This window comes from Passer domesticus, chromosome Z (genome assembly GCF_036417665.1).
Source record: "Passer domesticus isolate bPasDom1 chromosome Z, bPasDom1.hap1, whole genome shotgun sequence".
Taxonomy (NCBI): domain Eukaryota; kingdom Metazoa; phylum Chordata; class Aves; order Passeriformes; family Passeridae; genus Passer; species Passer domesticus.
This window is the reverse complement of record NC_087512.1, coordinates 65,679,821-65,751,909: the sequence shown is the minus strand read 5'-3', so window position 1 is coordinate 65,751,909 and position 72,089 is coordinate 65,679,821. Positions and strand designations below refer to the sequence as shown.

The 72,089-nt window shown below is 36.4% G+C and overlaps 1 protein-coding gene and 2 long non-coding RNA genes across 4 annotated transcripts; 1 reads left to right on the top strand and 2 right to left on the bottom strand.

Annotated features, from left to right (window-relative positions):
- Positions 1 to 25,371: 25,371 nt before the first annotated feature.
- LOC135290292 (uncharacterized) lies at positions 25,372 to 32,692 on the bottom strand. The gene is made up of 2 exons (XM_064404217.1): positions 32,586 to 32,692; positions 25,372 to 31,956 (listed from the first exon to the last, which is right to left on the bottom strand). Exon 2 carries the CDS (start codon positions 31,706 to 31,708, stop codon positions 29,564 to 29,566), a length of 2,145 nt encoding a protein of 714 aa, XP_064260287.1. The 5' UTR covers positions 31,709 to 31,956; positions 32,586 to 32,692; the 3' UTR covers positions 25,372 to 29,563.
- LOC135290293 (uncharacterized) lies at positions 30,959 to 40,641 on the top strand. The gene is made up of 3 exons (XR_010353039.1): positions 30,959 to 31,136; positions 35,749 to 35,828; positions 36,018 to 40,641. It is a non-coding gene; the product is annotated as an uncharacterized LOC135290293 (long non-coding RNA).
- An 18,014-nt stretch (positions 40,642 to 58,655) lies between these two features.
- Positions 58,656 to 70,267, bottom strand: LOC135291002 (uncharacterized). 2 transcript variants are annotated; one of them, XR_010353861.1, is made up of 3 exons: positions 70,087 to 70,267; positions 59,908 to 59,976; positions 58,656 to 58,902 (listed from the first exon to the last, which is right to left on the bottom strand). It is a non-coding gene; the product is annotated as an uncharacterized LOC135291002 (long non-coding RNA). The 2 variants fall into 2 exon arrangements; XR_010353860.1 differs by lacking the exon at positions 70,087 to 70,267 and having other exon boundaries at positions 59,908 to 61,090.
- Positions 70,268 to 72,089: the final 1,822 nt, after the last annotated feature.

Below are 72,089 nucleotides of genomic sequence, written 5' to 3'. Positions count from 1 at the left end.
ATAATTATCTCAACACTTAAAAAATCTTTTATGGAACAGAATTTATAACTCTTTATTATTTGTATTTTCAAATTAAGGTGATTAACAATATAAGCTAACAACACCATAATTTTTTGTTATAAATAACATAACTAATCAGGGGAAATTTTTAGTGAAAACTTATAACAAGAAATGCTGTCTGTGACATATTCAGTCCACCCGCCTCATAATTTTTCTAGTAGAAAAATATCACTTTATTACTACAATTAGTAATTAATAATTACTGCTATTACATTAATTAAAATTAATGTAAACATATTTTTCCTGCAGTTTCCACCCTTTATGTGTTTTTGGATTATTGGTTTACTGTGTTACTTGCTATGTAGAAAATTCCAGAACATTTTCAGGGCTCACAAGCAATTTCAGAGCACCAGGAAACATATTCTCAGCAAGTCATCAGCATGTCAGAATTTACATGCTTCAACATTTGGAGGCTAAGGACTGTGAAGAATCACTCCAGGCAAACCTATAATGAAAGAATCATCTGCTTCAAACCTGAGCAAAGCAGAATGGTTTGTTACCTTATATTACCTTGTATGCGCTGAATAATAAGCTAATACGTTCTCATTTTGCTTGCTTCTCTTGTAAATTTTGAATTCACAAAAAACAATAAGGATGCCATATGGTACCCATACCAAGTTCATAAAAAATAATTTGGCAATTTGTTCTGAAGAAAAAGAATTATGCATGGACCTTGGTTTAGTTCTAAAACAAAGACAGAAAATTGAAAGTGAAAATATAAAGTTACCAGCCTTTTTTCCTGATTTTGTAATTTTTTTTATTGATCAGTCTTTATAACTCTCCAAAAACAATTTTACTTATTCTCTGTAGTGATTCTTGTAAGGTTTAATGGAGAACCCATTCTGTAATTTCTCTCCCTGCGAGAAGTGCTCACTGTATTATTACCAAACCTCAGCATATGTCTCTTCACAGACTGTGGAACAGTGATATTTCCATTTCAACAGTTTTCGTTTTACAAGAAATTTTGAAAAGTTCAACAGAAAAACATAAAGCAGATTTACAAATGACCCTTTAGTTTGGCTGCTCATTAGCATTTCAGTGAATATTACAGAATTTCAGTGCCATTTCAGGTCTCACCAGTCCCACATTTTAATTATTTAGTAATTTTTAATATTTTTTGAGGAAATACTGTAAATGCCAAATCTTTGTCCATCCCAATTACAAAGCACAGCATGGTGTTCTCCTGAAAGTAGAGGATTAATTTTCCTATGATGTGCAAAAAATTTTTTGGTCTGCTAAATAAAACCTTTATTCTAGATCAGTAGCACATATAAAAAAAGGTGCAACCTGAGTTATAAACTCAAATATTGTCTTTGAAGGGATTATTTATTTATTTTCAGTAGTAGAAATATGGGTTTTGCCAACAATTTAGGGCATGGAGTTTACAGACTTAGTACTGACATCAGCACATAACTAAGTGAGAATCAATACAACAGATTTAAAGTAAGTTTACCTTATACACAAAAGTGTTAAGAGTCAAAAGAATAAAGTTGTTGTATGACCAACTCCCTAATCTCCTTTTCATTATTGAGAAAATACTGGCAGTCTCTTCAACTTACTGTCCATTAGGAGGAGATACATATGTCCATAAACAGATGGCAAGAACCTGCTGAGATCTTACTAATTGTGTTCTGTTCTTTGTTGTAATGTCAATGGCTTATGACAGTGCTGTAAAACCACTATTAGTTGGAGGCAAAATTCTAACTGCAACTGCTCAGCAGCAATAATTTGTGAGGGAGGGATGATCTGGCACAGAAGGCCAGAAGGCCCAAATACATGAGATGGTTGAAGAGGAGGATGTTCCTTAATTTTTCTCTGCTACGTAACTTTGCTGAGAAGACATTGTGCATTATTTGTTTTGAATAAAGAGGAATCTCCTGACAGAAATCCATGCACTGAAATATATTTAACAGGGTAGGCTAAAAAGTTAATAATACGTCAATCCTGTTAGATATGTGCAACTGTTAATCATCAGTCAATACTTGTACAATAATCAGATTGTTTTGGTGACTCCTATATGTAATGATTCCAGTAATTAATTTTAGAATTCCATAAAGAATTTTTATTAACTTCCTGAAATTATCCTAAGTTGGAATTGATTATGATGATTTCAGTGATCATACAGTGAAACACCAACATTATGGAGTTTTGCCATTTCTGTTGAGGAATACTGTTTGAATAAAAGTCTACAGACTTTGAATTAACAGGATAATGACAGAAAGGCAACGTATCAGCATTTGTGTCTTTTAAGAATATGAAAAAGTAAGAAGTATCTTATGACTACAGGGAAGACAGAGTAGCACAGGAATTGGTTTTCTAAAAAGACCACACATCTTCTCTCCTTAGAGGTTTTACTAGATTCAGCTACAAAAAAAAAAGGTATAAATTACCTACTCAAATATTGGCAATCTTATTTGAAGTTGGAGATGGGACATGGTGACCTCTAGAAGACCCTTCCAAGCAGTACTATTACAGTTCTATGGAAAAAAGCTGCAGGGCTTTTCAGAGAAGCATTTATTGGTTGCAAGCCTTAATAGAAGATAATGCACCATGAAATCATACAGGTGACATAACAGTATGTTAATATTGAAATACACTGCAAAGAGAACATATTAGGTTGATTTATTTTAAAACTCAGTAATATCAGGTCATTTATCATGTAAGCCAGCAAGTGGAGAATAAGCCTAATGCATTTCAAATACAACAGAATATCTAAAGCTCGTCACAGTATATTCACAGATTGTTTCCTTAAATATAGTAGAAGCTCAAGGATTGTTACAATATAGCCTCATATATGAATGATTAGTTGCATTCACTCATGCCCTCCAACACACTCAAATACTTCTCTGTAAAAAATATTGCATGCCTTTCACATACACATATATTCTGCAAATATATATTCATATTAAAATGAAACAAGATACTGCTCAAAATCCTTTAAATTTAAACAATTTCAATGATCAGTAAAATTTAAAAAATACTAATCAGACATCATGATAGGCAAAGCAAAACTTTTCCACCAATAGTTTACAGGGCCAGGTTGACTTTTATTAATAACCCCCTAATACAGGGATCAAGTACTATACTTGGCTCCTATAGACTTCCAGTAAGTATGTTTCCAGCACAAGAATCTTAACGAACATTCTCCAGTGATTTTTCTTTACAGTGAAAAAAATGCAGTGGTTTTGTTGGAAAGAGAGTTAAATTTATTCATAGTAGCTCATATAGCTCCATGTTTGGGTATCTGCTGAAAAGATGGGTCAGGGATGGTTTCATTATTGATGGGCAGTGCTTGCACAGCATCTAGACCTTTTCTGCTTCTCACATATTTAGCACAGGCACAGGCTGCCCCACCAGTGAGCACAGGGTGTACACAAGAGGCTGGGAGGGACACAGCTGGACAAAGTGACCCCAAGTGACCAAAGGAATATTCTGACTCGTGAAAAACTCTGCTGAAAATCAAGAGCTGTGAGCAGAAGGAGGGAGGAGGTAAGTTTGGAATCATGATGCTTGTCTTCCCAAGTCCTTCTTCAAAGTGATGGAGCCTACCTTTCCTGGAACTGGCTGAATACCTGCCTATCTATGGAAAGTAATCAATTAATTTATTATTTTGTTTAGCTTGTGCATACACCTTTTGCTTTACCTATACAACTCTTCTCACTTTTCCTCTCAATGTGTTGAGGGGACTGAGTCTGTGACTTTGTGGAGCTGAGTTGATAGCTTGGGTTAAATCACAGAAAGTTTGATCAGTAAAGACCTTTGGTAAAACATCACGTGCTAAAATGTCCTGTAAAGATCAGAAAAAGTCAGATAGGGAAAAGCAGCCCATTTTTGTTCTCTGAACTTGTCATCTCTACCCAAATTTATAGCAATTTAGAAATGGGTGACATTCAAAAGATATAATTTCTGTTCTGATGCAACATTTTAAACAAGTTTACTCATACTGTAATGGCAGTTTTCATTATTTTTGGCTCTACTGAACATACCAAATGGTAGTAAGCTTAAAATTAGGACAACAGTAAATTTTCAACATCTGTATATTCAACCTTGGGGTTGTATTATTTTATCCTTTTTACTCATCTTTGAAACTCTGATGAGTTAGAATCAGAGTTATGAGTTATGAATTATTCAAACCTGGATGAATAATTTACAAACATTTGTAGCTGAAGAGACTCTGAGCAATGAGGACTGCCATGGCTCCTTGGAAGAGAGAGGATGCAGGGTGAAGACACCAAGTGCCTTAATACCACTTTATCTCCTGTAAGTAAACTGCGCATTTTTTATTTTCACTCCTGCTTTATCATGCTATCAGATGCTAACACTTGAAGCAAAATGTCCCATTAACACACTATAATTGAAAGGTTATTACAAAAGGAAAACTGTTTAAAGTCTTACTATGACTTTGAAGCTGATATTAAATGTTTCCATTTAAAAGTAGTCATCCTAGACTAGTAGTCATCCTAGACATCCATTTAAAATAAATTTGGGGCAAGCATTCTTTTTAGACTATGACTGCAAACAGATGGACATTAGTTCTGGAAAATACTTATGCCTGTAGTAACATTAGGTCTGCATTAGTTTCTGGAACTGCCATCTCTCCAGCACAGCAGGAGATGTAGCTGCTTATAAATAATATTTACTCCCTTACCTTCATACTAAAATTCCTCTCACACTTGTCTATTCCTAAGTCAGTAGTGCTTGGAAATATAGGGTAACAATGCTTTCTTTATATCTATCAGACTATTCCTAAACAGCAGTCCTAGGAATTCTCTACTAAGCAGAATTTACTTGACATCCACACTATTCTGAAAGTACTTTTTCTTTTTTTTTTCTCCCGTGAATTTTAGTATGTAGCATATACTTCAGTAAAGAAAAAAATATACTCTCTTCAGTTTCTGGGTCAAAATGCCTCTGAAGGTAATTGCACAGAGCTTCCAATATCTTTACAATACTGTCAGTAAAACAAAAATATTTTTTTCTTTTCAGTGTTTGATGAACTGCAGTAGTCAAAACCCAGTTAGAGCATATTGGAGTGATATGTTTTTTGTCATTTTAGTGAATATCACTTTTACTATAATACTTCATTTTTAATTTATTTATATTTCATTTAAATGAAAAGGACACAGATATTCTTCATATAATCTGAGTAAAAGAAGATATCACTTAGGTTTTTACTATGACCTTTCATACTTAGAGCAGTACAGTGCCAAAGTGATGAAATATTTTAAATTTTTCTGAAATTCATTAGCTAGCAAGATTTACTTTAGAAATGATTGAAAACTGAAAAACATTCTGACATTTCCATGGGGTATATTTAGATATATATTAGGTTATCTCTATATTCTCAAATTAACAAAAGACTAGAGCAGAGCTTTTATGAAGCAGGTATCTTCTTTCGTATATTAATATTTCTGTCTGAATATGATAGGAGACATAAATTTCACAAGAGAATAGGAAATTTATTGAAACTGAACAATGTGGCACATTTTGCTTTGTTCAGGTATAGTACCGGACATCATAATAGTTGTGTTTTTCTCTCTTCCTATACATGGGCAGAGCAGAGGCCAAAATTATTAATATTTTTTAAAATTGAAGTTTAAGGATAAAAAATGCATGCTTTATATTCAATAATAATCATAACATTCTAGGGGGATATTCTGTACTGTGTTGTGTTAAAGAGGGTGACACAGGATTGAGGTAAGATTGGAGAAAATTCCATGATTTTGGAAAACTTTTCTTTTTGTGATCTTTTTACCACATCTAGAAATTGTGAAAAAATATTGTGCTGGAATAGATTGTCTGCAGCTAGTATATTTATGCACCCTCAAATAACATTTGCACTCATAAAAATGGAAGGATTATTTTTGTAGCAAAATATTTCTAAAGAGAAAATCTCAAATTTTTTGTTAATTAGAAGAGTAGTTTGTCGTAAGAGAGATCTTTGTATACCCGGAGTTGGGATAATATTGATAAAGTGTTACAACGTATGAATGAATCTTTTAAGCAAATTAGACTTAATATAGTTTTAACTCATCTTTTGAGCTTTTTCTCACAAATAAATTTAGTGGGCAAGTACCTGTCATGCAGAAAGGCATTCATAAATTTATTCAGATTAAAAAATTCTATCTTTTAATCCTACATAATTTTGTGGTTGCCACATCAGAAGATATAAAGATGCGGGTATCAAAACATTGAGTATATTTAAATTGAATTATAATTCCTAAAAAAAGCTCCTGAAAAGGAAAAAAAAAAATCTATATATGGAGATGAAATGTTTTTAGAGACAGTTGCTACTGATAATTTATGACAGGAGAGGAATCTTTGCAGCTGAAATAACTGAAGCAAAGTTGCCAAGCCATCAAGTTTTATTAAATGCAACCCCAAAAACCAAAGTACATCAGTGTTTTCTCATATGACAACATAACATCTTGCTCTGAAAGCATCACAAAGCACCCAACAATGAATATGTATTTGAGAAACCATGGGAAAAACTCTGAGAAGTTGCCATAAAATTAGAATTCAATCACTAGAAAATCTGCAGACTGACAACCTTCATTAGAAATGGAGAATCAAAGCCAAGGTTTAAACTTTATGTGTTTCTCACAAACTTTCTATCTTTACATGCTTAAAACACTTCAAAAGTGTAGAAGAAAGCACAAGCCATTGAGGAAAACAGTAGATCAGCAGGACTCATGCAAATACAACCATGCAAAAATATAATTGGTATACTGCTATTTCCTGGGTGGTGGGCTTAGAATTACTACTGCAGAAGAATATAAATCTGAAACCAAGGAGGAAATGTCTGAAATGTCTAGACACATTATGACTAGGGAAGTTTTGTTCTGCACTGAGCTGAATCACTCGGCTGGTTTTGCTTGTGCTTGAAAAAGGTTATGTCAAGAAATTACAAGTGAGGTGGCTCTGGTAGATGTCTTGAAATAACAGAAACAGCCGGGGTGACAAGGAGTTGTTCCTTTATTAAGCTGTGAAATTGCTTGAAATATAGCCCATGATACATCAGGGAGAAGTGAGGCTTATTGATCTTTTACCTTGGCTGAAATTTGCAAGTTAAAAAGACACATGAGGAACATTAGATTGTTTCATTGTTTTCAGGGTTACCAGCTACTGCATGTCAGAACATGAGATAAGTGTACAAGTATGTCATTCCTGCCTCTTTTGTCCTTCAGTCCTGTCCAGCCTGTTTCTGAGGTAAAAGGTGTCTCTCTGTAGTTTTACTGAGGTTATCCTTTACCCTTGCAACTGCAGTGACATCTGCAACCTGAACTCTTATCTTGGCATCTGACTGTGAATGAAGATGTTATGCCAGTGGGGGCTTGGAAGAGAGATGAAAAAGACACTCAAGATTTTGCATCTGAAATCCCATCACCACGTTCACATATCCTTTACTCTTTCTTAAGTGTATGGATAAGAGAAACAAAATGAGATTACTCAAATTAATATTCTTGTAATTACTGTACAACAGTGGTAGAAACCACACCAAGCAGAAGTTTCTGTGTTCTACTTTTTAAACCAAACCAATGAAATTCTATCCTGCATAATTTTGAAAGTCAGTGAAACATAAGATTCAAAGTAATGCTGACGTTTGAGCTTTTCAGTGTTTATTTTCAAGTACACAGCAATTAATTATAACTATATACTCAGACCTTTCTGCACAAAACCAACATTTTAGTTAGCTGGGCCATGGTTTGCAGCAATAGATTTCTTAAATTTTGTTTTAAATCTCGAGAGAAAAGATATTTTTCTTTGTCTGTTGAATTGCATACAGTAAAAAATTTCAATGTTTTGTTCATCCAACACAAAGAATATTCACTTCAAGATTTTTTCTCGTGTAATGCCACAATATGAGTTAAAAAATCATTTCGTTTTCTCATCTGTTACTTTCCTACTAGATGAAAAATTCTTGTAATGATTTTTTATATAATAGACCTAAATTCAGAAAAATAATATTTACTTGAAAACTCATTATATAATTTATGTTACCTACACTATTCTTGTCTTAGAAATTTCTTCTAAAAAGTCACATCTACTAATAAACTTGAAAGAAACCACTATTAAAAAACATAGAACTATCAGTATCCTGAGGGGAATTTCAGTGGTTCGGTTGTCATCCCTTTACACTTCTAGATAGAAAAGAGTACATTACTGATGAAAAATTTCTGCCAAAAATTTCTGCCAAAAATTTCTGCCAAAAGTCAACTTTCTAAAGTATAGTACATAAGCTGGTTATCATATATTGTATTTATATATTCTATATAATATAAATATATATAATATATATATATATACATATAAATATAATTTATATATTTTAAATTAACCTTTCTCCCCTATTCTTTCCATTTTCTTATGCTCTCTTCACATTTGATTTGTTTTTATTTTCAGATGAGGACCACATCTTACCTCACATCACGTTGTTCACAAGCTTACCTGCTCTCTTACTGAAGACAGAAAATTATGAAGAACAGGAAGTGGAACACTTGACATGGATGACTTCACAGCTAAATCCCAAATAACACCACAGAGAAGCCAAGTCTATCCAGCTACAGAGCTGTGTCTCCCACATTTTCCCAACACATTAATTTCTTTTCCCTTTTGTCAGAACAACTCTTTACCAGCCTTTTACACACCTCCTCACACCCTGACTCCCAGCTGTCTCCTTTTTTGGACAAGTAAGTGGCAGTATGTTCTGTGACTGGTTTGAATTTATCAGTTTGTTTGCCAACTACTGCATTTGGCTGCTGCCTTTTTCAGGTGATGACACAAGAGTCAGTTTTGATGGGAGCATTTACTTTGAGTTCTTTGAATTAATCTTTTGAGTACTATAACAGAGGAAAATAATCTCCTTTCAGTGAAAATTTTTAATTTTGTTATCAAGAAGATGAGAGAGCATGATTGAACAAACCATACTGCTTTAGGATGACAGGCTAAGAAGAGTCCTCTACTGAGGAAGAATTTTTTAAAAAAATAAATTAGTATTTAGGAAAAGTAATTTTTTAAATTTTTTTTAAAAAAGTAAATTAGTAGCAATGGTTTTGTTTTGGTTGGAGTTTTTTTGTTGTTTGGTTTTGGGGTTTTTTGGTGTTCTTTTTTTGTTAGTGGTGGTTTTGTTTTTTTGTTGATTTGGTTAGGATTTTTTAAAATTTAATTTAAATTCCTTTGACATTAAAGAGAGTTGCAGAAAGAATGAACTAATGAGGGAATTGGAGCCCTTCCAGGTACCACATCAAAGATCAAGTTTTCTAAATACTTATTAATAGAAAGTTTTTTGCTAAATAGCACCAAGTATTCAATATGAATAGGTGCCAGAAGGATAGGAACAAAAATGTGAATTTATTTGAGAAAGAAAAGTCCTAACACAAAGTAAAATGAAGAAGAAAAGAGAAGGAAAAACACCTAGCATGGCGGTAATTGAGGCAAAGGCCAGCTAACCCAGAAGCACCTTGTAAGTAATAGGTCTTTGGAACACTGATAGCCATTTACAAATTGATGTGGGAGAAAGTGATACTGAATAAATTAAAGCTCTTCTAAGCAGGACAACCAAAGCAAAAATTCACTATTGAACAAAATGTGTGGTTTAGATGCATTTTCATCTAATCAGTTGTAGTAAATTAGGCACAACATAACAAAATTAATGGGCTAAGAACAAACACTATTGTTACCAGACATTCAGTAACAGTCAAAACTTAAGCTTGAATTGCAGGAAGCTGAAAAGGATTGAAGATGAAATAAATCAAAGATACCACAAAATTTCTCCCATCTACCTGAAACAAGTGCCAGCAGAAACAGCTGCCTGACCATTTTATCTAGAAAGGTTTACTTTGGGCAGCACCACATGGACAGGAAGAGGAGGAAAAACAACTACCTATAAATTTTTAACAATGTCAAGTTTTTTACTGGAAATAAAATAGCTTAAAAATAATTTTCTCATGGTTAGATGCAAAGACATTTGATAGATATTGGAAATACAGATCCAGGTCTTTATTATATTTGTGTGGAAAGCAAAATCAGATTAAGATACTCGTGGAATCAATCTAAAGCCAAATATGCAGGGATTCTTACTATGGATACCATTATCACCATCAAGGAAATTACTCACATCCTATTCAATAGATTTTGTTCCCCTTGAGGGAGCTACCCTATTGCAAAATAATTCAATATTTTTTTTTTTTTCATTCTTAAAAAAAAAAAGGCAAAAAAAAGCTCTCTTTCCCCAGCTAAAAGAGATTAATAGGGAAGACTTGTTCTACATATCAAAGTTTAGATGAGTAAGGGTTGGGGTTCAGGAAAATCAGCAGATTTTAGACAATTATTTAGCAGATATGAGACAATTACTGAAAAGTGAAATAGATTATATTCCATTGTGTGGAAAGCTGAGCAATATGAGTTGTACAGGCTTAAATGCAGAGAATGCAGGACAATGGGACAGAGACTAGCCATCTCTAGGCTCTTTCATGCAAAAAGAAATAATTTCCAAACATATTGAATCCTATGGACAGGAGTGATGGATACTGGCTTGTACAAGAGACATTACTGCATGCTGTCCCAGATTGCAAGGCAAGATGTATTCTCTTTGCCATCTGTATGGCAGCTGTCTTCTGTTAAGTGGGCAGTTTTCCTTATCTCTTCCACCAGCAATCCTCCCTCCAGGGAGACATCTGCTGATAACAGGCTATGGAATGTCACTGCATGACTGATAAGAACTACAGCATCCCATTGGGAGATGCTCCACCCAGAGGGAGGAGCCAAGCATTCCTACCTGGATATAATCTTGAGTTCATGGAACACCAGCATGGCTTCTCCACTGCATTTCCCAGAGGAACAGCTGCCTCTTCCACTGGATCTTCAGAGGAAGACTACACCCTTCTACAGGATCCCTGCTCCAACACAACCACACCTGACATTCCAGGAGGGCTGCAGCCACAATTCCAATTAGACTGCTACCCTGACCAACAGGGTGTCAGGTCGTGTTCTGACTCTGTCAGTGTTGTTTTTGTTTACTGCATTGTTCATTTTCTCTTTTTATTTTCTTCTCTATTAAAGGACTGTTATTCCTGCTTCCATATTTTTTGCCTGAGAGTCCATTAATTTAAAATTTATAGCAATTCAGAGGGAGGGGGTTTGACATTTTCCAATTCATGGGAGGCTCCTGCATTCCTTAGCAAGCACCTGTCTTTCCAAACCAAGACACATGCAAGAAAATTTTGCCATTTTTAAAAGAGTTTCAATCATAAGTTCAAGTTACCCACACAAATTTTGCAGGGGAGGTGGTAGGTATTCCTGCACATTTTGTCTCCTAGCAGCTGTCTTCCAAAAAATATTTCTTAGCTGTCTATAAATACAGCAGTAGCCTGTAACCTGATGTCAGCAGACTCCTAGAAGTCTGACGGGTGCTTTCAGTTGTAAGTTTTTCTTGGCAAAGGCTTAAAAAGACCAACCACATGACTCTTTAGTATACTAACTTCTGCTGGTGTGGGTAGTGCAGGCTAGTCAAATGATACATAAGGGTTTTGGTCTCAGGTATCTTTTTGCTTTGATTTCCATCCCTTTTGATTATTCACTGCAAGTTTTTAGAGATGTACAGTGTTACATGGAATATCTTCTAAGCTGGTGTTCTATAACTTTTGCCAATATCACAGAAAAAATATGTTTCTGAGGGCAAGTGTTCCTCCAAAATATTTTCTACACCAATTTGAATTACCATAGATTTCATGGTATAGTTGAATCTTTTGGTATTGATTACAGTATAGAACATAACTGAAAAGTTTATGGTTTTATTGTATTAGCTGAATAATAGGTACCTCTGTCCCAGAATAATTACAGTGGAAAAATGCAAATGCAATAAATTAGAGAAAAAGCAAACTAATGTGTTATTATATTATATTTATTGGGAAAATAAATGCAAATGTCAAACCTCAAGCTATAAAATATTGGACAAGTGAATGCCTTCCAGAGTTCAAGAAATGTTTCAACAATGCTCTTATCACATGGTGTGATTCTTGAGGCTGCTCCGTGCAGGGCCAGGAGTTGGACTTTGGGTGATCCTTCTGCGACCCTTCCAATTCAGGATATTCTGTGATTCCATTATTCTGTAGGCATGCAGCTGGGTAGACTTCTTGGACAGGGTTTGTTAAAGCGCTTACTCAGTTTTAGCACTGTCATTCCTGAACTCTAATTTGGCATTGCCCATCCTTGGCTGGTAAAGTTTTGGGAGTAAGAGGGTTAACAGTGCTTTTTCTAACAGGGTTAACAGTGTTATTTCATGTGGTCAAATATGGTTTCACCTCAGTTCAGTGAGGCGGTTGTTCTGGGTTGAACAATTCAGTTCCTACCATACCGGAATGTATACAGGCCTGTGACCTCTCATGCTACTGTCCTCTTAACATACTAAGTTTCACTGTTTAGATTGCTGAAAAATAAACTAAAAACCATATAGCTTTCCAGTTAATAAAGATCCAGGTAATTTTTAAGATGAAATTCAGTAGAGAAATCATGGATATGAATAAGACTTCAAGAACTACCCAATTACCCCATTAAAATAATTCACATATAAGACATGCAAAAAATGATAATTTGAAGTACAAATTGAATTGTGTGTTAATGAAGCCTGATGGAATTTGCCACTCTGCAGGTGATGCCTTCAAAAGAGGCTCTACTTCTAGCAGTATGAGTCCTCCTATGAAATGGTCGGTGTTTTAGGCAGAAAGCATGAGAAAACTCCAGAAGAAGTACTGAATCTGAAGGGAATACTTTCTTTCAACATAATCACTAGTCAGATCAACAAAAATAGCTATGTTATCCTTTTCTTTCTTTACTAAGATGGAAACAGATTTTCACACAAAGATGCAATAGAAACTTGGCTGCAGCATAGCAGCCAGGTTGAACTTAGCAGCCAGGTTCCCACTCTGATTATCAGAAAATGGAGAGGACTTTTTGTACATAAGCAACTCTTTGTAGCTTATGCAATATCTAGGTCCTTATTTCTTTGGTACATCTGTACTGAATTTTCAATGTTAAGAATTCATGTCACAGTTGTAAACATGCATGAGCTATAAAGAGAACTTTTAACTCACAGTAAGCACCATTAGAAAACTTAAAGTATCATATTGCTGGTATTTATAATCAACGTCATCAGGTAGAAAAATCTAAACAAGGACATAAAATTGAACAACTTAAAAAGGAAAGTAACAGGTGACTATGCTTAGGCAGCCTCTACAAGTACTGCTAGGTATTTTAAGTGACAAGAACTTTACCAGTCCAATAGCTTACTCAGTTGTACTGGAAAAAACTCGGTGTTACAAAAGGTTAAGTCTATGCTGTCAAGACTGATCCTGCTTCTTGTGCTTTGGTATTGGTTATGAAGCTCCATATTCTTATTTTTTTCATGTTTCCCTGTTTTCCTTAGCCATTGAATTATAATAATATTCTTTGTACAGACTGTATGTTGCAGTTGTCATAGGCTCTGTAACTTAATTACTCTGATGTTTTGTGATTATCCCTTAGGCATCAGCCTCCTGATTTTTTGCCATTTTCCCTGTAGATAATCCAGCTGGCATGTGTAAGTAGAATGCATCAGCAATAAAAATTGAGACAGGAAATTACAGTATTTATGCTAAATATGGTTATACCACCTTCTTTTAATTTCAAATTCCCTCTTTCTTCTGCTGCATTCCACAACATAGTCTCTCCTCCTTGTAATCTCTGACTTCTGGCAAACTCATCCTCTCAACTCTCATGTGACAGAGTACAAAATCTAAGAAGACTTCTCTCCATGATAATTTCTTACCATGCCTACATACAACACAAAGACAGTAATTTCTGCAGTTAAACAGGAACATTTGTAACACACAGGAGATAGTTTGACCATATGCAACTGAACACCTTCCACAAGTGCAGTAAAACTTAACATCAAGTATTCAGAGACTTAAGGCATAAAATAATAAGCAATTGCAAAAAAAAAAGATACATTTTAGAAATTACACTAAAGGTCTGTATTTGAAAATTGTATTTCTGCATAGGCTACTCTCTCTGAAATAATTTTTTTTCTTTAAAATCTGATGCTTTTCACAGGCCTAACAACTTAACTGTGTGCTATATAGGACAATAACATTTTCTGTTAATGAACTGTATTGAATGCTCAAAGGAAGAATTGAACATTGTCCATATAATTAGCTTTGTCCATATAATTGTGCATTGAATCTTGGAAAAGCTTCATTAAGGCACTTAATACTTCTTTTGAAACCATGCAGTCAGTTTATTCTCTGTATGTCAATTAATTTGGGACCTCAAATAAGAAATCAAGATTCCTCTGGCATGCAATAGAATTAATACTACTTTAAAAAAATTAAATTTTTCTTTCTGGTTCTAATGTACCACACAACTGCTGAAATAAAATCAATTTATCTGAAAATCCCTCACAGGAATTCAAATAGCTCCACTGTATTAACCCATGCCAAAGTACTCTAGGTTAAGACTCCTTTTGAAAGAGACTGAAACATGAGGAGAGAGGAAGGCAGGGACAATCTGCATCTTAAGAGTATTAACACTTCATGTGCCTCTTGTATTGCTTTGGAGGGTAAAAAGCCCACTTAGAAAGGCATGGCTATGACAACACCCTAGATGTGCCTGGAGCAAATTTCTCCTGTTTTTAAACAAGATATGCACACTCCAGCCAAGGGGAAATAAAATATAAACACTAATAGATGCTACAGAGAAACATGTGGGGATGGTATCTCTTAGCAAAAGCTAAATATATACCTAAAAATGTGCAGTTAAATATACAATTTGGACTTGTATCTTATGCATGGCGCATGAAAAATTTCTTATGATTTTAAACAATAACTAAAAGTCTCCCTCTTGTCTATTTTTATCATGTTACAGAAATAACTTACAGATGCATTTATTTGCAAGAGATGCTTGAGTTTTGCTTTTGAAGAAATTCCACAAAAACAGTATCAAAAATATTGTGGGGAGCACAAAGAAAATGTTTTACTACAAGAAAGTGTGTTTTTTGTAACCTCTGCTGTACACGAATCTTTACTATTTTCTTGAAAAAAAAGTCAGAAACATTCCATGACTTTGGCTCCCTGAAAGCCATAGTGCCATGCATGAAAAAATAGCATTTTAACTACTAATAACAAAAACAGGGAGGTTTTTTTAAATGAATTAAAAACTTCTTAAAATAAATGATCACAGTTAATAATAATCTCAACCAAATTCACTGGCATTTCAGTGAGTAAGGGAACATTGCCCCAACCATAACCACAACATTTATTTGTTCAGGTCCTAAGCTGAAGATACCTGCACTGCATTTTTCAGTGACTACCAAAACATTAAGCAGACATTTCAGAATATTCACCTAGAAGAAATTTTTACTTAAAATATTTGCAAAATACTGAAAAATTGATTCTATAAGTTATTGAACCAGGAAACAAATGCACCATGTTATCCTTATATGCACTTTCAGCTGACTTAACACATTAAAAAATTATGTAAATAATTACAGCAAATAGATTTTAACATGTTTATAAGGTGATTTTGCCCTTATGATTTGGGCAAAAGAAAAACCTAACAAAAAATAACCAACCTGAAAAAAATACCAAAAAAAAGCAAATGAAAAATGAAAAAGAAACAACCAAACCCCCCACCCTTAAATTGCAAATAACAAGCAATTTTGCAGAACCAATATGTTCCATGAAGGAATCAAAAGCAGCAGAGAAAGCTCCATTTTCTGAACCAATTGCCTGCTCTAAATAGGTCAGGCAGATACGGTCACAAGTCCCAGCACCTGTTCCCTACCACTTGAATGTAGAACATAATTTTCTCAATCTAGTTGTAAATGATGGCTGACTTTGGAACTATAGCAATCAAGCTAGACTTTCATATATGCGCATTACTTATCAGTGCCATTTAAAAAATTCAGGGTCTGTGCCAATCTGTGCTTGAATGTCAGCGGTTATTTCTAGGGCTAATGCTTAGGTATAAAGGTACCAGTGGATAACTGTGGACCCTTTTAGCTGAAGCAAAGTTGGGTTCTCATTCTGCATTTTAATGACTTCTACTTGGTCAAAAGGAGAGTTTCCTACACACTTTTCAATTATTGTCAATTAGAAACTTAAAGTATAAGTATTTTGTTAATTTCCCATTCTTTCCCTTTCGTTCTCAATATGCTATGCTTACTGTTACTGGCATTTTGTATTTAATAAGAATGAAGAGGAGAAGCTATGATGACAACAAAGTACTCAAGCAACAAGGTTTTCAGAAATCCAGTTACTATGGTAGATAACCTTGATATTTAATTATAGAATAATACATAAATACTCTTTTCATTTTTACTGTAGTTCACTCTCTAGCCCCATGTGCAGATTTCTGAACACCATCAATCCCAAATTCATGTCAATATATTGGATAGATCTATTAATTATCACTTAAGCTAAAGCAGCTATGCTAGAGCAGACCTGCATTTTGTCAAGGTTGAATCATGTTAGTCTGAACATGTGGCTTTCAGTTCTGTATTTAGGATTATTGCTCATAACCAGTCTGCCCTGGTGGACTGCAATTCCAAATTTATTGTATGCCCTCAAGAAAAGATTTATGCTTTCCAAGGGTCACTGCTGTAGTTGTTAAACTACAGCAGACAAAAAAAGGCTTGCAGTATCTGTTAACCAGACATGCTGATTTGTGTTGACATCACTCTGTAGTTATAAAATACATACATATCAGCAAATTTTATTGTTATGAAAACAAAGGCCAATCAAAACAGGCAGTAAACCGGATATAGAGAAGTCCAAAGTTTCAAGGCACAACAGTACTTGTCCAAAGCTATTTGGTAGAAGTTAACATTAGTTCATTGTCTTGCAAGCTGGATGTATTATTTACAAAGACCAAACAACTTCATCTCTAAGACAAGAAAAAAGGCTAGTAGTATATGTCAATATATTTTAAATATTTTTTTGTAAATGAAAGCCATAGGTTTTATAATCAGATCTGTAGAAACAAAAATAGTGAGAGATGTCTCCCTGTACAGTGCACCTAACTCCACATAAGTTTTCTCAATTCTTTATGTGTCAATGTAGTGCTACTGAAGCCCAGAAATTAAGAGGTTCAGGTAAATAAAACCAGCACACGATTCAGCAGTTTTGATGGAATATATGCAATACTCAATTGAGCTAATGACTTTATACTATGAACCTCCTTAAATATATTGTCCTTATTCTAAAGAAAGAGAAAATTCTCTCTGTAGTGCTTCCTGCACAGATTCTTCCCTTATGAATGAAGTATGAAATGAAGCTTAAATAAACCCCAGCCACTCATTGCCCAGGAATGACATGAAAATAGTATGAAAAAGTTAACTCAGCACTTGAAGAACACAAGAGTGTGCAAACATTAATTTTCATAATTGTCTCATGAGTTCCACGAATATTTTCTGCAAGAACTAAAATACGATTTCAGGATATCTTTCATTACATTAATTTATGAACATTTACATATTTTCCTTCCATACATATTTCTAGTGCTGTATTACAGGCCTTTAAAACAAAACTTATTTCACAAGAAGATAATTAACTCATGGAAATTCTCTTGAATTAATTTGAGAGTTGTTTATGAGAAAATATACTTTAGAGATATCATGTCTTGACTTATTAGTTGCTTAATGATGACTTTTAAAATAAGAATTGAAAGCATTTCAGGCAGCAGTGAAGAGTCAGCATGTTGCAATAGTAGGAGAGTGTTTTTTAAAATCTGTATCCTCCTTTACTCCATGTTTAGAATTTTTGTTCTATCTCTTTCCTCCTCCACCCCTCCTTCTTCCCTCTCCTGCCCCACTTCTCTTCTTATTTCCTGCTTGTTTTGTGATTTGTTACTGAAGGTTGAAATAAATTTATATTACACAAGGAGATTTCTCTGGGCCTGAAGCACTTGTAAAAAGATTTGAAGCATGCAGGGAGGAAAAAGCATCTTCCAGATCTTTGTACCAGTCAGAAATCAAAGGATATACCTACATTTTTACAATTTTTTTGAATCCATCCATATATTTAAAGCTGTGCTGATTTGCAGCATTTACAGAGACCCAGGCTAATTACCGTAGAAAGGAATTGATACACCTGACAATGAAACAATGAATTACGCTTGAATTTTTCAGGGATGTGAAACATGAATGTAATGATTTTGGACATACTGATAGCCTCCAATAAAAGAAAAGAAATGGTCAAGGAGTGAATACATTAAGCTATATGGAAAAATTTCCTCTCTTTTATGTGCCAGTATTCTTGCCCATTTAGATTTTGGCTTTGCAGAACCATAAGCAAGGGTAGCTGAAAAGGTTGTGCTGATATTCATTAATTCTGAAAAGAACTCTAGTGTGATTTTTCTCCTTTCTGCAAAACAGTGAGGAATTTTACAAGCATTAGGAAGTAATATATTCAGTAAAAACTGAATAACAAATCATTCATTACTTCACTATTTTAATGATAGATGTATAGAGCATTTTCTTCTTTATTTTTATCTGTATTTTTTATTTAAATTTTCTAATTGATCTTAAAAGAATGTAAACACTGATAACATAATTCTGACATAGCTTAAACACGTTTCTGCATGTTTAATACAGGGAACACAAAAATAAATTAAAAAATAACCTGAGAATTTCTGTTTGCATATAGTACCCAAGCACTAGAGGCATTACTACCTTACATTAAAAAAAAAAAAGGATTTAAAGGGAATGTCATGAAAAAAGGGTTCTACTCCACATGTATATACAAATGCTTTCACAGAAAATATATGGGAAAAACGGATCTGAATCAGCTTTTTACAGGCAGGTATTTGAAACTGTGGTGTCAGAAAGTCTGTCAAGCCTGAAAAGAGAGCAGACTGTACCCTATTTGAAAGAACACATAAATATATATAAATATGTGATAAGATGCTCAGAGGCCAACCTTAGGACAATAATATACTAGTTGGCGATACCTCATATCATCAAAACATAGTCACTAATTCCACCTGCTGTATAACTATCACAGTAAGTAACATTAATGGCGACTTAAAATAATAAAACGCATCTCTAAAAAGATCAGGAAATTCTGTAAGTTTTATATCACCAAGACTAGATTTACTTTGTAAGAAAGAGCCACAGATAAGTAGCAATACAAAAAAAATCCCAACAAAACAACAAGATGTGTTTAACACAATAGAGTGACAGCTTATGCATTAACTGAGAGAAAGTTATTCCCATCTTTCAGCTCAAAATGTTACTCAGTCATGGTGTTCAAAAAGAGAGGGCTTGCAATAAGCTCAAAATGGAAGTGGAGCTTTATCATCACTTTACTGTGCTGAGTAAGTGATTGCGCAGGAGGAAACCACAAGAGGAGGTAACAGCATGAGAAACAATGAATGCTAAGTTGTTTTGTCATTAGAATGAAAACTTTTATAGAAACAAATTCTGGTCAGATCTGCTTCTGAGACTTAGACTTTTTTTTTTTATGTAGTCACTTTTTTTTTGTTTGTTTGGGCTTTTGGTGGGAGTGTTTTGTGTGTGAGTGTGTTTGTTGTTTGTTAGGGATGTTTTTTATTAACTGTAGCTTCACACTGCAAGTCATCAAGTCATGGAAAGACTCCAAGGCATCAAACAGATGAGTGTGCCGTGAATGTCTGGAGTTACATTGCCCGTTTTTACAAGAAGATAGAAGACCCCATAATTTTTAAGTACAAAAAAAAAAAAAATCAGTAGCATAATTCAATAATCAGTAGCATAATCAAAAGAGGTCAGGGGAAAAATAGTCCAATTAGAATCACAAAACTAGTTTTCTGTATATTCTATAGTTAAACTATATTCTATAGTTTAAACTATATTCTATAGTTTTCAAAAATTTCATTTATCCATTTATTTTTAAAGAGGATGGTGATATTGCATCATGAGAGAATGGAAATATAATGATATTAATAACAACATTATCAGTTTTCTGCCCCTTCAGTCTAGCTATTTAAATAAGTTTTTAACTGAAAAATTAGAGTACACTGAAGGACTGCTAGCATTTTCCCCTCATTTAGGAAGGCTAACATTGCAACTAACTCTATGTCAGCTAGTCTGACAACTCCTACAAGCCTGGGCAGAAAGGCAGAGGGAAGAAGGATGACAGAACTTTGTCTCTGGATCCAAATGATGACTTCACAAAGGAAGAAAATTTAAAAGTTAAGCTAGAACCAGTGAAAACAACTTTGCCATATAAATGTGATACTACCCACTGGCATAAGAAATGCAAATACTCTAATTAATTTATCTAGCACTTTTTCAGTATATCACTGCAAAAGCCAGTGTGCAGGTATCAGCTGGAGTAGAGTTAATTTCTTTCACAGTGGCTGGTATGGAGCTGTGTTTTGGGTTTGTGCTGAACACAGGGTTGATAACAGAGATGTTTTTGTTATTACTCAAAAGGTCTTAGACAGAGCCAAGGCCTGTTCTGCTTTTGTATTTCCACCCTGATGAGGGGTTTGGGGGTGCCTGAATGGCTGGGAGGAGACACAGCCAGGACAGGTGATCCAACTGACCACAGGAATATTCCAGATCATTTGACATTATTGTCAGCATATAAAGTGGCAACTTAATTTTTTCTTTTGTTTTGCTTGTGTGTGCAACCAGCTTTCCCTGTTAAACTGTCCTTATCTCAACCCACACTTCTTCTGGCATCTGTGTGGGCTTTGGCTGCTGGCTGGGGTTAAACCGTAACACCTAGCTTTACAGAAATTGCTAGCATGGAAACCGTCTGGTAGTCAAGGGGATTTCAGCATTTGGAAGATAGGCCCTTGTGATTGTAAGGTGAAACAACATTTTGAAGTAATTTGGGTAATTTGAAGACCTCATCAGTGTGTGAGCATGACAGACATAACCAAATCAGTTTTTGCCAATAGTGCTTCAGAGCACGAGAGAACAGGTAGTTCTTTCTGCAAGACAAACATCTCTATTTGCTCCTTTCAGCAGTGATATACTGGTTTTCTATTATGAGTTAAATTCCCACATTATGATTTATTGCTATTCTTTCTAATACAATTTTCTTGCTGCAACAATTACATAGGTCAGATGTTTCAAAAGAAGAGGAGGGTAAGTTACTAACTGCAATTAAAAAACACCCAGCCCACACAGAAAATTAATTTCTATGCCAGTGAAAGGTAGCTTTAGTCCCAGACACACAGCATATGCAAAAAGATATGGCAGAAAAGCAGACAAATTCATACAGAATATCAGAATAAATATTTCCTAGCAGAGTGCTCACATTACCTGAGGGCTCGGCTCACTTTAAGCCAACACAGATGCTTTTCCTTGAATTCTCTGTGCATTTCCATGTTGCTGTAATGGGCAGCAACAGTATTCATGCATCCAAACAAAGAGATAGATTTTTTTTTTTTTTTCTTTCATCAGCTTAGTTTATGACCAAATCAATTTCCTATTAAGCTCACCCAGCAGCTGCATGACCTCCTTTTAATGGCAACATACAATTATGCCAGCATAAAGCAATTGCAGAGCCTCGGCGGACTAATCCCCCTTTATAACTGAAGAAAAGCAGCACCAATGAAGAGCTGGCATCTCTCTGTCAACTACGACAATGGAAAATAGCCCAAGCTCCTAAAATGGATGCCCTCTTATAGACTCTCTCTCTCTCTCTCTCTATATATATATAAACATCTCTCTCTCTTTTTTGGACTCCAAGTGGTTGACTTTAAAAGAGGTAAGCACTGATCACACCACAATTCCATTTCCAATTATCAAAGAAAAATAAATGCCTCGCACTTTATCTGTGTGGAATCTTATTTTTAAATGATAAAAAATTAGTGAATAATACGAAGTTTACAGCTGTTCCTTACCCTCTTTGGAGACTACAAATATTTCCTCAACAATATTTTAATTTGGTATGAGGATGTCTTTAAAAGATGCCTTTTCTTCCCTCCTCCTAACAAATTCTGTCAAAAAACCCTGGCATGGATTTTCCCAGTCTATCTTTTATTTATAAGGCTAAGTTAAGCAGATTTAATTTTTTTTCCTGTGAAATAAATACATAACCATTTATTGGGCTGCTTCAAAAAATTTTAGATAATTTTATCAGTCTTTCTTTACTTTATAAACAAAGATAATTATCCCAATCTTCTTCCCTCCTTGACCTACAATTTTCTAGGAAGACTAGGACTTCTAGAGCTAAATCCCTGTAGATAGAGGATTTTGGCACTCTTTCAGATTTTCTGAATCTTTTAGCAGTTGTGCCAAACTGTATTTATATAAAGAGTGTATTGTTCTGTACTTGGGAAAAAAAAGGAAAGACAAGTAACACAACATCCTTGCATATAAATTTTAAATCCATTAGAATTAGACCCTTTAATTGGTCTATCACAGTCTACCTTGGTCTAGGTTAACAGTTTTCTACTAATGAGATCCTCTAGATCTCACCCCCGACTAATCCAGAGAACTCGTCTAAGTAATAGCAAACATATGCACAGAAAGCAATCCATTTCAACCTGACATGAAAAACCTCTGAAAAATAAAGAAATAAGCAATGGTTTAAATAGGTGAGCACGTATTTTTTACTCACAGCAACATTATGACTAGGACAAAACTACTGTTAGCCTCTACCCAGACTTCAAACAGTAACTTAATCAGTCAACCCTTATTTTAAAATTATTATTAAATTCTGAAATATTTTTAAATGTCAGAACTCATGGGTACAATAAAGCTTGTAACTTTTGAAAATACTTTTCGTTTAAGGTTGATTAATAGAGCAGAAAACATAAGTTAAATTTAGAGATTAAGTAAATATTTTTCTTTGCAACCATAACTGTAATTTCTCCTTTTTGTCAGGATCTAAGTAGAATCTATAAGCAGGACCCCTGGGGGGTAAAAAAAAGAAAAAAAAAAAAAAGCAAGCAACACATAAAATACAGGTGCATTGGTTTTTAAATAGTTAATAAAATAAATAGTCAGTGACACTACCACACACCATGTCATAAGTTCAGCTTCTGCACCTAGGAAGATGTTTCTTTTCTGGAAGGAAATGGAATACCTGGTTACCTGGGGCATGGAGAAGGCTGAGTTACTGTTTTTTGTGTTAGGTTTCACCAGCAAGTGCTACAGCCGCCCCACCCAAGTCACAGAAAGCAAGGACTGAGTGAAAAACCTCCTCCTTTGGAAATCAGATTCAAGACCATCTATAACCTGAAATTCATGGAAGCTGATAAGATGCATCCACAGGTCCTGAGGGAACCTCAGACTAAGACACTATTCATTATCACTGAGCAGTTTTGGCAGTCAGGTGAAGATTCCATCTCCTGGAAAAGCAGAAAAAAACTTCATGGTCAAAAAGAAAGCTCTGGGAAAATACAGGCTGGTCACTCTCTCCTCGGTGTGTGGCAGGAACATAGAATAATTCAGATTGCAAAAGCTTTAAAATTTTGCAGTCCCACTGTTTACCCAGCATTACTCTCTTCACCACTAAACCATATCCTCAAGTGTCGTATCCACACACATTTTGAACACATCCAGAGATGATGATTCCCACCACTTCTCTGGGCAGTCTGTTCCAATGCCTGATCACCTTTACAGCAAAGAGATTTTTCCTTATATCTAACAACCTGAAGCCATTTCCTCTCATCCTGTCACCTCTTAGTTGGGAGAATGACCCCCACATTGCAACAACATCCTTTCAAGTAGTTGCAGAAAGTCCCCCTGAGCTTCCTCTTCTGGCTAAACCCAAACTTGCTCAGCTCATTTTCATGAGACTTTTGATCAGATGCCCCTGAAAGCTATGCTAAGACATGTGGAATTAAAGTAGTGATTGGTGACAGCCAAAACATTTTCACTGTTTTGAGGCAAATCCTTTAGGTTGGAAGACACCTCTAAGATCACCAAGTCCAACTGCTAATCCAATAGTGCCAAGTCCACTTCTAAACCATGTTCCTAAGTGCCATATCCACATATCTTTTAAAACCCCCCAGGAATGGTGACTCTAACAATTCCCTCCGTAGCCTCTTCCAATGCTTTAAAATACAATCCATGAATCAATTTCTCCTAATATCTTTGTCATGTTTGACAAACACCGTGGCTTTCTTTAACAGGGTTACAGAGAAATTGATGTCATGGATTTGCAGAAAGCATTTGATGCTGCCCTGTGCATAACACCCCTGTCTCTAAATTGGAGAGGCATGGGTTTGATTGGTGGACCACTCAGTGGAGAAGAATTTATCTGGATAGTCACATTCAAAAAGTTATACTTCACTCACTATCCAAATGGAGGCCTCTGACAAATGACATTTCTGGGGGTCATTACCGGGAACAGCTCTGCTTACTATCTTTGTCAAGAGACATGGCTGTTGGACAGGACCCACCATCAACAAATTTGTTGATGGTGCAGTCAACAACCTCAAAGGAAGCAATACCAATAAGAAGGACCTTGACAGGTTTGAGAGGTGGGCCTGTGTGAACCTCATGAACTTCAAGGACAAGAGATCCTACACCTGGGTGAGGGCAATCTAAAGCCCAAATCAGACTGTCAGGAGAATGAATTGAAAAATGGGTGGAGAAATGGATCCCTGGAATGGACTTAGTGATATTGATGGTTGAGAAGCTCAATCAAGTGCACTCACAACGCAGAAAGATAAGTGCATCCTGGCCTGCATCAACAGAAATGTGATTAGTGGGTTGAGGGTGGTCATCCTCCTTATCTGCTCTATCTCTAGAGACCACACTTGCAGTAACACACCCAGCCTTGGGGCCCGCTACATAAGAGGAACCTGGACCTACTGATGCAAGCCCAGAGAAGGCCACAGAGATGCTGGGAGGCCTGGACCACCTCCCCTGTGAAAACAGGCTGGAGGAGATGGGGTTGTTGGAGTTGAGAAGATGGTTGATAGAAAAGAGAAGGCTTCAGGGAGACGTTAGAACAGCTCTCCAGTACTCAAAGGGGGCCTGCATGAAAGCTGAAGAAGGACATTTTACAAGGGCATGTAGTGAGAGAATAAAGGGGAATAGCTTCAAACTGAAACAGAGTAGGTTTAAATTAAATATAAGAGAGAAATTTTTGACTGTGATGGTGGTGGGACACTGGGGCAGGTTACACAGAGATCTTGTGGATGGCTCATCCCTGCAAGTGCTCAAGGTCTGGCAGGATGTCAATCTGAGCAACTTAGTCAGGTGTTCCTGTCCATGGCATGTGAGTTGGAACTGGATGATCTTTAAGGTTCCTTCCAATCCTGTGGCAGCCCAGCCTGCCACCACTGCAGAATCTTCGGCCAAAGTTAGGTTAGCAATAATAAAGGACCAGTCAACAGATTTATCCAAAAGCAAAAGGTTTAATAATAACAAAAATAACAAACACACGAAGGCAAACAGCAGATGAACCAGCACAGTATGGGATAAAACCAAAGGACCCTGAACTGGGTAGGTAGGATATACTTGTAACGTTCAGTAAAAGGCGGAATTCAAATCTGAGGGTCCAACAAGAGGTGAGGATTAAGAATATGTAAAACATTGCAGAAGGAATACAACCAATAGGAACAAAGAGAACCATGAACTTTCCAGAACTGGACCTTGTTTACCATTTCTTCTCCCATGAAGTGATGCAGGAGCCTTGCTCGCTCTAACACGAACATTAGATTTGCAGACACAGGCCTGTTTCCCAAGGCCTGAGACTGATATCCTCAGGCAGCTTGAATCCTACTGGGTTTGAGGAAAAATCCCCTGTTTGTTTCTTCTATGAGCATAGCACTTAACAAATTCTTAAACATTTTCAGCATGTAACCAAACAAACAAGGTAATAAAATTAGTCTGGTAACTACAAGTATTAACCTTAAAAGTTCGCTCTTGATTATGGAAAGCATATAACTTGGGAGTTTCCATTTTTTTAACAACGTGTTGATCCAGTCTTTTCCTCAAACTATTTGTAAGTTTTTAACCCCTTCCTTTGGCATGCTTATGCTGTGATGAATGGACTCACTATGATCAAAAAGATTCATGCAACACATGCCTTTGAATTCTTCACAACCATGGTCACTTGCTAGCAATAGGAAATCAATGGCTGCTCCATTCTGTAAGGTCACTTGCCTGATGCTGTCAATATCTGTAAGCAGCTCACTGAGGGCAACTGATTAGTACTGGTTTGCCTACTCAGCTAACACCCAATTCCCTTTCGTTGTTTTAATGCTTTGGCTGCAGCTACCCATGGCAATAGTGCAGACATTACAATTTTAGTTGACCTGGTCCAATAAGTAATTTTATCATCACAATTTTTTATGAATTAGTGAGTAGATCTTTTTAATCTGGCCAATTTTCCTTTATGTGCCATGGTAATGTTGGGTGTTAGCACTCTAAGTCACCTCAAGCTGCCTACCTTGGATGTGCGATGGGATTGCTGACCAAGCCCTATCCCTGCAGATTAAGAAGATGCCAGGTGGAAGTTGGATGGGGTGACTACTGCACCAGGACAAGATGGATGAAGTGTTATTACACCACAAACTTTGATTTTTGTACAGCTGATTGCGTGGGGAAACATCCCCATCTCACTATTTTTTCATCCATTTAATTTTTAGGTTTCATTTCTTTTCTAATCACTTTTGCATCTTTTATATAATAAAATTTCACACAATAATCCATTTTTGTTGAGCTCAGTAGTTCCAATTCTTGCAGCTCCTGTGGGAGTTTCCAGGTCCAATAGTCCCAGGAATCTACACTATTATATATTTTTGTGGTTTTAGGACTATTTTTCTGCAGGGTACAGATGGCATCCTTGGGTATTGACCACACATCCACAGGTAACCCAACGAGGCAGGTAGAAAAAGGGTTCCCTGGGCTGGCTATTGAAAGGCACATCATTTCCTGTTTTGCTATGTTTGCTAGCGTGACAAAGATGTTTTGTTTTGGCACGACAGCATTTAAGAAATCACAAAAAATGAGCAAAGAATTTTTGAACATCATGAGCAGGTCCTTGTCTGCTCTTGTTCTGGTATTGTCTTCAGAACCGACTTCTGGAAGCACAGAGGATTCTCTTAGCAGTTAGAGATGAGGCTTGATGTTTCCAGATGGAATCCATCTGGGTCCTTTATGTGTGAAGACACAAGCAAACCCCCTTCCCCAAGTGGTAAGTGGGAAAGGTCCTAGAATTTGACTAGTTTCTAAGTAACACTGGTGGCCTCTCTTTTAATTTTGCTTATGTGGTATTTGAAAAATGCCTCATAATTAGTGGATTGGGCTCCATTAATGAATTATTTAGAAAACTGAAGACATACACTGCCTTACTAACCCTTTCAGATATTGCTAAGGTCTCCATTTCCCTTTTTAGTTTTTCTAGAAGTGTTTTAAGAGACTTATGTGTTCTTTCAATGATGGACTGGCTTGTAGGGAAATATGGAATTCCAGTAGAATGTTTGACACCCAATGTATTAAGAAATTGTTGTACTCTCTGTGAGGTACAAGTAGGGCCATAATCTATTTTTATTTATTGGGGAGCCTCTAATGTAATGGGGCAAAGGCTTGTAGGAAGTGTTTTGTTACATCTCTGACTTTTTCTCCACTATGAGCTGAAGCACAGATTGATCCTGAAAATGCATCTATGGATACATATATGTATTTAAATCACCCAAAAGATGGATAGTGTGTAACATCTGCTTGCCATAGTTCCAAGCTGTTAGGGTTCACTCCTTCTCCTATCAAAGGAAGGAAGTATTTTTGGCAATCTGGGCAGGAGTTTATGATCATCTTTGCTTGGTCTTTGTTGATGGGAAACACAGGCATTAGTGCAGGGGTATTCTGATGAAAAAATGAGTGGCTTAGATGACCTTGTTCAAAAATGTTTGGCAGCATAGGCTGAATGGACATTGTGTGCGTGTTACCTTCTGCAATGAAACCAGGTAAGGAAATATGGGAACAGACGTGTATTATAAAACAGGGCTGCTGTCTACAACAAATGGCAAAAATTAATTTAAGTGAACCAGAAGATTGTCATTGGGTACAGCCTTTAAAAGAGAATTTTCTGCTCTCTCTATAACACCTGCAACACAAAAGGAATCTGTAACCAAATTAAAAGGAATTGTGAACTTGGAAAATACTTGGACTACAGCAGCCAATTCAATGATTTTCATTCAGCCTTCTACAATTTTCATGTCAGACTCCCATTATTTGGTCTTGGGATTCTGCCAGGTTATTGCAGACTTTTGGGATTTCCCTGAGCCTTCTGTAAAGAAAGCTAATAGCATTAAGAAGAACAAGATTTCTAAGTGGTTTTAGGATTAACTCAAAACATGAATGTAACAATCTATGATTTGGATAATGAACCAAAATTTGTCCCATGAAATTAACTAAGGAATACTGTATGGAATCAGATTGTTGTATTAACCAATTTAAATAATTAGAAGTTGTAGGTAAAAGAATAACTGAGAAATCTTCTCCAGAAAGGGAAAGTAAACAAGATCTAGATTCAAATCTTTCAGAATTAATGGAGACATAATTCCATGTGGAGCAATATTGTTTTTCCTAACTGGTGGGATAGAAAAACCTGTTCTAAAATTAACAAAGGATCATAAACACAAGTGTCTCACTGGAAAATTAAACAATGAGGTCAGGGGCTTTTTCCTAAAATAACAAAAAAAAAGGTAAATCAGGGTTAATTTGATGGGTTTGACCTGTCTTGATAGTCTGCAAAACTTTACTAAGTGCACCTTGAGCTTCTGTTGTTAAATGCCTTGGTGTCCCCTTTCAACAATTCAAATAACGGTGTAAGATCTTCATCTGTAATTCCTAGTAACAGTCTAATCCAACTGATGGCACCTAAAAGCTTCTCCATATTGTGGAGTGTCCTGGGATTGTCTCTTAGCTGAATATGTTGGGGTAGAATAGTTTGTTCTGTTATTTGGAATCCTAAATATTTCCCTGGTGAAGCTCATGGGATTTTTGCTTCTGCAATGGTGAACTCTGCATCTTGAATGGCTGCAATTGCTGCATTTGAAATGGCATCTAGAGACACATCATTTTTCACAGCCACAAGGATGCCATCCATGTAGACATACACCAATGTTTCAGGATAAAACAGTCTAGTGGTATCTCTGTAAAGCGGCTTGTCTGTTGTAGAATTCTATTGAAAAGGCAAACCATGGGACATCCTTTGGGGGCAAAGGAATACTAAAAAAGCAGTCTTTTCAACCAATAATGACTAATTTCGAGTATCTGGGTAACATAACGGGGGTGGAGAGCACCCATCTCTTTGGCAAAGGCACTCGTACCATTTGGCTGTGGTAACAAAAATGCCTGAGCAATAATCAGCTTTTCAGGCATAAAACAAGGGGGAAGGGCTTGTGATGAAAGCAGTGATCTTCTGTGATGAAGTGACAGTGAGGACAGAAAGTAAAACAAAAAATCATTCAGTTTTAAAGATTTTGCTTTTACCAAGAACTAAAAACTCACGTGGCTGTTATGGCCCTTGCTGACTCGTCATGATGAGATAGGTTCTGGAGTTTGGAAGCATCACTGATTCTGTTGTGGCCAGCTCCAGTCTGGTACCTGGAGGCATGATGGTTGGGAGATTGGAGAGGATATGCTGCAGCTCCGGACTTCCTGGCTTGCTGTGGTTTCTAACAGAGGTGACAGGAGTCCTCGTGTCCTCACGTGCTGCTGTCCCGTGCTCCGCTGCCTGCAGCTTCCCTGTTGGTGGTTACAGCTTCCCTGCTTTGGATAAAATCTATTGTTACAGTAAAACTGTTTCCCACAGCCACGAAACTTAAATGGTGGTCTTGGCTTATGCTGAGAACAGTCTCTTACAAAATGTCCCTCCTTCCCATACTTATAGCACTCTTTGGAGGATCCCTGGTTTTGCTGTTTCTTGGAATCTGCCTGAATGGCAGCGAGGGCTTGAGCAAGAGTTTGTGCTTCCAGCTGAACTGAGTGCTCTGGGGTGGCAAGTCTGTCACAGGCTGCAATCATCTGTGTGATGGTGGGCTCTGGCTCTGATGGCAAAGAGCACAGGATCTGTTTGCACTCGGTGTTAGCATTTCCAAATGCCAGTCCCAGCTCTTCTTGTGCCCTGCCCAGGACAACCTGCTGATCTAGGGCGAGCTTCAGCCTCCCCAGAAATTTCATGCAGGGCTCAGTAGGATCCTCTGTTGTATCAGCAAAATCTAAACTAGGTTTGTTGCCGTTAGGCACTTGTAAAAGAGCCTTTCCAGCTGCATCCTTGATATCATTGAGGACTGCTTGAGAAAGATTTTCTGCCTGATTGTTCTGGTCTGCGTGAGCCCCTTGTCCAGCTAGATGATCTACAGTTAAAGCGGCTTGTGTTTGGTCCCCTGCATAATCTTTTAGTAATTGATTTAACAGTCTTTTCCATCTCATTTCCCATAGGGCATACTCAGCTGAGGACAGTAACATGGTCATGATGTATTTTATGTCACAAGGTGTTAACACATGGGCAGAAAAGGTGGCTAACAAAAGGCTACTAAAGTATGATGACTCCCTCCCATGCTCTTGTGATGCTTTGCATAGTTCTTTGACCTCCCCACAGGCTACGGCTTCCCATCTAGGGTTGACACCCCTCCCTCCATACTGCACGGGCGTCACACTGAATTTTGACACCAAGTCCCAATCCCCCCCCTTTACTGCAGCCCTGTGGATTTTCTCACAGTGGTCATCCCCAGATTTAATTTGTCTCAGGTCCTCCTGTGATGACAAACTCGACGTCATTAATATTTTTTTATTAGAATGGTGTTTAACTGGATGATCAGCATGGTGATGTTTCAGAGTGGGCTCCAGTGTTGATTGCCTGGGTGCCGCCATGTTGGGGGCGGGCCCTTCCGGAACCCAGGTGGGCGGAGTTCCGGTCTGCCTGAGAGGGGTGTGGCCTGATGTGGAGTGGGTGGGGCCAGGGGCGGTGACTCGGGGGTGATTGACAGCAGAGTCATCCATAGCTGCAGACACTTCCAGCTGGTGGTGAGCTGTGCTTCCCATGCCAGCCACTGCACTTCTGGTGGTCGGGAAAAAGGTGGAGAAGGAGGGACGAGGAGAACACCGAGGTACAGGGTGCAAGGAGTTGTGAAGACCCAAGGTGACTTGGCCTTTGCCGTCTTGAATCTCATAAGGAGGGACTGGAGGAGGACACAGGGTGGCAGGAGCAGTATTAACTTCACTCCTGGGCACCACCTTGGCATCAGCAGCCCTGTGTCTCCCTCCTGGAATGTCCGAAGGGTGAGAAGGAGGAGGATGGGGAAAGGCAGGTCGGTCGCTCTTCTGCTTATTACTATTGCAGGCTCCTTCCCTCATTCCACTCCCTGGATTAGAGGATGGGGAGGCAGTCCCAGGTTTAACAGGATTACTGATGGCACTGAGCTCTTGACAGTCTCCTTCCATTTCCAATGTCTCTAATATCAGTCGAAAAATGGGAAGCAATTTCAGCAAGTCAGGGTCTCTCTTTCTTGTTAGATCATACAGTTTGACTCCGACTGACTTCCAAAATTCTATCTTAATGATTTCTGGCACTGTAGCACCAGGAAAATTTTTAAAAACCCATTTAGTGATGCTTTTGAGCTCCTTTTTGTCAAATGATTTCCCCTGGGTAGCCAATTTCAACTTAATTTGATTGTATAGGTCCTTTTCTCCATGGGATATCTGGGCACCCATCTTGCAATAAGCAAAGCTTGGATTCGGGTAGAATATGCCTCCCTGGTTAGGACAGGAGGATGGCGTGGATGACGACCTTTCCCTACCTGCTCCTGCAGGATTTCTTCTCCAGGGATCCTGTGGACTGCCAAATGGCACAGGCTGTTGTCCCCGAGACACCTGGGCTGTCAGAACTGCTGCTGTGGCTGTCCCTTTCTTGACACCCAGGCTCTCGACCAAACTCCTGGCAGGCCTGGCACAGCAAAAATCTGGAAGTCCTCGAAGGAAAGATGTGGCCTAGTCAGCTAGAGGAACTCCCTGAGAGGTCCTGGCAGATCCTTATGAAATATCAGAAGGTCCCTGTCTGGGCACCAAGCTGCTGCAGTCGGACCTGCCACCCCTGCGCAACCTGCCAGCCGAAGTGACGGTAGCAATAACAAAGATTTATCCAAAAGGCAAAAGGTCTGAAAATAACAGACCCACAAAGGCGAACAGCAGGTGCACAACTGCAGTATGGGAAAAACCCACAGGATCGAAATGTGGGGTAGGTAGGGTATATTTATAAGGTTAGCAAAAGGGTGGAGTTTAAATCTGAGGGCCCAATAGGAGGTGAGGATTAAGAATATGTAAAACACTGCAGAAGGAACACAACCAATAGGAACAAAGAGAACCATGAATTTGCCAGAACTGCAGCCTTATAAAGAGACCTGGATTAGCATTTCTTCTCCCAGGAGTCAAGGAGCCCTGCTTGCCCTGACACAACATTAGATTTGCAGACTACAGGCCCCTCTCCCAAGGCCTGAGATTGATACACTCAGACACCTCCACAACCCAAAACATTCTATGATTCACCCAGTTGAAGACACTACAGAGTGGAAGAAGTTTAACTGAGCCTTACCTGATTACTAATTACCTTATGCAGAACTTTGAGAAATATGCAGAAAGTGAATAGTGTCTGATTCACTGCAGGGAGGCCCACATTAGCTGTTTCCAGAAACAGCAGGAGAAAAAACAGACAGCACTTGAATAAATAGAAAGAAAAAATTCAGTGTTTCTATCTGAAGTTATTGGTGTTGTCCCTTAAAATCACACATTACACACTCATGTATTTTACTTATTAGCTGTGAAAATTCCATATTATTTTACTTCATATTGATTTCATTTGGTAATTTTATGCACAAAATTAAAAGGCAAGCAGAAAATCCATATTTCTTTTGAATGCATCATAGGTATTGCAGTCTAAGACTTATATTTGGATATGATGTGTTACATAGAGATGTATAGGCAGTGTCTACCATTCTTCTTTACAGAATAAAAACAGTACTAACAAAAATCCATTTTAGTAGAAAAATCCCTCAACAACAAGGATTTGAACTTATTCCTAAAACAATATGAAATTCAGCTTAAATATATATCTGAATTCATAAAGCATTTATATTTTGAAACAATTTTGTGGAAAACATAACATCATGCCATCGTTGTTCAAAAATTTCCCTACCAAGGGCCACACAGACAAGATTGGGCAAGAGTTATTTATCACGCAACTAAAAGAATCTGAAAGTAATAATTTTCAGAGGCATATGAAAGACTTTATACAACTCTGACAAATTGTAAAACTACCCATAAATACGCTGAGCAGCTTCTCTATAAACATGATCTTTCAGGAAATACGTATTCAGACATTAGACCATCTGAAGTTATTATCTGAATTATTAAAAAAATTATGCTTTGTAAAAATTTATTAATTTATATGAAAGCCTTGAGGCACATAGAGGCTTTCCTAGTGTTTTCTCTGAAAGGATCTGGTTTACATTTGCATTGAAATATATAAATTTACTGCATTTTGAAAAATTATGAAACAAAATTTTTTAAAAGTTTAAAAAATATTTAAACACATGGCAGTTTTAAAATTTTCTTTACAACATAACGATTTTCAGCATCCTTTGTATTACAGTGTTAGACTGACTTTTTTCCAAATCATGTCTGTCATGGAAGCAACACCAGTGTATGGTAATTTCTTACTGGGAAATACAAAATACTTTAAGTAAAATGCAAAAAATAATCCAAACGGTTTTCTTCATATGCATAGAAATAGCAGTAGGATTTCAACATAATTGATAACAAGACCACTTGCAGAGTAAACCAAGTGCGCGGGGTGCTGTTGAATCTCAGCACGTATATCAGGAATTCAATATATTTTCAGCATCACCCTGACCCTGTGAGACAGCACTCTACGGACATATGCACTCTTTAAAACATGGCTCTAGAAATTCCACCATTAACAATAGTTTGATACGTGACCACTTACAAAGTACGTATGGCATCCAAAAAGATGTCAGTAGCTCTGCAAAAGGAAACTGTATGCACAATTAAGAGGAAAGTGCTGTCTTCACTATTAGGTATTGCAACAACATAATTTGAGGTGCTAAATATTCCTGCTAAATGTTGAGGTGCTAAACTCCTTGAAATCAGATCCACTATAAAACCCATCTTTTAAAAATTCTGTTTGGTCTCCAAGTTTGATCAGGTCTCTTCTACAAATTTGACTTTTCCTGTCCCCATTGAAAGCACTGTCATTCAAAAGCCATCTGCATTTCCTTTTTCTCCTTATGAAAACTCATTTTGGAAGTTAACAAGTATTTATTCACATACACTAAGGTCACAGTTTTGTGATTAGTGGTTTGTTGTTATTCTGATCACTGTAAAAACAAATTGAGAGATGTTGGTGGAGGTAATATATCCTTGCATAGATTTTTTTCAACCCTTTTTTTAAAAAGAAAAAAAAATTAAGATCACCCTTTTTTAGTACAATACACTTGATTCCTATGCAACATATTAATCACATCACTTTTAAAAGAGGGAGCATATCTTTATTTTCTCTGCAGTCTAACAAAGCTGACGACGCAGCTCTTATTTTGTGTATTTTGACATGTCAGTGTGATGACTGTTGAAAGAACAGAGCTTCTGGTAGATAATGAAATTTATCAAGGAAGAAGTTAAAGAAATTAAAAACCTCAGTAAATACACTTGAAGTTGATGCCAATTGCTGTAAAGGTACAAGTCAAGCTACCTGAAAAATAAAAACACCCTAGAAGTAAATAGCCTTTTTCTGCAATTATTGCCATAGAAGAATCACTTCATTACTTGAAAATTTACTTTGCCTAAGGTCTCTTTTCATGCACCTCCTTACTGTAGACTGTCAGAGTAGGAGTAGATAGTACTCCAAAGACAGACCACAGAATGAACAGCTTATTAATTTAGACATATTGGATGAGTGCTTGGAATTGCTTATTGTACACAAGAAATGGTATGAAAATTCTTTAATTCCATACAAGAAAGGCATGAATATATATTAAAATAACTACAAAACCAACAAAAATTAGTGAAAACTAATACAGGATGCCAGAAAGCAAACTCAGATACCTCCAATGAATTACTTGGACAGTAAGAATCAGACACATAAAATTGCACATCAAATTTTAAAATATTTTACAAAGAGTATCCAATTCCATTACAAGAGGACAGAATTTTCAAATATTACATACCGCCCAAAACCCCTATTTTTTTATGTTTCTGGAAATGTAGTGAAATTGCAGACTTATAAAATCAGTAAGAACCTGCATATTTCTACACTCACAGATTCTCCAAACCCATGGCTTTGCTGCTTGTACATGTTATATTTCATATACTCCTATGTGTGGCACAACTCTGATTTTCTGATTACGGAGAATATGACAGGCAGAAAGGAGTCAGTAATTCTTTTAAAAGCCCGTCGGATTTTTGAGGATTATTTTCTTCACAACATTTTCTTGTAAGAGTTTAGTTAAATAATGTACACATTCCTTTAAAATATTGGTTGGGGGTTTTTTTTAAATTATGCAGAAGAACAAATGAAAATTATCACTTTTCACCAGTTTAAACTTGCAATTAATGGAGCAAATTTTTTATCATCCTCTGTTAAATTCAAGTTGTCAAGATAAATGTAGGCCCCAATAGCCTTTTAATTAAAGATAAGCTGTATATTCCATGTCTGTATTTTTGAGGATCCACTTCTTTTTTAGGGAAAAAAAAAAAGAAAAGGTGGGATGAAGAAAAAATTCTGAAGTCCTTTATGAAAGTCAAGTCTGTATGTTGCTTTCAGGTAAATATTATTTGTCAGAATTTTGCTCTCCAAATTTATCTTGGGGTTTTTTCTGTTTAATAGCAATCCCCTTTATGGAGTCTACTGCTGGGATTTCTCCTACAGTAAACTTCTGACTAATCAAAGCCACAGAAAAATTTGAGGGGAGATGGAGTTCCTTGGAAACATAAATATTTCTTACACCTGCAGCTGAAAGAAAAAATGTTGGATCAGCTCGCTGTTCAAAATAAATTAAGTTAGCCAGACCAGAAACTAAACAGAAGAATTTTTGAAACTTTAAGAAGAACATTAGCATAAGGAGAAGATCATAACCCCAGCTTTATCGTGCATGAACGAGCTAAAGACCACATCAGGTAACACGTGGACACTCCTCAACTATTTCAAACAGTCAGGAGTACAAAACCCAGGAAATAAGGAAAAGAAAAGCACGTTCTACTCTCAAAATGGCCTGTCTAATCCACACAAAAACTGCGAGAGTAGTTGAAAGTTGACTCTTACTGAAAGCAGGCAACAGCTCATGGGTTAATACCAACAGGAGAGGATGGTGAGCCCAGGAGGGATCATATTTCCCCATAGAAAAGTACTTGGCACCAGACAAAGAATATGTTCCCTCTCCAAATATCCTTCTTCATTATTATATAGAATTACTTTTCAGAGTGATTCAGAGGTTGACGCACTATGAATCCTCAGCCTTGAGAACAAAGAGTCTCACAACAACCTTCCATCCAAGACAAAAAAAGACTCCTAAACACTTCATGTTTTTAACAGAAATGAGTCTGCAGTGGTTTGGAAATTACCTCTCAGTTTCTCACAAGATGAGATTATGATTTTGCTAAAAGTGTGGAACATGCAAGGTTATTGTCTTTTGCAGCTGTGTATAAGAAAATTTAACTGCAGGTTATTTATCACACTTTAAGAGCTGTAGATCCTTTTATCAGACCAAAGATTTCTCCTATTTTAGGTGTATGAAAAAGAAGGTTACTTGAAGAAACATCTAAAAGTTGGCTGTTGGAGTTTTTCTTTAGGGACAGGGAGAAAGAGAAAGTGATCTGTAATGAAATCAGGGGGTTTTTTAGCTTACTGATGAATTAGGATTTCTTATAAAAGACTTAAGTTTTCACCTGTTATGAAAAATTTCCTGCTGCTGTGTCCCAACTGCATGATCAGTTAGCAAAGCATGCATTTGCTATCTGCTTTCTATGCTGACTAGTGTCAGTACTATAGGTTATAATCTGTCATTTAATACTGAAGTTCATTTCTAAGTTGCAGAGAAAAGTTGCAGACAAGGCCATTGAAAGCATATACTCCACTGCTCACTATGTAGTCTGGGGCTAGGAAAGCACTTCTCAAAACAGCTCATCATCCAAATTATGGCATATTAACTGAATCACTGAACGTGAAAACATATAGCAGAAGGATTAACTATTAATTAATAGAAAATTCGTGTTGTTAAATTTTCTGACCATGTTGGTTTGGCTTTGTTATTTTCTTCCCCTATTATCACAGCAAGAGGACAGAATATATGGAGGGGGGACCAGACTTTTCTTGGCAAGGCAAAGAAAATACTGTATTTCCTTGACACTTCCCAGACTTTCTCCATTTCCATGACACTGTCTCTTTGTTCATTATATTATTATTTCCTCTCCACTATAGGACAAGGACATAAGTTTCAGGTCCTTCAAGAGTGTGTTCATCTGAAACCTTAATGAGTGAGGAACGAATTTTTTGCCTCCATTACAGTACTTTACAGCTCTTATTAGTGTTGAGTTTCACTACTATTCCTGTGAGAAGCTATAGATAGAAGTCACACACTGCAGAGTAATTGTAGTTATGTGTTAAAGACTTAAAAAATGTTCAAAAATAAATTGATAATGCAGATTCAGGAATTAAAATAATTATTCAACGTATGTGATTGGGCACAATATAATAATGGTGATATAATTACATAACATATATGATAATACCATATAACCTAATATGTATAATACAATGAAAATACTCTAGCAGGATAGTTGAAAGAGGACACTCAATATTTCACCTGAATGTCACAGTTTGAGAAGTTTGGGGTTGTTTTTCTGGTGTCTGGAATGTGTGTGTGGATGTATGAGTGGTTGGTTAGTTGGTTGGGTTTTTTGTCCAGAATCCAATCAAAATAAAACAATTTATATTCTAGGAGATTGTGGAACAGAAATTAATAATGATAAAAAAAAATAGGAACATCTCAGCAAGGGTGGCAGTGAAAAAGTGCAGCATTATTCTGCTCTCAAATTACAAAAAGTCTATGAGGTTTTCAAAGCCATCTTTGATAACAGAAGCAGAAAAAAAAAGGACTGTCTAGTACACTGAAACCCTGAGCAGGTAATGAAATGTCTTTTTAAGAGCTTGAGATTACCATTAGGACCCTGTGTAGGAAAAGAATTTCACAATGTGCAAGTTTACACTGGGATTTTAGTTTAAACATTACATTATCTTAAGAACTGCAAAACCTTCACACTGTCGCCTTTACAATTAGTGATTTGTGTTTAGCCAAGAGCCTCTGCAGCAAGCAAAAAGAACCAAAACAAATAAGAGAGTGTTTGTTGCAGTATTAATACAATACAGAATTATTGTAAATTATGGAGATCTCCAGAAAATTATATTTCTCTCTGAGGGAGCTGGGGATGTTTAGCCTGGTTGAAAGGGGGTGATGGGAGCAGAGGAAATGGCCTTGAATTTTACCAGGGGAGGTTTAGTTTAGATGAAGAATTCTGCATCCCAAGGGTAGTCAGGCATTGGAACAGGATGCTCAGCGCAGTGGTGGTGTCACTGTCCCTGGAAATGTTCAAAAAACCTGTGGATGTGGCTTCTCGGAACACGTTTTAGCAGTGAACGTGGCAATGGTAGGTTAGTGTTTGAAGTCAGCTTAGGACTCTCCCAGCCTTAATGATTACATAATTCTATGAAATATCTCTATACCAAGACTACATTTTAAAATAGGAGTGTGATGAGGACAGATTTTTTCCCTACTTTTTTTTTCACCCAAAAGAATCAAAAGTAAAATTTCCTTACTTCCCATATTTCAGAAATGTTAATGTGACAAGTTTTCTACTGTAAAACATTAAAACATGGCTTATTAAAGAAATTCTGTAAATATGTAGATACAGATATAATCATTTACATTGTCTGGTTAACTAAATATATTTAACTTTTATCTAATGACATCTAGATTTCCCTTGCTTTATATATCTTTGAGATGTGTCCACCAGGTTTTTCCTATTGTACAAGAATAAACGCATTCAGAAAACCAGATTTTTTGTAACAAAACATAATTAAAAACTCTAATCAGAACTTCAATAATAATAAAAAAAATCTTGAGAAAAGCCATATGGGTGAAGAGCAGAATTTGATTTCAGTTAGTAGCTATTTTTGAAGTTCGGTTTCCAAAAGAGAAAAGCTATGTAATAACTAACTGAAATTATTCCAGTTAAAAGCCACATGAAGGAAACTGAAATTATGAGAGGAAGGTAGTCTGATATTCTGTAACTATTTAAGGTCTATCTTTTAAACATTAATCTTAGTGCTTGTTCACATTTCTGAAAGGAAGCATATCTGAAAATGTTTTGGGTTTTTTCTTCTTAAATTCGTCATATTTGTTGAGGTAGAGAGAGTTGAAAAGTTCCAAAAATTAACAGTTTTATAAGAACATACCAAACTCTGCTGTGAACTAACAGTATTGAAATTATCAGAGGTAAATACGACAAATGCACACCATAGCTGGGGAATCTTCTTCCATCATTACTCATGCTGTAGCTCAGTTGGGGCTAGTACTTTTCCTCTTTCTCCAGTACTTTTCCTCTTTCTCCAACTTTAGCTTAATCACCAAACATCAGATGATGTTTTTGATGCCAACACTACCCTTGCAATTTCCAACCACTTCATCAGAAGATTCAGAGCTGGATCCCTAAACACAAAAATAAATATATAATAAATTTCCAGGTAATTAATGAGGAAAATCTCATTGTTATGGCATTAGTTGCAATAACATTTCTTCATTGGTTATAGAAAACTAAACTTCAAACTGTAAAACACCAGAAAATCTCTTTCCTTTTAGTTTTCCAATTATTTTTTTAAATGATGTAATTATTTCTGCATTTATATTAAAAAAAAATCAACATGTTGGCTAACTTGGGATTAGAGCATGCGCACTATGCAACTTCTCATTATATTCTAGGTTAACTGCTCAATGAGCAATCTTTTATTATCTTATTCAAACCTAGTTTAGTTATTATTTCTCCAAAAGCATTAAGTCTCAATTACGCCTCATACAATTGAGCAGCTTGAGGAGTTGCAATATTTCAGGAGTTCAAGTAGTGTCATTTTTACTATCCTGGACATCTTTCAAATTATTAAAGTTATTTAAAATAAGGAACTGGTTCATGATACACATCAGGCCTTTCTCCAGTGCTTTCACACATAAGCCAAGACCACTTAAAGATACAACTTCAGATTAAATCTCCTTTGGCTTCAGATCCTTGTGAGAATATTTTTCTGGCCAGGTAGCAGTTTACTGTGATTCAGGTAGAGTGAAGATACAAAAGCTTTCAAAGGAAACTATTCCTGTCCCCTCATCTGGAACCATCAATTTCACAAAGAGTAATAACAATGTGAATTTTAAATTAAAATAAATTTAACTAGTTTCTTAAGAAGACAGAAATGAAGTGCAAAAGCTAAGGCTTGAACATATAACACCACAGAAATTGTATATAAATTATGAAGGAGGTTGCCTATTTGTAGGTATTTGCTTCAGTCCCTGCCTATTCAGCTTGTCAGAATTGATGTGAGGATAAATTACTCTGTCACATTTTCCTTTCTGTTTCTTTCTAGTCACAGGAAATCAAGATGTCTTCACATACAAAAAATATACTGCCTCAGAGGTTCTCAAAAAACTGTTGCTACTCAGTGTGTAGAAGTTGGGAAGAAGAAAATTCTTTAGAGACAAGAATAATGTCTTTACCATATTCTGTACTATCACTGTATTCACATTATTTTATTTACATAGTAAAATAAACAAGCAAGGAAAGAAAATTTCTCATTATTTCTCCTAATTTAAAGATCTGTAGTCCAATGTCTTTCTTTCTTTAGCTGATTATTTAGTACAGATTCATTCCACTCTTAGCCGACCTTTTCTGTTTGTTTACTTGTTAATATAATTTAAAAATAATAAATGGGTCGATTAATTCTTGATATTTTTACTTGTTGATCTTTATAGCTATAAAAGTCAATATTGGTCTATTGGGACCACTGGGTCAGAAAGGAAGGAATGGTGAGAAGGAAAGTTCTTACTTTCATGGATAAATTAATGAAAAGGCAGTAAATGCAGAACAAATGTACGAGGGACAATATGCGTGGAATATATACAGAAAGAATGATAAGATCTTCAAGTTAATTCAATAAGGAATTTAAAGCAGTTCCACATTTTCAAATAAAGACTGTATAGGTTTTACAGAGGAAAAAATACAAATTTCAGCATCAAATCTTCCTAAACAAGTGTATACTTTGGTGTACTGAAAGCATAATAAAAGTAGCAAGGGAATAGATTATATCTTTTCATAATTCCAGCATGTTGATTAACAAATAATTATTCTTGAAATTAATTTTTTAATCTATTTTATTTCTTCTCAGTTTTAGCAAATTCAACAAATACTTCAGTGATCTGCTACTTACATATTTCACTCATAAAAAAGATTAGAATATCTTTGGTTTTGAGGACAGGATTGGCTGCTAACATACAGCATGAACCACAAGCACAATATTGATGACTTCTCAATTTCTTCTTCCTTCTTCAGGAAGGAGAGAGGTTAAAGCTCAGAAGGCCCCCTACCTGCAGTCTAGTACAACACGTGGGCAGCTTTTGTGGCTGAATTAAAGTTGTAAATAGCTTCATACAGAAAGCAATCCAGTGATCCATTCCATGCCTCCTTGGAGTTATCCAAATCCTCAGTTTCTGGCCCTTTGAACAAGCTTTCTCCACCTTTTTTCTCTGTTGCGATGCTCATCTGAACCTGCATGGATGTTAGTTAAGGAGGTAAACTAGAAGAAAACTAACCCTGTCTAAACCGCTGATTCACTCAATACCAGTTTAGCTACTTAAAACATCCTGGATGAGCACCAGCAACTCCATAAAGAAAGCACTGGGAATCTCCAGGGGCATATGAACCTTGCTTTAGAAGGCACATGAACCTGTATGCTGAGCAAGACTGTTATTCAGGAGATTGCATCACATGCGGGATCAAAAAAGGAGCTGTACAGTTGAGCCAAAGCTCACATTTCACTGAAATGAAGATCCTGAAAATGTCCAAACACCTTAGATTAGAAGGAAGCAATTTCTGTAACAATTAATCATTTTTTAATAGGTAGGATTAATCTTTTGAAATGTGTTTTTAAGTCAGAAAGTTAAAATTTACAGCACAAAATACTCTCCTATCCAAATTTTTAGGTCAATTTGTAAGCAAATCTGTAATTTATAAAGACATCAACACATCATCTTATTTCTTGTGTTTAATCCATGCATCCTTCATAAAGAAGGTGCTATTTCGGAGTGTGAAGTACACTAAAAGAAATGAGAAAAATGTATTAATCACTGCTGCTGTTCCCCCCTTCACACTGCTGCAGTAATACTAAAGGCCTATCTCTGCTCCATTGCACTAGCTGAGGTGCCCTACTGCATTTAAAGACTATAATGAGTCCACTTCTGGAAGCATTGGTGTCGTAATGAAAGTAAAACTATGACATCTTCCACATGATCTTGCTTGTAAGTTCAATTTCAATTTTAAACCTCCCTCGTCTTAAGCCAGAACATCTCAGACAAATAAGGTAAAAAGTATTAAAAATGAGGCAACAGCTGTTCCCTTATTTTTTGCTTTTAGTAAAAATGAACATATTTAAAATACATGTAAAATCTATTTTAAAATAGTGTTAAGTGAAACACTAAGAATTTGGTTTTAAGACTGCCCAAGCAAATCTATTTGATATTCTAATAGGATTAAATGTGGGATATTAATGGTGCTCTGATCTTAGCATCCAATAATTTATTAAATGCCTATATCACACAAATTCTAATAAACTAAGATAATTTGTAATAATTTTTACTCTATACCACTGAGGACTTCACATTACAATGAGTTTGAGTAATGTTCATTGATAATAAGGTTCAGAATAAAGTTCAAAATAATGTTTGGCTCTGTTCTCTGCATGTAAAAAATTCTGTCAAGGGAGAAAAATTATGAACCCCAGATGCATGCTCACACAAACAAATGCAGTGGAGAAATCTATATCATTGCCAGTTATGTCTCACATCAATTTCAAGTCACTGCTGATCATGAAAATGACAGCAAGTATGACAATGAATGGCAGTACTGTGGAAATGATGAGATGTGAAACAGTCTGTCAAGGGAAGCTTTCTCCCAAAAGAGCTAATTTTACATATTGGGGCTCTCTTTTTTTTGACCTGTCATCCAAATACACACACTCTTCCCTTCCTGTGTGATTTGTATGGTATAAAAAAGAAGAGGAAAAACACAAGAGAAATACAGGAGTGAAGGACAAGTGCTGCTTTCCACCATGAAATTTGAAGTGTAGCACAGCATGGAGCAAGTGGCAGGAAAGATTTTATATGGAGATTTTCCTTCCTCTGGAGTCTGTTCTACATTTCCTTCCTTGAACCCTCTAAACACTATGCTAATAAAGCCAGGGTCTCTGGTTTTGCCAAATAGTATTTAAACTGTATTAAGGAACTCCAAACAAAAATCTATAATGTTTTCTATCTCACCTGTACCTTTTCAGTATTCTGTTTCTTATCAATGCCCTAAATGGATTGTATATATCTGTCAAGATTAAGAGAGCATATGACTTGAACTCTGTCAAATGTACTTTGACAGAATAACATATATTATACATAGAAATAAGTAGTTGGTAAAAAAATAATACAAATAATAAGGATATATCTGTCATCAGAAAAAGTTAATTCCATCTCAATTTCTCCTCATCATGAAGGAGAAAGAAGGGGAAGGGGGAAAAGCCATCATACAATAAATTACTCAAGATGCTTAGGACCAGAGGGAGATGCAGCAAAAACATACAGAAGAAGCACTAAACTGGTATCAAGGGAGTTCTGAATTATCTGCTCCACAAACTATTTCTAAGCTTTTTTTCCTCCAAAAATTAGTATAATGAGAGTTTAAGTTAGGACATGAACAACCCTGAGAGCAGCTGGAATAAACTCTCTGTCCTTCCCACATACCCCTATTACCAGGGTAACAACTCAAGAGAAACCACACATCTTAAATCGCTGTCAGTTTCTATTTTGTGGCACAATACAGAGCCCTGTAGCTTGCCTTCAATTCAACCTGAACCTACATGTAGTTATTAGGACACTTTAAGAGAAATGATAAGCTCATAACATGGCATTAACCAGGAGCTATCCAAGCTGGTTTCTTGTACCTACCACTACATCCTTCCATACCCATACTTCAAATGAGCAACTGAGACCCTACTTCCTGGTTACCTGTAACAACAGGAGTTATGACTTGGAGAGGACATCCATGCTTAAAACTATAGAGGTGGAAACGTCTTCTAGAAATTCTTAATCAGGGACCCAATCCCCTGGTCAAAGATGATTTACAATGATTTACAATTAAATTCTTCTCATCAGTTTAAATGTCAAAATTCATGCAGCTATAATTCAGCTCATTCCAAGCTTGGGAAGGTAAAGGTTTTATGACTTTGAAACAAAATATGTAAACCATAGAGTCAGTACTGCTGAGTCTGAAAGCTTCAAAGTTCAAACTCTAGGTTATATTGGTTAGGAAGTTTGGGTTTTTTTTAAGAAGAATTCTGCATAGAAATAATTATTGTATATAAAAAAATACTTTTCCCTGTAGATATATATCACATACTCAAGTAAAGTGAGCATGTTCAGTACTCCTCATGTGAGGAGTGGTTTTTTTACAGTTCAATGTCAAACCATTACTTGTATGGCTGTTGCTAATTGCTCTCCTCCCCCTTCACTTAGAGTGGGTGTTCAAGTGTTCTCCAAAGCTCCTTAGATCTAGAGCCCCTATCCTCCAAAACCAAAAAATTGCCTTTATATTACAGACAAGACATGTGCTGCTGCTATGTTAATAGCTTCCCTTACCATGTTTCAGAGTATACTAGCATATTCCCAACTAAGTAACATGAAAGTACAATGTTAGCATCTGCAGAATGCCTCATGGGATCTGGATACAGCAGATGTTTTCTGGTTCCTGGGAGATTTTAAGTTATTGGATTAAAAAAGAGGGAAAAGTGAAGCGCAGCAGCTTTCACATCCAGTGCTTACTGGCATTTAAAATAGGATAGTTTATTTATCTATTTAATTCCAACAGAGGAAGAAAGCAAACCAAGCTTCTCATCTTCCCACGTCTTCACTACAATTCGCCTCCATTAAAATTTCCTGCTATTTCCTACCTTTGTGGCTTGTATTTTGCCTCGATCTTCCTCTCCCTGCTGTGCTCCTTGCACCAGACTGCCCTTTTGCAACACCACCAGCTGCTGCCCCTCAGACACCAAGCCACAGGCAGTTCATGGCTCCTCAGTCTGCTGAGGGGGTCAGATGGAACGGGAGGAGTCAGGGTGCCTGGTTCCTCTTACAGATCACTGCCATGGCAGTGATTTCTGCCCTACTGTTATGACACTCCTTTTTTATTGTTTTCTCAACACTTACAGCAATGCAGACATGTAGATACAGTGCAAGTCTTCAGCTGTATGTGAGTCTTAATAACTTGCAGCTACAGAATTGTTACTGGGTTTGATCTCTTCTGTGTTAGTGTAGCAAAGTAGCCTGAGCTGTTAAAACAGGCATGACAGAAAGCTGACCTAACATTAATGGCTTTATAATATTTTTAGGGCTTAACCCCAGCACAACAAAGGAGGCAGTGGCAAAGAAAGGAGCTCAGTCTAGTTTTCAATAGTAAAATGAGGGACAATACCAATGGCAACATTAGCAAGAGTTTACCCAAAATTTGAAAACAGTGAAGGACACCATAGGAAACATAATAAGTCTTTAAAGTAACTACCTTTTCCTTCAACATATTTTGTAATCTTATTACTTTGATTACCACTGATTTATTATCATGAAGATTAGTCTGAATACATAGCGGATACGTGCTGTTATTGTGTCCTGTATCTCTCATTCCTTAATTATTCATTAATATTATTTAGACCATTATTGGTTCTCTACTAGTGCAACAATTGGTCTAAAGCATGTTGTACATACTTCTTCTTTTACTTCATAAACAGTAGCAGTGACCTAAATTACCTGTATAAAGACCACAATTCTTAAGACAGCTTCATGAAGTAAATCAGTTTTCCTAAATATTACTTGTATCAGCTATAATTATGAAATTGCGTCTTTATCTCCACCAATTTTTTTACATGCCGTGTGTATGTGTTAATATGTATGCCATTAATACTTCTTTCCAGCTTCTTCCATTTTTTTGTCACTCTAGTCTGAAGAGTGCTGTATTAAATTATAAACCAGATGGTTTTCTTCGGACTCACTGTAGTCTTTTGATAACTTTTTTGATAACTTTTATGGCAATATAGGTATAATAAGTATCTGAATTCCTAAATAAGAGCAGAACAAGCCACAATAATGATACTTATTTTACTTTTTTATAACTATTTTGTTTTATGGGTCTCCCTTTTCAGTTTTAGCCTGGTTTTTAGAGATGCCAAACGTCCATTAACTCTGTTCAATTTATAGTAGAAAAGTTGGTGGTACCACCTTCCATTAGGAGCTTATGAAGTTCCCTTCATTCTCTTTCAAAGTTATTTCATCAATTCAGGGAACTCACAGAATGAAAGGAAGATTTAGGCTGAGCCTGACATGTAGAAAATGAGAAAACAAGAACACTTAATAGAATCATAAAATCATGGAGATTTTGGATTGGAAAAGACCTCTAAGATCATCAAAATTTAACCCAGCACTAAACCATGTTTCCAAGTGCTTCATTTATGTAGTTCCTGCACACACAACCCTTACAGGGATGTTGAGTCCACAGTTCCCTGAGCAGCCTGTTTCAATGCTTGACAGCCCCTTCAGTGAAGAAATTTTTATTTTGTGTCTCATCTAATCCTCCCCTGGTACAACTTGAGGCTGCCATCCTCTCACTTGGGAGAAAAGCCCTGATTCTCCTCAGCAACACCCTTCTTCCCAGTAGTGGTAGACAGGAACAAGGTCTCTCCCAAGGCTCCTTTTCTGCAGGCTAAACACCCTCAGCTCCCTCAGACACACAGTTCACTCTGAGTGAGAATGGACAAACTGAACATTGGTGTTTGAGGCACAGTCACTCCAGTGCCCTGTACAGGGGACAGTCACTGTCCTTGTCCTGCTGGCCACATTGCTTATACAAGCCAAGATACCCTTGGTGTTCTTGGCCACCTGGGCACATGGTGGTTTGTACCTCATCTGTATTTTTTTCTGAATGAAAACAGCACACCTGTTAAATGTCTTTTAAAAAAATATTGTCATCTGAATATTAAATAAATAAATTTAACAGACCTAAATTTGAGAAAAATATGCTGTCGTTTTAAATAGGTAAGTTTGAAATTCAGTCAGGTAGGCGAAGAAATCTTTTAACTTTCATCTTCTCCCACTTCAAATTCTGCAATTCATAGATAATATTTCAAATGATAGACATAGTTCATGATGGATTCATGCTGCATATGAAAGAAAAAGGTAAAAAGAGCAAAGATGTAACATCTAGACTTGTTAAGAATTCACATAATGATGATTTTCTCATTTGTCAGTTTCTACATGCTCTCATCACTAAGGGGACAGTTAACACTAAACTTAGTACAAGGAATCTAATGAAGCTTCTAATGAAGCTCAAAACTCACAGACTAACAATTTTTGGGGAAAAAACAACCACATGATCATCTTCTCACATTGTTTTTTGTCAGTGAACTGTAGTGTACCCTTGCTTTGTTTTTACTTCCATTCTCAGAATTCAAACTTTAAATGTATCTCCAAATTTACACTTCAGATTTTTTATCATTTCACTCTTTCTTTTGTCTAATAAAGACCAAATCCTCTGTATTGTGTCAGAAAGGGAAACAAAGATAAATATCACCTATGTTTTTAAAAGTCTTTATGTGTGAGAAATTGGACAATAATGCTTTACTGGAAGTGGCTTTGGAGAAACAAGGAAGAAAAATGAAACAATATGATTTATCAAATGAGGTATCAGATCTGTCCCCATATGCAAATTAAAATTTCAAATAGTGCATTTGATGACACAGAAGTTCAAGAAATCATTTTATCTGTAGACCAAGTAGAACTCAATCATCTTGATAGGTTTCAATTTGGACATAAAGCTGGAGTGTTTATATATATATATACTTGTAGTCAAGAAATGGATGGAACACTTAATTTCCAAGATCCTCAAATTAATAAAGGTTTTCATAGTTTTTTTTTTAAATAGTAGATTTTGGAACTATGTTTCCAAGACTGGATAATTATATAATAAGTTGTATCATCAATCTTTTTTAACTAGAGAGTGATTCTCAAACCTGGCCCTTGGGAATAGCAATGAATAAAAGGAGATTTCTGCTGATTTGGGAAATTCATCTGGATACAGTTTGTATTGGTTCATATAACAGTTTCACAGATCTTCAGATTTAAAAGCTTGGGATTCAGCAGAAATTTTGTTGAGGAAGACCCCCTAATTATTGGTTTCTGTCTGGACGTTACTTGTTAGCTTCCACTGTAGTAAATCCAGCAGCCATGAAGATTGTGAGGTTGTTAATTTTTGTTTTCTGGAAATTACTCAAAGACCTGTAGTCTTATGAACAGCAGAAGCCATACAATAAGAAATGTTGGTCTGAAGGCTGGAAGTTTTGCATAGTATTTCCAGTGCAAATGAGGAATTGATTCTAAATCATTTGACTGTTGGGGCAGTCACGATGAGTAATTTGATTCTAGTATTGTCACTGGCAGTATCAGATTGAGAAAGTAGACTTTCAAATATACAAAGCTAGATGATCTCACTGGATATCAACTTGAACTTACTGTTAAAGTTCCTAAGATACTTGCTGTTGGCCCATGTCTGAAATGGAATAGTGACAAGTACTGTGCCCATCCTCTCCCAAGTGACAATTTGGTTGGCTGAGGTATGCTTTTCTCTCTAGTGCATGAACCAGAACATTTTTAGAAACAGGGAGACAGGATAATGATATTATATAGAAATGGCAGAATGTAAACCAGCAGTAAAGGTGAAAGTTCTTTGTGTCAATTTAGTTTGAATTTCAATGGGATTTGTTTCTATTCCATTATGATAGTACCTGACATACCAGTACTTTGGTTTCAGACTAATTTTTGTGTTATTTCTCTTCCTTAGTGTTGTCCTTCTCATTTTCTCTACTGGATTTTTTAATGTGGTTTCCTCTCCCTCCTGCGGGAAGCACTTTTCAAATCTTCATCCAGCAAATTGAACATTGGACTCACAAGAGAGCTGGGAAGAGCCTGGAGCAACTGAATATGGTCACTCAAGTAGAAGGGAATATACTGCAGCGATAGGAATGTCATGCCAGGATTTAGAGTCAACTGATATGACTAGTGCATTTCTTCTGACAGCCGGTGCCAGTTCCTGACTTCCTAATTATATAATTAGGGAAATTTTGTTTTGAAATGTTTTAGACCTGAGAGAAAATATAGAAAGTAAATCATGTCAAACCTATGTATCTCACTTGGTTTTCATCTTTTGTGATGCAGCTTAGGCTGTTAGCATGTTCTCCCCACAGAGGAATGTATTTTCACAACATTTAGGAAATTCAGCAAGGGACAGCAGTGTGTTTATAAAAAGGAAGCTGAAATAGAAAATGAAGTTATAAAACATGCAGAAGAGCAGAGCTGATCGTGGTCAATGACAGCAATAATCATTTATTAGGAAACTAAGTCTGGTATTTGTCAGTGTAATTTAGAAGGTGAGATTCAGAGATGTATTCCATGTGTGTATGTCTGGACTGTAAATGTCCTAACTAGTGTCAGGTCACTACCTGCCAGCTAGCCAGAATTTTCTTTAAATGGAACCAAATGGTTCTCTGAACTAAAACTGATGGGCAGGATGAACAGTGATGGGCAAACTTTGGAGAAAGCAGGCTGACATCATCCTTGACATGGACCCAGCTTTCATGCTGGCTTTTAGTGATGCTTCACACTTTGTGAAAAAAATGGGAAAGGGACCAAGTTGACAGTGGTAGGATACTGTGCTCCTAGAAATAAAATGAAAAGGCATATACCAATATGCTGAAATTAAAAGCAGTAGTTTGTCATCCTATTACATATCAGTGCCCTTCTTATTCATCCACTGTGTTTGTTGTCAATATCTTAGATAACGTGTATGAACACATTCATTAGGCAGTTTTCACTTTCACAGGAAACAAACATCCAGTAGTAAAATGCTTGAAATAGATTATATTTACGAGGAAAGTAGTATTGCAGACTTTCTTAAGGTTTCCAAACTAACTCAGAGTGTTTATCAGTCTGTAACTGATACACTTTTTTTCCTATAATAGAAGCTATCTTTCTGTAGCATTGATGTAGTTTGGATGTTTATAGGTAGTTGTATTTATCTTGTCTCTCTCTTCTCTCTATAAAATTCACCCAGAATTAGCCACTCTAATTTCCTCATTCCTCAGGGTTCTGATATGGTAGTCCTCCCTGGGTGTTAAACAGTTCAGAGATGTTTAGGTCAATGTTCAGCAGTCGATATGTTACCCTGTTTTATTCACAATTAATTATGAAGAGTATCTTCCATGCAAATATTGAAGTTATGTATGCATATTATTTTGGATCACCTGTTTCTAATCTTAAAATCATAACAGTTATTAGACATTAACTGGACTTTTGATGCTATTTGGAGGCACTGATTCAGCTTTCTGTCTTCTCTTCAGGCAACAAAATGTGTAGTGGAAAAAGTCCCTTTGGGAAAAAACACTTTTCACATCACATTTTTTCTTCAAGAAACTACAAGATAATTTTGTAGTCATATGTACTTCAGAACCTTATCTGGTTGACTAAATTATTTTTCTTTCATTTTCCAAAAACCTGATTATTCTGACTTCAATCAAATAGAAGCTGAAAAACATTGGAAATTAAATGTATTGAAAGATTTAAGTTAACAAGTTAAATTCCTTCTATTCTTTGCCAAAATAGACAACTGCTATTACTTGACTTACTAAATATCGTCATCTTTTAGCCTGGGAGATATTTTCTGATTTGTCACACACCAGGAAGTACTAAAGGAGTCTCTTCAATAAAAATACAAATGGGGGAAAATATTAATGTAATTAAAAGAAAATAAAATTCAAACCTGTGTTAAGAACAAAAGAACAATAAGACCTTCAAAAACATGATTGAGATACAGAAGAGGAGTATATATTGGAATTACTGAAATGACTGATGTAATTAGGTTTTGAATCCACACATGATTTTATACAGTTGTAAAGTTTTGAAAAGAAATAACAGGACAGAAACAACAGAAGAGTCCTCTGGTATGGATTATTGTGGTAAAAATAATGGATGAAATCACTTTTGAAGAAGGATAATTGACAATTAGGATGTCAAACTGTGGCAAATGTTACTTGTACCTCTACAAATCCAATTTTTTCTTTATAACAATGGTTTACTCATTACTCTTAATAAATAAAATGGAAGAAGGCTTAAAATGATGATTGTATTAAAGTAACAATTTACGTTTTTGTACCAATGTACTTTAAATACTTTGTTTCTGAGGTCTCCACATTATGGAAATGCTACAAATCGAGATTTGAAGTGAGGACAAAGGAGTTAGGCAAGATTAATGTATCTGTAAATACCCTTTTGGTAGACACAGTTACACTTTATTGGGAAAGGGTTTGAGAAGTTGTCAGTCAGTCCATTTAGCTTGCTTGACTTTGATGGTAAGGTTGCTTCTCTGTTGTGCTGCAGCTAGATGAAGATTAAGTAATCATTGCGTAAGCTTCAGGAAGCACAGAAAGTAGATGTAATTTTCATGTATTTTACAATTTTTTAAGATGTATTAGCTTCACTGTTCTTGTTTCTAATGCTCTAAAATGTATCAATGCACCATTTAAGTGGACTTTCTGGATAATAGCATATGTCTTTTATTTGAAAGGTGTATTTTAAATAAATCAAATCAAAGTTTTATATGCATTTTTCCACAAAATATATTAAACTGTACATAAACCTTTCTGGTAATCTAATGTACTAGATCCTTTTTAATGCTCCACTGCATCATGAAACAGTCATGTAAGAATTTCTCTTGTGCATTATATAACTTATTATAGAGATAAGTTACACAAACTGTCAATGTTCATAAATGTGAGAAAGAATAATAACTCTTCTTGTAAATAATTTAATTATTTTTTTCGGGGTTGTAGTTTTTTAATACTTAGAAGCCCCAGAAAACTCAATATTGGTTTTACATACGACTAAATTAAGGCAGCTGCGTGTAACTTTATCCCTCACACAATCCTGAGCATTTTAATAGAATGAGTAGAACTCAGCTTCCCAGATGAATTTTGCATCAGAAATATGAAATAGCTAGCAAGGACAATTACAAGTTCTATCATGGAAGTTGTTTAAGATGGTTTTATTTTCTTTTTTATTTATTCCCCAGTTTTAAACGGTGTCTTTTATATATGCTCTTCTATTACTTTAATATTCAGAGTAAACATTTTCCATATTAGAGTCAAAAAGTATCTCACACTATTCCTAGTCCATGTAGTAGAAAACAATTGCAGAAATTATTATAATTGTTGTTATTAACAATTTGTGGAAAAACAAATCCAGAAATTATCTGGATTACATTCCTGTTCCTTTCCAAAATCTTATCTCCTTGGTTCAGGTAGCCTTTGCTTTTTACACAATTATGACTATTTTCAATGTGGTATATATTGTGGAAGTAATATCCTAGTAACTGATCCTATCTATCCATTGTTTATGTTTGGATTTTTAGAAGACTTTATGGTTTTGAAAAAAAATGATTTCTTCATTCGTAGCATTTTTGTCTCAAAATCTCTCTCAGGTCTTTGAACCTTAACACAGGTTTGAATTTCTTTGAAAGAAAACAGCGAGGTTCAATCTTCAAAGCATCTTGGATAGATTCTAATTTTTTTGTGCTAAGAATGTTGGTTTTTGTACATTTGTTCTCCATGTCACCTTACACATTGCAGATAAAACAAAGAAACAATCAAGATGTACTGGCCTCCCAGGAAATAAAATATCTAAGGTGATATATTGTTTCAGTAATTCGTAGTATTTATCTGGATCAAGAACAAGATATGTTCTAATTCTCTTGGTGAGGAAAGCCTTGAAGTTTCATTACAGCCAGATCAAAGGATAATCTTTACACCAGTGATGAGGTGAAACTGTTATGCTGAAAACAGCAGCTACTGCCAGGCCAAATGTGATTTGATGTAATGTCAAATATTTTGGCAGGTGAGATGAAATAAGTTATTTGAGCACAGTTGTCAACTTTTTTCTGGGTTTTTTTGGTTGGTTGGTTTTTTGTTTGTTTTTTTTTCTTTCTCTTTTGTTTGGTTTTGGGTTTGTTATGGTTTGGATTTTTTGGTTTGGTTTGATTGTTGGTTTTGGTTTTTGGTTTTTTTTTTTGTTTGTTGTTGTTTTGTTCTGTTTTGTTGGTTTGGTGGTTTTTTTTCTTTTTTTTTTTTTAATTTGGACAAGTAGCTTCAGCAATTGTGCAGTCGAAGTTCACCACTGCTGTTTCTTCTGATGAAAATGGTAGTTACTGCACATTCAGTAGAGTGACTTCAACATAACTCTTTATGATTTTTATGAAACCTGATATTTTTAAGTTGCCCAAATTTTCCTCCTTTCCCCCCAAAGAGTTACAATGCAAAATTTGGGTAGTGGTAAATTCTTTCTAGGAGCTTTTTGCAACAAGAAGTGGATTAACTGTTTGAGAGTTTTGAATTTGGGGGCAGAATTTCTTTCTTAGAGTGTGTTTCTTTAGTGAATATTCTGGAAATTATTTAAGGCAATTTTGAAATGAAAAGTCACAAAGGAGGCCATAAAATATATGATTTTCTGCCTTTGTATTTCCACATGCATTTCTAGTACTTTCACACTTCAAAGATTATTTTACTTCATCTTGTATAGAAGGGAATTCCTACATGCAATTTCACAGAAAGGCAGTGTAGAAATGTCTCCAAACTATTTCCAAGTTTTCCTACTGCCTTGTATGCATATTTTCAAATTATTTTGTCACAAAAAATATCAACATGAGTCAGCAGTACTGTGTTTAGGTTTCCTTATATAGTCAGTGGGTAAGTATCTTCAGGGAAAATTTTCTGTTTATCCTCTAGGGGCTTGATCTGTTTATTTATATTTTATTATTTATACTTGTATGTTGAAATCTTACTGGTCTTGTAGAAGAGACAGAATTTATGGAAGTTTCCCTAATTAATGCCTAAAGTATTTCCAAATGGATATAAAAAGGTCTGAGGAGTCTTTACTAAAAGACAGAAATTAAATTATAATTTCTGAAGTGTAGTGCTTTAGCAATTTTCACCTATAATTTTTGGGGAGAAAAAAGAGTTCATTATAGTATGCTTGTGAGGGTAAACAAAAAAAGTCTGGCAGTAGGTCACAATTACAAAGATTCAATTCTACTTTATAAATTATTAAGCTTCTGTCCTCCCTCTCTGAGAATCTGCAAGAAAATAAGCCATTAATCTCACACCATGAGCAAAATATGGGAAACTTCCTTTTGGAAGAAATTATGATTAAAAACTCTTTGAAGAAAATACGATGAATCTCATATCTTGTATTTACTGGCAATGTAGACATTTCCTTGACAGATGAAATATTTCCTTTTATATATCCTTGAACCTGACATGTGCATTATTTAAATGCTTGTTTGATTTTTTTTAAGCCATTTGTAGCACCAGCTCAAATGCAGTGGTTTTAGTGGTATTGTGTGTGTCAGAAAGAAATGAATAGAGATAGAGATGAATTATTAGCTAGAAGTTAATTTTACAACTAAAGTCCATAAATAAATTGATTCTCAAAACTATTTCTCGTATTGAATTTCTTTGCAACTGTTCCAGAAACCCATATTTGATTAAAAAACTTGGCTTGTATTCTTCTGTTACCTCATTGGGTAACATTTCTTTGGCATGTATTTTGGAATTTTTTATTCAGTTGAATAGTCTTACTCATAATTCCATTTCAAAGAGTTTGTGTGAGGAGTAGGGGCCTATGTACAAAACATATATCTGCAGGTGCCTAAAATCATACTTTTTCATTCCTAGAAATTATTTTCAAATCCATTATTTCATCCCTGTAAAGAGCAGTAAAATCAAAGACATTGTGCTCCAACAATCTACAGGAAAACTAACAACTGTGTAGAAGAAAATATTAGTAATTCAAGCCTTTTGTCAAGAACCCAAAAGTGTAGGGAACTGTAAAAAGTAAGTTTAAGTGGTCTTGACCAGAACTTAGTATTATTTATTTAAAAAATCTGATTTTTAAAGAGTTTTGTGGTTACTTGAATTTTGCAACTTATTAACTCAGAGGACTCTCTAGCATACAGACTTTGAAGACTGAAAATTTTGGATACATCAATTCCTATTTGTAGTTAGAAAATGAACTGTCCAAAGATAAAATAAAAATTACCTTGCATAGGAACACAATGCAACCTTTAATTACATAATTCTATCCCTTTAAGAGAGGAACACCATTTGCGGTTATTTACCACAAGTGATATGGTTCAATACCACAAGTCTTATTTGACAGCGTGTTATTTAGCTAAAATTGACAGGCTGTGAAAGGTTTCATCATCATGTTGAAGACATGAGGGACCATGAGCTCCATAACTTTAATCTTAAAATAAAGGAAAAGCAGACTGTGCAGACTGGAGAAATCAATGAAGGTTTGGAAAGCTTTGCACATACGAATACATTTATTTAAAACACTGTAGTAGCAGATGGGAAAGTTATTTTTCCTTATGTATCAGATGTATGGTGGGATATAATACAAACCAACAAAAAGTAGTGTGGGATTCATAGAGTTAAGAGATGAAAGAGATGATTACACCAAGTTAAAGAATCATATTGTGTGTGGTTTCAGAAGTCAGTTTTATTCTAGGGTGAAGATCTAGTTAAGGACATTCAATATAAAAAATACATTTCAGTTCATTATCAGGATGTCTTATAATAATAATAATAATAATAAAGAAGATAGACAAAATAAACCCTTGAACTAATACTCACTAGCCAGAAGGAAATATATCTGATAGAAATGAGGAGTAATGATCATAATTTTTATTAACCTTGGGAAACAAAATAAAAGCAAAGCTAAAAATGCCATTAAAAACCTAGAATCTGTAGCTCCATCTATTGGCTGACCTGAGAATGTTTCTTATGAAGATACAATCTCCACATACAGCTAAGATAAAAGAAAATAAGAGAGAAATCTGGTATTTGTACATTGGTGAATGAATACCCACACTGATGCTATTCACCCCTTGCTGCCTCGTTGGAGGCTTCATTAGGAGTTGAGGAGAATAAAAAAATGATGCTGGTGTTGAATTTAGACTGAACGTTCTTGAATGGGGCAGGAGAAAGTTAAGCTGCATGTTCATAATAGCTGACCTCCTAGTAGCAAAGATAGAAGAAAGGACCAGGATCAGGAATGAGTGGGGACGTTCTAATGATTCAGAAAGGAATTGAACTTAATACACAGTGTAGTCATTGCACCCTTTGTGGTTTCACCAAGACAGAGGTTTCTCTGCCCTGGCAAGATAAGAGCAAGTTACTAATTTAAAACAAATCAGAATTTAAATTGTTAACTAGAAGTAATAACACACTGTGGGCTGGGGGTGAAAATAAATGGTGGAACAGTCTAACATTCAGCTTGTGTAGCATTCCATCTTTATTTTGTGTACTGCTTTTGACAGTATGCATGAACTTGGGTTTCCTGTTAAGTATCTCCCAAACCATGTTACCTTTTGAGGTTTGCCCAGTACCTACTAGAATCAATCATCTGCATTAAGTCAAGGTCTCTCCCGAGGTATTAGCATTCCAACAGGCTAAGAATTCTAACAGTTCACTGGGATTAGCATGCTTCAGTGACATTGAGAAAATAGCTTGACCTGTTGTTGCTTCTGCTTCTTCTTTTTTAAGACATTGAATTTGATTTCAAAATATGATGGACTACAAAAAAACCCACACAAAACTCCAAACAAGAAAAGCCTCTCTCTTTTCCAGGAATGTCAACTAAGATCTAAGATACTTGTGTGCAAGTCTGTGGCACAATAAATATTAAAACACTATATAAAAATGGAATAGAACAATATTAATAAAATAGATGGAGTAACCCAACCCTAAATACCAGATAATCTGATGACTACAGTCCTCTTCCCGTGTGTGTGGACAGCGATGTGGAGTAAATACAGGTCTCCTGTACACTGAGCAGCTGTCTAAACCCACAGGCAAATCCTTCTCCTGGAACATGTTTCTGACAAATGTCAAAACTTGGCTGGTCATTCCCATTTCCTTTTTATTTTTTTTTTCTTCCTGGTTTTGCATTTGTTAAAATTTTCTCACTAGAAATAATGTGTTTTGTTCAGAATAATTAAAAATTCCACTTCCATAAAGAATGATGATTTATTCCATAAATAATTCTTAAAATTATTCTTTTTTTCATTAAGGGAAATGGAGTTGAATTAATGAGAGCTTGGACTGAAAAAAATCTTTCCTCCACTCCCAATTTTTCAGTTCAGCTCTGACTTTCTTCACTGGTCATTCAAAGAAGTTCTCTCAAAATCATCTGAGTCACTGAACATTGCCTACATAGGATGGTAGGAAAGAACAACATAGCAAGCAAGTTCACAGAACTGATGAGTCCTCACATCAGAACCACACTTTCTAAATGTATTGTGAACAGCAGTTACTTTTAATTATCTTACTGGTCTCTGACATTATGATCAAAAATGGTAATGTCACCTTAAATCCTTTTATCTTACTGCTGCTAAAATGTACTGAGCCCAAACCATTGTTTTGGCCATTGTTCTTCTCCTTACTTGAAGCAGTGCCACATAAAAATGAAAATAAAAACACTTGATTAGAGTCCAAACATGTTCATGTTTTGTAATGACATTTAAAATTACTATAATATACTTGCTTCATACAAGAAAATTTTACATTTTAAAATATGAAAATCTGGCTCACCAGAACAATGAGGGGAAAACAAAGATTAAATAAAAAGAAAAAAAGAAAAGAAAAAAAGAAAAACAAAAAATATCATGCCTGCAGGCAAAATTTATTCAGAATCACATTTACTTTAGAAAAAATGAGAATGAGAAAGTGTAATGGCAAAAAAGATAGCCTGATTATGTGAATTTCCATACATAAAATAAAAAAAATAAAGGTCAAATATTACACAAGCTTGTAACCACACACCCGTACACACAATGATTTCTACATTCAAGATTTCTCATATGGAATTTTATTATTATGTAAGTTCTCAAGAGAATAACAAACAAAATACATATAAGGAATAATCATGTGCACACAGGGATTACAGTGGGGAAGGAACTATATTGTGAATAGAACTACTGTACTTAAAGAAAAATACTTTGAATACATTATATATGCTGTGACATTTTATACACTGATAAAAACTGACAGAATAAGACATTACTTAATATAAAGAAATGCTATTTTAAAAATTATTTGTAATTACAAATTTTGATGAAAAATCACTTATTTTATTTTTTTCCCCAGTTTTTATCAATGCATTTTCGAAATATTCTGGAGATAAAGTAAGACTCAAGTACAAAATGATAAATGGATATTCAGCTGAATAAGTGGCAAGTCAGATATCACTAGCTGCAGTTAGTGTCACAATACTATGACTTTTTGCACTTAAGTCTTGTCCCTAATTAGCCTGTATCCAAAAATTGAATGAGATTGGTCCAGTGTACAAAAGGAGGTAGTTTGGTTCACAAAATGAGATACTTTGATAACATATCTGAAAGTAAAAAAAAAAAAAAGAAGAAGAAAAAAGTTATGAGAAACCTTTGAATGTTTGTAAGGTTCTGCTAGCTAAAAATCTTTTTTATCTCAGAGAACCAATGAACTTGAAAACTGAGTAAATGTACTTAGAAAATGTAATGAAACCTAAACAGAATTATTTACAGCCACAACACTCTCCTACTACATTATATCAAAACCTCTTTGCAAAAATCCTAAAGGAAATTTATTTTTTTAAAAAAATGTGAGTGAATAGGGTTCACCTTAGCCTGTGTTAAGTGTATATACAGGCTGGAAGAAAAAAAAAAGAAATTTTATGGCAAACATTTCCAGATGCAGCAACTTGAGACCCAAAGGATTCCTAACGCTCCCAGTATACCCAAATCTGCCCTTTTTTAGCATAAATATTTCCATGTTCTTTTAGTGTTCTCCAGCACAAATAGTGGAAAAATAGAGGTGTAGAAAAATATCTCTCACTAGGATGCTCTTTTAGATGCACCTTAGAAGTGTTCATTTGTTACGTGAAATACAAAAGAATTTATTTTGTGACAGATACCACATCATGTCTTAGGTGTTTAAAAAGAAGAATTCCAGGACAGAACCCAGAATTTAGGGTTTTCAAGAGACAAATCACAAAAATTAGCTTGTCTTAATATTGTCTTTGCTTGTCTTCAACTATTCTAACTATGGCAAATTCCAGAGCCACATGTATTGGTCTTGTGCTCTGTCATCCTAGAATTCTCAAAATGTTCCTTTTCAGGCTCTGAGACTCAACTTTGATGCCACATTAGAGATTCAGAAGGACAGGACAACTGTATTTCTGACTTTTTCCATTTATTTTTTATATGTATGTATGAAAATTTTATGTTTGGGTTGTTGATTTTTTTTCAATGTTAAAACTAACATCTTCCAAAAGCCATAGAGTTCTTGTACAAGTTTTTTTTCTCCTCTATTATAAAACTCTCCAAATTTCTTCATTTTTGCTGATAGGTAACATGCTCACCTTCAGACATCTGGGAGACATGAACAGTATCTTCAGATATTGATGTAAAGGTTTTCAGGACAATGTCTCCTGTCAGGATGAATGAGAAAGATTAAAGATAACATATCTTTTGTCTGGGAAGTCTGGTAAGTCAGGCTCTTCCAATTTCTTTTTATCTTTAAGATATCTCACTGCTCAAGACAGTGTAAACTTGTGTGTGTAGTCCCATATAATGTGCAAAAAGCACTCTTTTGGTAATTCTGACTCCCTACATTTCCAGATCTCTCCCTATGCCTTTAAAGAGGATTTCTTTTTCCAATTAGATCATCTTTCCTTATTAATATCAGTAATTTTTCAACTTTTTAAAGTTTTTAATATTTTTTCCACTCTTAATTTTAGATACAGAACTGTTTACAAATCAGTCCTTATTAATATTTCAAGCACTATGAAGCAATATGAGTCTTCTCTAGAAAAGCTACCTTCTGTATAAATGGATAAAGAGTGATTCATCATGTCCTGTGCTTATATTTGGAAAACAGCCGTAGCTGTATTATTAGTAAACTAATAATACTGACATTTGTAACTCCCTTCAGAAACTGTAAAAGAGTATGAGTGCTATCTATTGTATATAATATTTACGTGGTCTTAAGAAAAGAACCCTCTGTAACTGTTCCACTGAGAAATGAGCAGACATTAAAAATGTGAGATCAAACTTAGGTATCCAAAAGTTGCAGATTTCACAATGTTTTAATCAGCTGGAAAAGCTTGTAGGAGTATAATATATATAAGCTCCGTGGCCAATTAATAATGTTTATATTAACATTAAAAAGGGAATTCTTAGAGAAGACAAATCTTAAAATATGTTGATTTCCTGCAAAATATGTTAATCATGAGTTGATCTCCTGTGAGAATGGAAACAAGGCATGTATAAGACCAAAATATTTCAAATACACATGCTCTTTTGTGATTCAGCTCATAAGAAAGTCTGTTTGACTTGCTTCCTCAAAACATGCATTTTTATAAATCATTTGAATATAGCAAAATATAAGCTTAAAGAATGATGGTAATATGAACTGAGGTTCTTTTTTAGCACTTTGAATTATTTCTTACTACTTTTTCAGGCGGTTTTTTTTGGGGGTTTTTTGTTTGTTTTTTTTGGTTTTTTGTTTTTTGTTGTTGTTGTTGTTTTGGTTTTGTTTGGTGGGTTTTTTTTTTTTTTTTTTTTTTTTGTTTTGTTTTTTTGTTTTGTTTACTGGGGCATGAGTTAAATAACCACTCCCTGGAAATTTGAATGAAGACTTTTGCCATGAATCATGCTTGGCTGTGACCAGGGATAATGTGTTTATGCATGTCTGGAGAGATCATCCAGTACTTAATGGCACAGCATTTACTTACTTTGTTCTATAACTTTTTTAAACCATTTTATACAGTAATTTCTGTATGCCTGATTCATTATACTCTCAAATTGCATTATTTCATGGCTGATATTTTCTTTTATTAGTTATTACTTGCATATGTTGAAATTACATGTTTTTTCCCTCTCAGGGACATAGCAGTTTGTAGTAATAGAATGCTCAAGGAGAAAAACAAACTCCCAAAGGAAAAGACACAGACATTGAACTAAACTTGTTCAGAAAAAAGGACTGTTTCAAAGTCTTGTTTCAAGAAGCCAAAATTGATATTATTGTTAGTATATTTCTAGGTCAGAATTTCCTAATATGTAGTTGCACTGCTAATGAGTTAGAACCCCAGAAATAAATTATATTCAGGTAAGATTTATTTACTTCTTTCCAAGTTTGTGAATGTGACATAAATGATCTATATTATTATATTTTTGAAAAAGCATATAATGCAAATGTTGCATTACAATGTTGCAAATTTGTGAATGCAAGCTTAGCCACAACTCTAGACTGTATCTTGAGCCCCTTCTTTGTTCCCTTAGTCATCCAAGATACTCCTCCTCTCCAAGAAAACTCTCAAAATTTGACTCAGAGTCTCACCAAACCCTCACTATCATGCCGAGGCTGGTTTCTTAGCTCTCACACTCCGTAATGAGTGAATTGCTTTTCCAGGAAGCAGTTATGTGGAAAATCCTCCACATCCAATGTGTCAAAGTTGCTAGGACTGTAAAGAAATCCACTTGCACATACACAAAAAAGAATATTCTAAATATGTGCTTGTCAGGAACTCCTAAATTGTTTCCTCAATAGAAGTAATGGATACATTAAAATTTAATCATTCCAAAGTTATAACATGGCAAACTTTCCTATTTTAGTCATACAACATTAAGAGACTCTAATATTTACATTTTTAAAGCATATGAGTTGATTCTAAATTTGGAGTGAATTTCAAAATACATAAAGAATACTAAAATGTTGAATAAATAATCTAAGGCGGAATCTCTTCCACTTCAGCTTAGTAGCACCCCTACAATCATGACATATTAATAGTCATGACCCAGACACATTAATAGGCAGAATTTTTGGTGGATTTTCTGAAAAAAAAAGTGCCTGATTAGTTGACTGACATCAAGAAAGTAGATTTATTAATTAATTCATTCTTAGTGTACATTCATCTTTAATTTCGTACTGGTTTGACTTTGTCTGGATGCCTGGTGCCCACCAAAGGTGCCTTAACCCTCCTCTCCTCCATGGACATGTGAGAGAAAATACAACAAAATGCTCATGGGCTGAGATAAAGACAGAGAGGAATCAGACACAAAAAATATAATGGGATTATTAATTAACTTGTGGAAGTTAATTTATTTTCAATCAGATCAGAAGAGGATAATGAGGAAAAAAACCCTTAGAAACAGTTTCTCTCAACCCTTCTCTCCTTCCTGGGCTCAACTTTATTCCTGATTTTCTGCTTCCTCCTCCCAGTGCCATGAAGGGATGGGCAGTGGAGGCTGCAGTCACTTCTTCACACGCTGTCCCTGCCTCTCCCTCCCCATCATGTGTAGGACTCCCCTCACTCCTCCCTTACTGCAGCACTGGCTTTCTCCCATGGGAACAGTCCTCCATGAATTTCTCCAATGTGAGTACTTGAAGAGCTGCAGCTCTTCACCAACTGCTCCATCTTGGGTCCCTTCCATGGAGTACAGGGTGGGATGTTCCATAGCCTGCAGGTGGATCTCTGCTCCGGTGCCATGGTGCTCCATAGGCAGAAGGGAGACAACAATGATCGTCCATGGACTGCAGTGGGATATCTGCTCTGGTGCCTGGAGAACCTTCTCCCCCTCTTTCTTCACTGACTGTGGTGTCCACAGGGCTGTTTGTCTCACATCTGCTCACTCCACTGGCTGAGACAACTTCTGTGCAATAATTTTTTCCACTTCTTATTTTATCCCAGAGGCTTGGCCACCATAACTGGTAGGCCAGCAGCAGGTCCATCTTGGAGAGCTGTCACTGGCTCCATCAGACATGGGGAAGTTTCCAGCACCCTCCCTGAGAATCCAACCCTATAGCTTCCCCACTATCAAAACCTTGCCATGCAAAGTCATACACTACTGTATACCTCTGAAAAAACTTCATGATCTGATAAAGAAGAAACCCCTACTAGAGTGGCCAGATACTCCTCTAGTACAGTCCAGATAAGTATGCTCTAAGTCAGTGTAACAAAAGGACACTGGCTGGATGCCATAAAATCTGCTCTCTCACTTCCCTCTAGACGGAGGGGAAAAATTTAATGGAGGGTTCATGGGTAGAGATAAGGAGTGGGAGAGATCACTCACCAAATATCATTAAGGGCAGAACAAGGTCAACTTAGAGACATGAAGTGAATCTATTACTAACAAAATCAGAGCTGGATAATGAGAAGTAAAACAAGCCCTCAAAAGTGCTTTCCCTCCACCCTTCCCTCCTTCCAGCTGTACCTCCTTCCCCAGCAGCAGAGGGAGAGAGAGAATTGGGATTATGGTCAGTTCATCACCTGTGGCTTCTCCTGCTGCTGAGGGAGAGGAGTCCTTCCCCTGGTGCACTGTGGGGTCCCACCCTTGGGAGACCATTCTCCATGAACTTCTTTGATGTCAGTCCATCTCACAAAGAGCAGCTCTCTGAGAACTGCTGCAATGTGAGTCTGTCCCACAGAAAACAGCCCTCCCAAAACTGCTGCAGCATGGGTTCATGGGGTTTCACTTCCATGGGGTGCAGTCCTCCAAGTACAGGCTGTGACAGCATGGGAACACGGCCCCTCTGTCTCCTCACAGGTCTCCCACAGGATCACAGCCTCCTCCAGTCATCCACCTGCTCCAGTGTGGGGCTCCTCCCTGGACTGCAGGTGGATCTCTGCATCCCTCTGATTTTCCAAGGGCTACAGGGGCACAGCTGCTTCACCATGGGCTGCAGAGGAATCTCTGCTCTGGCACCTGGAGCACCTCCTACCTCGTCTTCTCCACTGACCTTGGTATCTGCAGAGCATCTGCCTCACATGTTCTTCCGCTCTTTTCTGGCCAATATTAAAACTGCACAAAAACTTTTGTTTTGCTGTTAAATCTGTTATCGCAGAGGCATTACCACCATCTCTAATTGGCACAGCCTTGGCCAGCAGCATGTCCATCTTTGGAGGCACCAGGGATTGGCATGGTGGAAGCTTCCATCAACTTCTCATAGAAGCCACCTTTGTGAACCCCTGATACCAAAACCCAGGCCATGCAAACACAATACACCTATAAAGAATGCATCTACTAGATGCTCTCCTGGACTGCTTGAACTCTAGACATAAATGAATACTGGACACTTAAACCAGCAAACTTTGAAATAAATCTTATTCCTTTTCTACTGGACTTAGATCTGCTTCACAGAGTAGCTAGGAGCTACTACTAGAAGCTATAAGAAGCTTCTATAGAAGATCAAAACTTGGGTGTAGGAAAGGTAACATGAAAAGATACTTACTTTCACATGTACTTTTTTAGTATGTTCTTGTAAGTCCAATTCTTACTTCAAACTGAATGATTTCACTTGATGTATTGTTTATACAAACAGAATTTTTTCCACATATGATTGTTTCATCTGTCATGTCTTAGTTTCTATAAATCATTGGTAACATGTGTCAGTGCATTTATAACAGCTAATATTACTGAGATTAAATGAAGAAACGGGCATAACTGAAACCCACACTACTGAATTATCCTTTATGGCTACCTGCTTTTTGAAGTGCTGTAAAAAAAAAAAATTGTGCTATCCCAGTCTATGCGAAAGCAGCATAGAGAGGCTATGAGAAAGTAACAGCCTTGCTCAGATCTCTCTCTGCGTGCTTCTCCCACGACACTGAGCTTTTCTGTAGGTACATCTGTCATGGTTTAAACCAGGCCAGCAACCAAGCCCCACACAGCTGCTCACTCATGCACCCCCAGTGGGATGGGAAGAGAACCAAAAGAATAAAAGTGGGAAAAGTTGTGTGTTGTCATATGAGCAATGCTCAGCATTAATGAAAACCCTGAACTATCAACACTGTTTACAGTACAAATCCAGAGCAGAGACCCATAAAAGCTGCTGTGAAGAAAGTCAACACTATCCCAGCTAAGACCAGCACAACATACTAATATCCTTTTTGGATAAATGGGTAGTAACTTCTAAGATCCTGACAAAAGACTGAAGTCTTTGAGATTTTTGAAGCCAGATAATAAAGAAGTAAGAGTACATTGATAAACTGATTAACACAGGTGGGTTTTGTTGGGTGTTTTCCTTTTGCTAGCCATTTTGACCCTCCTGTTCCAGTGCAGGCTGAATTGTTCCACAGCAAGTGGTGGGATTGTGCTTCAGCCCCTTGGACAGCCAGTTCCAGGTGTATCAGATACTGCTCCATGTGAAAGCAAAGAATGGCCTGCACTCAGCTGCCAAAGGAATTTGGAAAAACCAATAGCATCAATTGTAGCATACAACTTGTCAGACCTCCTGTTAGAGCTCTGGTGTGTGTGGCACAGCAGCACTTAGCCAAATGTGTGGAGCCAATCCAGTTCTGACTCAGCCATTTTAGTTTGCCTCAGCTCTGGCTGTCAGGGCTGTCAGAGACATGGGGGCCAGGGCCGGTGCCCTTGCAGGGCACAGCCAGGACTGGGGAAGCCTGGTCTCTGGGGGGATTTTGCCTGCCAACACCTCACAAGGGGCAGGCAGTAGGAGGCACTGGAGGGCCTTCTCCAACCAGGTCTCCACCAAAGGGTGCCAAAGAAAGTTTGGATTGGACCAATCCTGTCCGTGGACAGATTTTGGGAGGGGCGAGGAGGTATAAAAACCAACTTCATCAAGGCTCATCGCTGCTCGCTGGGGCTCGCTGCTGTTCCTTGGCCGGCTCGCTCCCTACTTTCCCCAGCCTGCCTTCTGCCTCTCCTGCCCTCGCTCGCTCCTGCCTGCCCTCGCACCTGCCTTGCCTCCGTGTTCCTGACCACTGCCCTGCCCCTTCTCCCCCGCGTCCTTGCCTGGCCTGCCCGCATTCAACCCTGCTGCCCCATCCAGCCGGTCCCCATGGCTCTGCCCAGGGTTCTGAGCCCCCTGTCCAGCCCCCCGTCACCGCCTGGGGAGCCGCGGCCTTTTGGGAGCTGCGCCCGGCCGGCCTGGCCCGGCCCAGACAGCACTCCCTGATCGCTGGGGTAACGCGCTCCTTTGCCTTCTGTCTTCTTCTGTCTCCCCTCTCCCCCAGTCCTTTTCCGTTTTCCTTCATTCTTTTCTGGCTCTTCTAGCCCTGTTTCTTCTGGGCAACTCCTCCTCCTTCTTGTTTTTGTTACCAATAAATGGTTCTCAGATACAGCTGTTGCCTCGTTTGGCTTAATGTTGTTCCTGACTGTCCATTATTGAAAGAACTGATCACTGTTCCCCACACTGGAACACGGCACCAAAGCAAGAAGTGAGGCCACAAAAATCCAGTGTTAACCTCAGCCTCTGCTAGAATTTTTCACTGGCCATATGGGACTGCTGAGGACTGAGCAAGTCCACTAATTATTTAGTCTTGCCTTCATGCTTGACAGGAACATCCTCCAGAGACTGCAAATGGTTGCCTCTGGGCAGTCTCGGTCTCTATCTTAAATGCCCACTCCAATAATACTGGACTGTGGCTCAATAGACCTGTGCCAAGCCTCAAAATGGTGTTGGAAGCTGCTATTGGGGAAGCAAAATACTCTTCTACCAGGCAGTGCCTTAATTCATTGAGATTATTTGCTTTGCTCAGATATCAAATTCCAGTCTATGTAAGGTGCTAACTGTCTGAAACACCCACCCAAATACTTCCACACACCCTGCCATGCAGGGACCATCTGCCTAATGGAATGGTTTGCTTTCATCTCTCCCCGAAACTGTGCCCTCTTCTACCAGGATGACATTGGATTCAGGAACCGGACAAGAAGCTGACAATGTTAATAATATTAAACAACTTGCCTGAAAGTGATCAAGGGCCTCAGGAGCCTGAGGATCAAAAATACCCGTGTCAGTCCCGAATTAGGAGAAGGATATGTGCTCTTATCCTGCCCACAGCAAAGCTAGCCCAGCACAGCTAGACATCAATGAGAGGGCAAAGCACATAGACATTGTTTCTATTAGTGTGTTTCCAACCTCAGCAAAATAAAGAGCTGAGCAGTGCAGCAATTAAACTCTGTGACCCTCACACAAGTCTGCCAATTAATAACTATTGTACTTACAAATTCAAAACTGCCTCACTTTGAGTGCCAGGCAAGGACTACAGTAAGTTCACCTTGGAAGGCCACCAGGTGTCCACCAAGACAATTTTGAACTCCCCTTCCTAAGCAGGACATGGTGGAGAAAATAAGATCAAAAACACATGGATCCCAGTGAGGGCAGTATAATGAGGAAAATGTATTCTCTATCTCCATTCAGCTGGTGATGTCCAGCCGGGGAAGCAGGGCTCCGATACATGTAGGAGTGGCTTCTGAAGACAGTCACCTTAATAAGAAACACCTCCCTCTCTCCTTATCTCTTCTTGTGTCTTCTTTCTGACCTCAACACCATACGGCATGGAACATCCCCTTGGTGCCCTCCAAGTCTCTTTCCCACACCCAGCCTACCAGCCTTGGTGGGGTTTGAGCAGACAGAACAGGTGCCGTGCAGACACAGCCCAGTAGTTGCCCAAATACTTGTGTGTCATTCACAGCATTCTTGCTGCAAATACAAATGACAATACTGTAAGGTTTGCTTAGGGGAAAGTTAGCTCCATCCCAGCAAGATCCTCTAAACTTTTAAAACTTGGGGGTCCTATGATTTGATAATTTTCCAAATAAAGTTAACATCCTGACCGTCTTGTAGAAATTTTTTTTTTAAATTTAGTCTTTTTTTACCTTAAATATGTGCATGCTAGTGGTATGGTAAATGTTTGTGTCACAATATAATTTAAAGCAGCCTTAATAGCAACATAGCAGCTATGACAGCCAGCTGTTCCTGGTCTCTTTATAATAGCTACAGAAATTTCTCACCAACATGAATTTCACAACAGCTTTACATATCTTGCTTGCTTTTCCAATTAGCTTCATAAACTTATTCTCACATGGAAATTACTAGTGAACTAGAATGAGGTTTTAGACGTCTTTCTTTCTTGGTTTTTATTGAATCATGGCTACCTGTTCATGCAAAAAGTTGAAGATTTCCAAGTTTTCATCTGTGATTTTATGCTTGTCTTTCCCCACTGGCAAACCTCAGCCATGTTTTAATGTCATTTTACTATTTTTTAAATGGAATTTATTATTGTGTAATATCAAAGACGTGTTTTCCTTTGTGTAGATGTGTATGTATAACACTCATTCTTTGCCCATCCTCATTTTAAGCAACATTCAATTCTCAGTTTGTTAAATCAGTAATCTTCTTGTGTTGCTATAATTGTCAATATATTGCATATAATAAGTTCTTGTTAGGTAGAATACAGAAACTGTTAGCATTTTAATAATAACTTCCTATTGCTATACAATATGTTTTTCTTTAAGATGAACTTTCTTAACAGTAAAGCTTTCTTAAATTGGTAAGTAAATAATAATCAATTTTCTAACTAGTAGTATGTTTTTAATGAAGCACTTGACATTGCTGTTCACTTGAATGCACAGATATTTGATATCCTTTTATGCTAAAATTATCAACACAGTTAAATATAGGTTTCTTACATAGCAGCTGGGTTGCTACTCTCTCCAGTCATTCTATCCAAATGGACATATGAACAGATATCTGATACAAAAGATATAAAATCAACTTTTAAAATTGCCAATTATACCATATTTATTCTCAATTATAAGAACCCTATATGCCTCTTGTTATCTTATTGAAACTGCAAGCATTAGACAGGAAAAAGAAAATAAATTGTTCTCATAAAATTCCTTACCACATTAGCTTGGTAGGTTTGCAGCAACCTAAGCACATACACCACTGGTGGTTTACGCTTTTGTGTATGCATTTGTACACTAGTGTGAGCACATCCACACACACATCTGCATAAACCATTGATTTAACTCCTTTATTGTTAGTATGAATTTGCTTCCTCCCTTCACCTCCGAGGATGCCAAGTCTCATGTAGCAATGAATTCCAATATTCTGCAATATCAAATTCTTATTATGGCTCAAGCTGTGCCGTAAATTTTTCCCACACTTGATGTTTTATTTGTTTTGCTGACAAAAATAGTTGTGATAACATCAGGTGTATTTTTTACTTCCACTATGCCCGTAAATGTTTTTTTAATGTCTCATAATGTGTGTCTTTAATGATGTTTACTGTAATCAATGCAGACCTCTCAGATACCTCAAGAGCGTTCAATGTTCTCACTGTGTAGAGAAAAAACACACAGTGTTTTTGTGAGTGTAGTTAGCCAAGACCTTTTTTCTTATCACATAGTGACCTTACTAGTATGATTGAATTAAGGAATAGACAACAAAATAGTGTTCAGATACTATAACCCATGTTTACTTATTGGCATTACACTTAATTAAAAGAAACAAAAGCTTTGAAAATGAAATTATCATTTCCCCCAAGCATATGCTTTGCATATATTTTAATAATGGAAAGAATAAAAAGGCTTCAGGTAGGTTTTGGTCAGTCAAGTGAAAGACTTGTTGATTCAAAATTATATCTGAAAGAGGTAGGAATGATTCCATTTTTAGTGGCTTTCAATACAGCAACTCAGTAGCAGTAGTAGTAATAATTGTAAACTTAATGTTAGAATCAGTTCAGAAGAACCTTGTAGCATCGACTGAAAGAGGATGTCAGTTTTAGTCTTACCATTGTCCATGAGGGTGAGGGGAGCACTGAACCAAATCAGGAATGGCTGCTCTTTTGTGCCTTCTGAAAAAAAAAAAAAAAAAGAAAAAAGGAAAAAGATAAATGAAAAAGGAAAAAAGAACCCACACATAGCCCCCAAATAACCAAACAAACACAAGCAGAACAAACCCCTGACCCTGAAAGAAACCTAAATGACGTAACACCCCCCAAAAAAAGAAAAACAGAAAAACCAAAACCAAAATCCCAAAAAACCAAAAACCCAGTCTCAGTCTATTTTATTCCAAAACATGAAATTATTTAAGATTATGAATTTTCTCTACAAGTGCAACAAGTGTTGAAGTAGTGTGAAGCTGTGATTTTCACAGGAAGTGTTAAGTCAGAGAGCAGCTGAGAAAGGTTTAAGATAGGTGCTGGTAACATTATAACATTTTTAAAAACAGGCTGTTGAATATCAGTACTGTTGCAGGGCTGAAACTAACACTTCAGCTCTGTCACTTTCTTGGAATAATTTCTTGTAATTGCTTCTGGCAAGTTATAACTTGTTGGTTTTAAATCTAAAGCCTGACAAAATCAATGGTTAATCAAATGTTTAAGATAAATGTTACTTCATTTACTTTGGATCTGGACTTAACAGATCCTTCATCTTAATATATTGCTTCAAATTTTCAATTAGTACAGTATGTTTCATTTACTACAGTATCATTCTTATAACAAAGTCCACTCTAAAATCCTAATTCTCAGTATGATTTGTCTTTCACAATCCAATCACTAAGTTAAATAAATAAACAATAGATAAAATAAATAAATAGTAATATAAGAGGTAAAAAAATGAGAAGATTTTTTGGCAAGATAAATGTGACCCAGAGATAGATGACTTCCCTCCATTTCAACTGCTGAAATACAATCCAATGCTCAGTTAATGTATGCTAGACAGCACACAGTCCCTGTTAAGGTAAACTGGTTTCTCTTAACATAGAGACAATAAGACAAGCAGAAAATAATAGAAAACTGTAAAATATATTGGCAACCTTATACTGTCAAAAATTAATTAAAATAATATAATAAGATATTATATTTCCTTCCAAATGTAATTTTGGTATTTTTGTGAAATTCATGGTGCCTGTGTCAATACCTGCAACTGTTTGTTCTGATAAACACAAATTAGCTATAGACAACATGCTTAATAAGCAGAATTACATACTTTTACAAAAACATTGCCATCTTTTTTTCATTTTTTTCTTCTTTTGTAAGTACATGAGACATGAATAATAGTTAGATAACCCACTGCTGAAGCAGGCAATATTTCCATGAGAACAGGGAATGTCCTATGTTTAATGCCTATTAATTTCCTTCCTGCAATATTCCTTATTGGTAATTTGAGCAGCAAATCTCAGTTTAATCTTCAAGCTGCTGAAGGTTTTCAGTTTAGACTTTTCTCTGCACTTCTTCATAAATGCAAATGCCTAAGGGAGCAATGCAAAGCACCATTTTATATCTAGGGTGAGGGACAGATTCGTCTGCTATTTATTCAGTAGCAGAGCCAAATTGAAAAATAAGGAACAATGGTTTTGAGGCTAATAGTGAGTATTGTTTTATTTGAAACAATGCCATAGGTTACCAAGCCATACACTTGATGCTTTCTTTGATAGAGAGTTTGAGTCTGTCCTACTCCTGAAAATTACTTTGTGAAAGGATACCCTTTGTCATTGTTTTCAGTGAGGTAAAAGACACAAAATCATCAGAAAGTTTCTGAGAGATGCTTGGTGAGAAATTACTCTTTATATCTGTCCAATGAGTTCTAGGCAGCATAGTCTGTTGATTCTTATAAATAATTTTCTTTCTAAAAATTCCCAAACAAACTCCACCAAAAAAACTCACAACAAAACAAACCAAAACCAGCAACAACAGCAAAACCCACAAAAAAGGCCCAAACAAAAACCCTCAAAACTGAAACCCCCACAAGATCAAAGGAAACTTCCCCTCTAGAAACTCCAGATAAGACC

Excerpts from the sequence above, each read along its gene's own strand:
- LOC135290292 (XM_064404217.1), bottom strand. The coding sequence starts at position 31,708 with ATGGGTGCCCAGATATCCCATGGAGAAAAGGACCTATACAATCAAATT.